Consider the following 72,089-nt stretch of genomic DNA (forward strand, 5'->3'; position numbering starts at 1 on the left):
CTGTAACTTTTGATAGAAGACTCGGATACACATGTTTATGGCTTTATCTTATAGAACTCAAGGTCTCCGTGCTGGGCAAACAGGTTTTGCAGCTGTTTGAGCTAAGATTTCCAAGTTATTCACATAATGAAAACCTATACTTTGTTTCGGTCGAGTTCCCCATTCAAATGCATGTAACAGTGAGAAACGCACTGTCTTGGCGAAAGAAAGCGTTTTTGTACAACTTCATATAAATAGCTGTAACTGTTGATAAAAGACTCAAACAAACATGTTTATGGCTTTATCTTATAGAACTCAAGGTCTCCGTGCTGGGAAAACAGGTTTTGCAGCTGTTTGAGCTAAGATTTCCAAGTTATTCACATAATGAAAACCTATACTTTGTTTCGGTCGAGTTCCCCATTCAAAATGCATGTAACAGTGAGAAACGCACTGTCTTGGCGAAAGAAAGCGTTTTTGTACAACTTCATATAAATAGCTGTAACTGTTGATAGAAGACTCAAACAAACATGTTTATGGCTTTATCTTATAGAACTCAAGGTCTCCGTGCTGGGAAAACAGGTTTTGCAGCTGTTTGAGCTAAGATTTCCAAGTTATTCACATAATGAAAACTTATACTTTGTTTCGGTCGAGTTCCCCATTCAAATGCATGTAACAGTGAGAAACGCACTGTCTTGGCGAAAGAAAGCTATTTTGTACAACTTCATATAAATAGCTGTAACTTTTGATAGAAGACTCGGATACACATGTTTATGGCTTTATCTTATAGAACTCAAGGTCTCCGTGCTGGGCAAACAGGTTTTGCAGCTGTTTGAGCTAAGATTTCCAAGTTATTCACATAATGAAAACCTATACTTTGTTTCGGTCGAGTTCCCCATTCAAATGCATGTAACAGTGAGAAACGCACTGTCTTGGCGAAAGAAAGCGTTTTTGTACAACTTCATATAAATAGCTGTAACTTTTGATAGAAGACTCAAACAAACATGTTTATGGCTTTATCTTATAGAACTCAAGGTCTCCGTGCTGGGAAAACAGGTTTTGCAGCTGTTTGAGCTAAGATTTCCAAGTTATTCACATAATGAAAACCTATACTTTGTTTCGGTCGAGTTCCCCATTCAAAATGCATGTAACAGTGAGAAACGCACTGTCTTGGCGAAAGAAAGCGTTTTTGTACAACTTCATAGAAATAGCTGTAACTTTTGATAGAAGACTCGGATACACATGTTTATGGCTTTATCTTATAGAACTCAAGGTCTCCGTGCTGGGAAAACAGGTTTTGCAGCTGTTTGAGCTAAGATTTCCAAGTTATTCACATAATGAAAACTTATACTTTGTTTCGGTCGAGTTCCCCATTCAAATGCATGTAACAGTGAGAAACGCACTGTCTTGGCGAAAGAAAGCGTTTTTGTACAACTTCATATAAATAGCTGTAACTTTTGATAGAAGACTCGGATACACATGTTTATGGCTTTATCTTATAGAACTCAAGGTCTCCGTGCTGGGCAAACAGGTTTTGCAGCTGTTTGAGCTAAGATTTCCAAGTTATTCACATAATGAAAACCTATACTTTGTTTCGGTCGAGTTCCCCATTCAAATGCATGTAACAGTGAGAAACGCACTGTCTTGGCGAAAGAAAGCGTTTTTGTACAACTTCATATAAATAGCTGTAACTTTTGATAGAAGACTCAAACAAACATGTTTATGGCTTTATCTTATAGAACTCAAGGTCTCCGTGCTGGGCAAACAGGTTTTGCAGCTGTTTGAGCTAAGATTTCCAAGTTATTCACATAATGAAAACCTATACTTTGTTTCGGTCGAGTTCCCCATTCAAATGCATGTAACAGTGAGAAACGCACTGTCTTGGCGAAAGAAAGCGTTTTTGTACAACTTCATAGAAATAGCTGTAACTTTTGATAGAAGACTCAAACAAACATGTTTATGGCTTTATCTTATAGAACTCAAGGTCTCCGTGCTGGGAAAACAGGTTTTGCAGCTGTTTGAGCTAAGATTTCCAAGTTATTCACATAATGAAAACTTATACTTTGTTTCGGTCGAGTTCCCCATTCAAATGCATGTAACAGTGAGAAACGCACTGTCTTGGCGAAAGAAAGCTATTTTGTACAACTTCATATAAATAGCTGTAACTTTTGATAGAAGACTCGGATACACATGTTTATGGCTTTATCTTATAGAACTCAAGGTCTCCGTGCTGGGCAAACAGGTTTTGCAGCTGTTTGAGCTAAGATTTCCAAGTTATTCACATAATGAAAACTTATACTTTGTTTCGGTCGAGTTCCCCATTCAAATGCATGTAACAGTGAGAAACGCACTGTCTTGGCGAAAGAAAGCTATTTTGTACAACTTCATATAAATAGCTGTAACTTTTGATAGAAGACTCGGATACACATGTTTATGGCTTTATATTATAGAACTCAAGGTCTCCGTGCTGGGAAAACAGGTTTTGCAGCTGTTTGAGCTAAGATTTCCAAGTTATTCACATAATGAAAACCTATACTTTGTTTCGGTCGAGTTCCCCATTCAAAATGCATGTAACAGTGAGAAACGCACTGTCTTGGCGAAAGAAAGCGTTTTTGTACAACTTCATAGAAATAGCTGTAACTTTTGATAGAAGACTCGGATACACATGTTTATGGCTTTATCTTATAGAACTCAAGGTCTCTGTGCTGGGCAAACAGGTTTTGCAGCTGTTTGAGCTAAGATTTCCAAGTTATTCACATAATGAAAACCTATACTTTGTTTCGGTCGAGTTCCCCATTCAAATGCATGTAACAGTGAGAAACGCACTGTCTTGGCGAAAGAAAGCGTTTTTGTACAACTTCATAGAAATAGCTGTAACTTTTGATAGAAGACTCAAACAAACATGTTTATGGCTTTATCTTATAGAACTCAAGGTCTCCGTGCTGGGAAAACAGGTTTTGCAGCTGTTTGAGCTAAGATTTCCAAGTTATTCACATAATGAAAACTTATACTTTGTTTCGGTCGAGTTCCCCATTCAAATGCATGTAACAGTGAGAAACGCACTGTCTTGGCGAAAGAAAGCTATTTTGTACAACTTCATATAAATAGCTGTAACTTTTGATAGAAGACTCGGATACACATGTTTATGGCTTTATCTTATAGAACTCAAGGTCTCCGTGCTGGGCAAACAGGTTTTGCAGCTGTTTGAGCTAAGATTTCCAAGTTATTCACATAATGAAAACTTATACTTTGTTTCGGTCGAGTTCCCCATTCAAATGCATGTAACAGTGAGAAACGCACTGTCTTGGCGAAAGAAAGCTATTTTGTACAACTTCATATAAATAGCTGTAACTTTTGATAGAAGACTCGGATACACATGTTTATGGCTTTATATTATAGAACTCAAGGTCTCCGTGCTGGGAAAACAGGTTTTGCAGCTGTTTGAGCTAAGATTTCCAAGTTATTCACATAATGAAAACCTATACTTTGTTTCGGTCGAGTTCCCCATTCAAAATGCATGTAACAGTGAGAAACGCACTGTCTTGGCGAAAGAAAGCGTTTTTGTACAACTTCATAGAAATAGCTGTAACTTTTGATAGAAGACTCGGATACACATGTTTATGGCTTTATCTTATAGAACTCAAGGTCTCTGTGCTGGGCAAACAGGTTTTGCAGCTGTTTGAGCTAAGATTTCCAAGTTATTCACATAATGAAAACCTATACTTTGTTTCGGTCGAGTTCCCCATTCAAATGCATGTAACAGTGAGAAACGCACTGTCTTGGCGAAAGAAAGCGTTTTTGTACAACTTCATATAAATAGCTGTAACTTTTGATAGAAGACTCAAACAAACATGTTTATGGCTTTATCTTATAGAACTCAAGGTCTCCGTGCTGGGAAAACAGGTTTTGCAGCTGTTTGAGCTAAGATTTCCAAGTTATTCACATAATGAAAACCTATACTTTGTTTCGGTCGAGTTCCCCATTCAAATGCATGTAACAGTGAGAAACGCACTGTCTTGGCGAAAGAAAGCGTTTTTGTACAACTTCATATAAATAGCTGTAACTTTTGATAGAAGACTCGGATACACATGTTTATGGCTTTATCTTATAGAACTCAAGGTCTCCGTGCTGGGCAAACAGGTTTTGCAGCTGTTTGAGCTAAGATTTCCAAGTTATTCACATAATGAAAACCTATACTTTGTTTCGGTCGAGTTCCCCATTCAAATGCATGTAACAGTGAGAAACGCACTGTCTTGGCGAAAGAAAGCGTTTTTGTACAACTTCATATAAATAGCTGTAACTGTTGATAAAAGACTCAAACAAACATGTTTATGGCTTTATCTTATAGAACTCAAGGTCTCCGTGCTGGGAAAACAGGTTTTGCAGCTGTTTGAGCTAAGATTTCCAAGTTATTCACATAATGAAAACCTATACTTTGTTTCGGTCGAGTTCCCCATTCAAAATGCATGTAACAGTGAGAAACGCACTGTCTTGGCGAAAGAAAGCGTTTTTGTACAACTTCATATAAATAGCTGTAACTGTTGATAGAAGACTCAAACAAACATGTTTATGGCTTTATCTTATAGAACTCAAGGTCTCCGTGCTGGGAAAACAGGTTTTGCAGCTGTTTGAGCTAAGATTTCCAAGTTATTCACATAATGAAAACTTATACTTTGTTTCGGTCGAGTTCCCCATTCAAATGCATGTAACAGTGAGAAACGCACTGTCTTGGCGAAAGAAAGCTATTTTGTACAACTTCATATAAATAGCTGTAACTTTTGATAGAAGACTCGGATACACATGTTTATGGCTTTATCTTATAGAACTCAAGGTCTCCGTGCTGGGCAAACAGGTTTTGCAGCTGTTTGAGCTAAGATTTCCAAGTTATTCACATAATGAAAACTTATACTTTGTTTCGGTGGAGTTCCCCATTCAAATGCATGTAACAGTGAGAAACGCACTGTCTTGGCGAAAGAAAGCGTTTTTGTACAACTTCATATGAATAGCTGTAACTTTTGATAGAAGACTCGGATACACATGTTTATGGCTTTATCTTATAGAACTCAAGGTTCCCGTGCTGGGAAAACAGGTTTTGCAGCTGTTTGAGCTAAGATTTCCAAGTTATTCACATAATGAAAACTTATACTTTGTTTCGGTCGAGTTCCCCATTCAAATGCATGTAACAGTGAGAAACGCACTGTCTTGGCGAAAGAAAGCGTTTTTGTACAACTTCATATAAATAGCTGTAACTTTTGATAGAAGACTCGGATACACATGTTTATGGCTTTATCTTATAGAACTCAAGGTCTCCGTGCTGGGCAAACAGGTTTTGCAGCTGCTTGAGCTAAGATTTCCAAGTTATTCACATAATGAAAACCTATACTTTGTTTCGGTCGAGTTCCCCATTCAAATGCATGTAACAGTGAGAAACGCACTGTCTTGGCGAAAGAAAGCGTTTTTGTACAACTTCATATAAATAGCTGTAACTTTTGATAGAAGACTCAGACAAACATGTTTATGGCTTTATCTTATAGAACTCAAGGTCTCCGTGCTGGGAAAACAGGTTTTGCAGCTGTTTGAGCTAAGATTTCCAAGTTATTCACATAATGAAAACCTATACTTTGTTTCGGTCGAGTTCCCCATTCAAATGCATGTAACAGTGAGAAACGCACTGTCTTGGCGAAAGAAAGCGTTTTTGTACAACTTCATATAAATAGCTGTAACTTTTGATAGAAGACTCAGACAAACATGTTTATGGCTTTATCTTATAGAACTCAAGGTCTCCGTGCTGGGAAAACAGGTTTTGCAGCTGTTTGAGCTAAGATTTCCAAGTTATTCACATAATGAAAACCTATACTTTGTTTCGGTCGAGTTCCCCATTCAAATGCATGTAACAGTGAGAAACGCACTGTCTTGGCAAAAGAAAGTGTTTTTGTACAACTTCATATAAATAGCTGTAACTGTTGATAGAAGACTCAAACAAACATGTTTATGGCTTTATCTTATAGAACTCAAGGTCTCCGTGCTGGGAAAACAGGTTTTGCAGCTGTTTGAGCTAAGATTTCCAAGTTATTCACATAATGAAAACCTATACTTTGTTTCGGTCGAGTTCCCCATTCAAAATGCATGTAACAGTGAGAAACGCACTGTCTTGGCGAAAGAAAGCGTTTTTGTACAACTTCATAGAAATAGCTGTAACTTTTGATAGAAGACTCGGATACACATGTTTATGGCTTTATCTTATAGAACTCAAGGTCTCCGTGCTGGGAAAACAGGTTTTGCAGCTGTTTGAGCTAAGATTTCCAAGTTATTCACATAATGAAAACTTATACTTTGTTTCGGTCGAGTTCCCCATTCAAATGCATGTAACAGTGAGAAACGCACTGTCTTGGCGAAAGAAAGCGTTTTTGTACAACTTCATATAAATAGCTGTAACTTTTGATAGAAGACTCGGATACACATGTTTATGGCTTTATCTTATAGAACTCAAGGTCTCCGTGCTGGGCAAACAGGTTTTGCAGCTGTTTGAGCTAAGATTTCCAAGTTATTCACATAATGAAAACCTATACTTTGTTTCGGTCGAGTTCCCCATTCAAATGCATGTAACAGTGAGAAACGCACTGTCTTGGCGAAAGAAAGCGTTTTTGTACAACTTCATATAAATAGCTGTAACTTTTGATAGAAGACTCAAACAAACATGTTTATGGCTTTATCTTATAGAACTCAAGGTCTCCGTGCTGGGCAAACAGGTTTTGCAGCTGTTTGAGCTAAGATTTCCAAGTTATTCACATAATGAAAACCTATACTTTGTTTCGGTCGAGTTCCCCATTCAAATGCATGTAACAGTGAGAAACGCACTGTCTTGGCGAAAGAAAGCGTTTTTGTACAACTTCATAGAAATAGCTGTAACTTTTGATAGAAGACTCAAACAAACATGTTTATGGCTTTATCTTATAGAACTCAAGGTCTCCGTGCTGGGAAAACAGGTTTTGCAGCTGTTTGAGCTAAGATTTCCAAGTTATTCACATAATGAAAACCTATACTTTGTTTCGGTCGAGTTCCCCATTCAAAATGCATGTAACAGTGAGAAACGCACTGTCTTGGCGAAAGAAAGCGTTTTTGTACAACTTCATATAAATAGCTGTAACTTTTGATAGAAGACTCGGATACACATGTTTATGGCTTTATCTTATAGAACTCAAGGTCTCCGTGCTGGGAAAACAGGTTTTGCAGCTGTTTGAGCTAAGATTTCCAAGTTATTCACATAATGAAAACCTATACTTTGTTTCGGTCGAGTTCCCCATTCAAATGCATGTAACAGTGAGAAACGCACTGTCTTGGCGAAAGAAAGCGTTTTTGTACAACTTCATATAAATAGCTGTAACTTTTGATAGAAGACTCGGATACACATGTTTATGGCTTTATCTTATAGAACTCAAGGTCTCCGTGCTGGGCAAACAGGTTTTGCAGCTGTTTGAGCTAAGATTTCCAAGTTATTCACATAATGAAAACCTATACTTTGTTTCGGTCGAGTTCCCCATTCAAATGCATGTAACAGTGAGAAACGCACTGTCTTGGCGAAAGAAAGCTATTTTGTACAACTTCATATAAATAGCTGTAACTTTTGATAGAAGACTCGGATACACATGTTTATGGCTTTATCTTATAGAACTCAAGGTCTCCGTGCTGGGCAAACAGGTTTTGCAGCTGTTTGAGCTAAGATTTCCAAGTTATTCACATAATGAAAACTTATACTTTGTTTCGGTGGAGTTCCCCATTCAAATGCATGTAACAGTGAGAAACGCACTGTCTTGGCGAAAGAAAGCGTTTTTGTACAACTTCATATGAATAGCTGTAACTTTTGATAGAAGACTCGGATACACATGTTTATGGCTTTATCTTATAGAACTCAAGGTTCCCGTGCTGGGAAAACAGGTTTTGCAGCTGTTTGAGCTAAGATTTCCAAGTTATTCACATAATGAAAACTTATACTTTGTTTCGGTCGAGTTCCCCATTCAAATGCATGTAACAGTGAGAAACGCACTGTCTTGGCGAAAGAAAGCGTTTTTGTACAACTTCATATAAATAGCTGTAACTTTTGATAGAAGACTCGGATACACATGTTTATGGCTTTATCTTATAGAACTCAAGGTCTCCGTGCTGGGCAAACAGGTTTTGCAGCTGTTTGAGCTAAGATTTCCAAGTTATTCACATAATGAAAACCTATACTTTGTTTCGGTCGAGTTCCCCATTCAAATGCATGTAACAGTGAGAAACGCACTGTCTTGGCGAAAGAAAGCGTTTTTGTACAACTTCATATAAATAGCTGTAACTTTTGATAGAAGACTCGGATACACATGTTTATGGCTTTATCTTATAGAACTCAAGGTCTCCGTGCTGGGCAAACAGGTTTTGCAGCTGTTTGAGCTAAGATTTCCAAGTTATTCACATAATGAAAACCTATACTTTGTTTCGGTCGAGTTCCCCATTCAAATGCATGTAACAGTGAGAAACGCACTGTCTTGGCGAAAGAAAGCGTTTTTGTACAACTTCATAGAAATAGCTGTAACTTTTGATAGAAGACTCGGATACACATGTTTATGGCTTTATCTTATAGAACTCAAGGTCTCCGTGCTGGGCAAACAGGTTTTGCAGCTGTTTGAGCTAAGATTTCCAAGTTATTCACATAATGAAAACCTATACTTTGTTTCGGTCGAGTTCCCCATTCAAATGCATGTAACAGTGAGAAACGCACTGTCTTGGCGAAAGAAAGCGTTTTTGTACAACTTCATATAAATAGCTGTAACTTTTGATAGAAGACTCAAACAAACATGTTTATGGCTTTATCTTATAGAACTCAAGGTCTCCGTGCTGGGAAAACAGGTTTTGCAGCTGTTTGAGCTAAGATTTCCAAGTTATTCACATAATGAAAACCTACACTTTGTTTCGGTCGAGTTCCCCATTCAAATGCATGTAACAGTGAGAAACGCACTGTCTTGGCGAAAGAAAGCGTTTTTGTACAACTTCATAGAAATAGCTGTAACTTTTGATAGAAGACTCGGATACACATGTTTATGGCTTTATCTTATAGAACTCAAGGTCTCCGTGCTGGGAAAACAGGTTTTGCAGCTGTTTGAGCTAAGATTTCCAAGTTATTCACATAATGAAAACCTATACTTTGTTTCGGTCGAGTTCCCCATTCAAAATGCATGTAACAGTGAGAAACGCACTGTCTTGGCGAAAGAAAGCGTTTTTGTACAACTTCATATAAATAGCTGTAACTTTTGATAGAAGACTCGGATACACATGTTTATGGCTTTATCTTATAGAACTCAAGGTCTCCGTGCTGGGCAAACAGGTTTTGCAGCTGTTTGAGCTAAGATTTCCAAGTTATTCACATAATGAAAACCTATACTTTGTTTCGGTCGAGTTCCCCATTCAAATGCATGTAACAGTGAGAAACGCACTGTCTTGGCGAAAGAAAGCTATTTTGTACAACTTCATATAAATAGCTGTAACTTTTGATAGAAGACTCGGATACACATGTTTATGGCTTTATATTATAGAACTCAAGGTCTCCGTGCTGGGAAAACAGGTTTTGCAGCTGTTTGAGCTAAGATTTCCAAGTTATTCACATAATGAAAACCTATACTTTGTTTCGGTCGAGTTCCCCATTCAAAATGCATGTAACAGTGAGAAACGCACTGTCTTGGCGAAAGAAAGCGTTTTTGTACAACTTCATAGAAATAGCTGTAACTTTTGATAGAAGACTCGGATACACATGTTTATGGCTTTATCTTATAGAACTCAAGGTCTCTGTGCTGGGCAAACAGGTTTTGCAGCTGTTTGAGCTAAGATTTCCAAGTTATTCACATAATGAAAACCTATACTTTGTTTCGGTCAAGTTCCCCATTCAAATGCATGTAACAGTGAGAAACGCACTGTCTTGGCGAAAGAAAGCGTTTTTGTACAACTTCATATAAATAGCTGTAACTTTTGATAGAAGACTCGGATACACATGTTTATGGCTTTATCTTATAGAACTCAAGGTCTCCGTGCTGGGCAAACAGGTTTTGCAGCTGTTTGAGCTAAGATTTCCAAGTTATTCACATAATGAAAACCTATACTTTGTTTCGGTCGAGTTCCCCATTCAAATGCATGTAACAGTGAGAAACGCACTGTCTTGGCGAAAGAAAGCGTTTTTGTACAACTTCATATAAATAGCTGTAACTGTTGATAAAAGACTCAAACAAACATGTTTATGGCTTTATCTTATAGAACTCAAGGTCTCCGTGCTGGGAAAACAGGTTTTGCAGCTGTTTGAGCTAAGATTTCCAAGTTATTCACATAATGAAAACCTATACTTTGTTTCGGTCGAGTTCCCCATTCAAAATGCATGTAACAGTGAGAAACGCACTGTCTTGGCAAAAGAAAGTGTTTTTGTACAACTTCATATAAATAGCTGTAACTGTTGATAGAAGACTCAAACAAACATGTTTATGGCTTTATCTTATAGAACTCAAGGTCTCCGTGCTGGGAAAACAGGTTTTACAGCTGTTTGAGCTAAGATTTCCAAGTTATTCACATAATGAAAACTTATACTTTGTTTCGGTCGAGTTCCCCATTCAAATGCATGTAACAGTGAGAAACGCACTGTCTTGGCGAAAGAAAGCTATTTTGTACAACTTCATATAAATAGCTGTAACTTTTGATAGAAGACTCGGATACACATGTTTATGGCTTTATCTTATAGAACTCAAGGTCTCCGTGCTGGGCAAACAGGTTTTGCAGCTGTTTGAGCTAAGATTTCCAAGTTATTCACATAATGAAAACCTATACTTTGTTTCGGTCGAGTTCCCCATTCAAATGCATGTAACAGTGAGAAACGCACTGTCTTGGCGAAAGAAAGCGTTTTTGTACAACTTCATATAAATAGCTGTAACTTTTGATAGAAGACTCAAACAAACATGTTTATGGCTTTATCTTATAGAACTCAAGGTCTCCGTGCTGGGAAAACAGGTTTTGCAGCTGTTTGAGCTAAGATTTCCAAGTTATTCACATAATGAAAACCTATACTTTGTTTCGGTCGAGTTCCCCATTCAAAATGCATGTAACAGTGAGAAACGCACTGTCTTGGCGAAAGAAAGCGTTTTTGTACAACTTCATAGAAATAGCTGTAACTTTTGATAGAAGACTCGGATACACATGTTTATGGCTTTATCTTATAGAACTCAAGGTCTCCGTGCTGGGCAAACAGGTTTTGCAGCTGTTTGAGCTAAGATTTCCAAGTTATTCACATAATGAAAACCTATACTTTGTTTCGGTCGAGTTCCCCATTCAAATGCATGTAACAGTGAGAAACGCACTGTCTTGGCGAAAGAAAGCGTTTTTGTACAACTTCATATAAATAGCTGTAACTTTTGATAGAAGACTCGGATACACATGTTTATGGCTTTATCTTATAGAACTCAAGGTCTCCGTGCTGGGCAAACAGGTTTTGCAGCTGTTTGAGCTAAGATTTCCAAGTTATTCACATAATGAAAACCTATACTTTGTTTCGGTCGAGTTCCCCATTCAAATGCATGTAACAGTGAGAAACGCACTGTCTTGGCGAAAGAAAGCGTTTTTGTACAACTTCATATAAATAGCTGTAACTGTTGATAAAAGACTCAAACAAACATGTTTATGGCTTTATCTTATAGAACTCAAGGTCTCCGTGCTGGGAAAACAGGTTTTGCAGCTGTTTGAGCTAAGATTTCCAAGTTATTCACATAATGAAAACCTATACTTTGTTTCGGTCGAGTTCCCCATTCAAAATGCATGTAACAGTGAGAAACGCACTGTCTTGGCGAAAGAAAGCGTTTTTGTACAACTTCATATAAATAGCTGTAACTGTTGATAGAAGACTCAAACAAACATGTTTATGGCTTTATCTTATAGAACTCAAGGTCTCCGTGCTGGGAAAACAGGTTTTGCAGCTGTTTGAGCTAAGATTTCCAAGTTATTCACATAATGAAAACTTATACTTTGTTTCGGTCGAGTTCCCCATTCAAATGCATGTAACAGTGAGAAACGCACTGTCTTGGCGAAAGAAAGCTATTTTGTACAACTTCATATAAATAGCTGTAACTTTTGATAGAAGACTCGGATACACATGTTTATGGCTTTATCTTATAGAACTCAAGGTCTCCGTGCTGGGCAAACAGGTTTTGCAGCTGTTTGAGCTAAGATTTCCAAGTTATTCACATAATGAAAACTTATACTTTGTTTCGGTGGAGTTCCCCATTCAAATGCATGTAACAGTGAGAAACGCACTGTCTTGGCGAAAGAAAGCGTTTTTGTACAACTTCATATGAATAGCTGTAACTTTTGATAGAAGACTCGGATACACATGTTTATGGCTTTATCTTATAGAACTCAAGGTTCCCGTGCTGGGAAAACAGGTTTTGCAGCTGTTTGAGCTAAGATTTCCAAGTTATTCACATAATGAAAACTTATACTTTGTTTCGGTCGAGTTCCCCATTCAAATGCATGTAACAGTGAGAAACGCACTGTCTTGGCGAAAGAAAGCGTTTTTGTACAACTTCATATAAATAGCTGTAACTTTTGATAGAAGACTCGGATACACATGTTTATGGCTTTATCTTATAGAACTCAAGGTCTCCGTGCTGGGCAAACAGGTTTTGCAGCTGTTTGAGCTAAGATTTCCAAGTTATTCACATAATGAAAACCTATACTTTGTTTCGGTCGAGTTCCCCATTCAAATGCATGTAACAGTGAGAAACGCACTGTCTTGGCGAAAGAAAGCGTTTTTGTACAACTTCATATAAATAGCTGTAACTTTTGATAGAAGACTCGGATACACATGTTTATGGCTTTATCTTATAGAACTCAAGGTCTCCGTGCTGGGCAAACAGGTTTTGCAGCTGTTTGAGCTAAGATTTCCAAGTTATTCACATAATGAAAACCTATACTTTGTTTCGGTCGAGTTCCCCATTCAAATGCATGTAACAGTGAGAAACGCACTGTCTTGGCGAAAGAAAGCGTTTTTGTACAACTTCATAGAAATAGCTGTAACTTTTGATAGAAGACTCGGATACACATGTTTATGGCTTTATCTTATAGAACTCAAGGTCTCTGTGCTGGGCAAACAGGTTTTGCAGCTGTTTGAGCTAAGATTTCCAAGTTATTCACATAATGAAAACCTATACTTTGTTTCGGTCAAGTTCCCCATTCAAATGCATGTAACAGTGAGAAACGCACTGTCTTGGCGAAAGAAAGCGTTTTTGTACAACTTCATATAAATAGCTGTAACTTTTGATAGAAGACTCGGATACACATGTTTATGGCTTTATCTTATAGAACTCAAGGTCTCCGTGCTGGGCAAACAGGTTTTGCAGCTGTTTGAGCTAAGATTTCCAAGTTATTCACATAATGAAAACCTATACTTTGTTTCGGTCGAGTTCCCCATTCAAATGCATGTAACAGTGAGAAACGCACTGTCTTGGCGAAAGAAAGCGTTTTTGTACAACTTCATATAAATAGCTGTAACTGTTGATAAAAGACTCAAACAAACATGTTTATGGCTTTATCTTATAGAACTCAAGGTCTCCGTGCTGGGAAAACAGGTTTTGCAGCTGTTTGAGCTAAGATTTCCAAGTTATTCACATAATGAAAACCTATACTTTGTTTCGGTCGAGTTCCCCATTCAAAATGCATGTAACAGTGAGAAACGCACTGTCTTGGCAAAAGAAAGTGTTTTTGTACAACTTCATATAAATAGCTGTAACTGTTGATAGAAGACTCAAACAAACATGTTTATGGCTTTATCTTATAGAACTCAAGGTCTCCGTGCTGGGAAAACAGGTTTTACAGCTGTTTGAGCTAAGATTTCCAAGTTATTCACATAATGAAAACTTATACTTTGTTTCGGTCGAGTTCCCCATTCAAATGCATGTAACAGTGAGAAACGCACTGTCTTGGCGAAAGAAAGCTATTTTGTACAACTTCATATAAATAGCTGTAACTTTTGATAGAAGACTCGGATACACATGTTTATGGCTTTATCTTATAGAACTCAAGGTCTCCGTGCTGGGCAAACAGGTTTTGCAGCTGTTTGAGCTAAGATTTCCAAGTTATTCACATAATGAAAACCTATACTTTGTTTCGGTCGAGTTCCCCATTCAAAATGCATGTAACAGTGAGAAACGCACTGTCTTGGCGAAAGAAAGCGTTTTTGTACAACTTCATATAAATAGCTGTAACTTTTGATAGAAGACTCAAACAAACATGTTTATGGCTTTATCTTATAGAACTCAAGGTCTCCGTGCTGGGAAAACAGGTTTTGCAGCTGTTTGAGCTAAGATTTCCAAGTTATTCACATAATGAAAACCTATACTTTGTTTCGGTCGAGTTCCCCATTCAAAATGCATGTAACAGTGAGAAACGCACTGTCTTGGCGAAAGAAAGCGTTTTTGTACAACTTCATAGAAATAGCTGTAACTTTTGATAGAAGACTCGGATACACATGTTTATGGCTTTATCTTATAGAACTCAAGGTCTCCGTGCTGGGCAAACAGGTTTTGCAGCTGTTTGAGCTAAGATTTCCAAGTTATTCACATAATGAAAACCTATACTTTGTTTCGGTCGAGTTCCCCATTCAAATGCATGTAACAGTGAGAAACGCACTGTCTTGGCGAAAGAAAGCGTTTTTGTACAACTTCATATAAATAGCTGTAACTTTTGATAGAAGACTCGGATACACATGTTTATGGCTTTATCTTATAGAACTCAAGGTCTCCGTGCTGGGCAAACAGGTTTTGCAGCTGTTTGAGCTAAGATTTCCAAGTTATTCACATAATGAAAACCTATACTTTGTTTCGGTCGAGTTCCCCATTCAAATGCATGTAACAGTGAGAAACGCACTGTCTTGGCGAAAGAAAGCGTTTTTGTACAACTTCATATAAATAGCTGTAACTGTTGATAAAAGACTCAAACAAACATGTTTATGGCTTTATCTTATAGAACTCAAGGTCTCCGTGCTGGGAAAACAGGTTTTGCAGCTGTTTGAGCTAAGATTTCCAAGTTATTCACATAATGAAAACCTATACTTTGTTTCGGTCGAGTTCCCCATTCAAAATGCATGTAACAGTGAGAAACGCACTGTCTTGGCGAAAGAAAGCGTTTTTGTACAACTTCATATAAATAGCTGTAACTGTTGATAGAAGACTCAAACAAACATGTTTATGGCTTTATCTTATAGAACTCAAGGTCTCCGTGCTGGGAAAACAGGTTTTGCAGCTGTTTGAGCTAAGATTTCCAAGTTATTCACATAATGAAAACTTATACTTTGTTTCGGTCGAGTTCCCCATTCAAATGCATGTAACAGTGAGAAACGCACTGTCTTGGCGAAAGAAAGCTATTTTGTACAACTTCATATAAATAGCTGTAACTTTTGATAGAAGACTCGGATACACATGTTTATGGCTTTATCTTATAGAACTCAAGGTCTCCGTGCTGGGCAAACAGGTTTTGCAGCTGTTTGAGCTAAGATTTCCAAGTTATTCACATAATGAAAACTTATACTTTGTTTCGGTGGAGTTCCCCATTCAAATGCATGTAACAGTGAGAAACGCACTGTCTTGGCGAAAGAAAGCGTTTTTGTACAACTTCATATGAATAGCTGTAACTTTTGATAGAAGACTCGGATACACATGTTTATGGCTTTATCTTATAGAACTCAAGGTTCCCGTGCTGGGAAAACAGGTTTTGCAGCTGTTTGAGCTAAGATTTCCAAGTTATTCACATAATGAAAACTTATACTTTGTTTCGGTCGAGTTCCCCATTCAAATGCATGTAACAGTGAGAAACGCACTGTCTTGGCGAAAGAAAGCGTTTTTGTACAACTTCATATAAATAGCTGTAACTTTTGATAGAAGACTCGGATACACATGTTTATGGCTTTATCTTATAGAACTCAAGGTCTCCGTGCTGGGCAAACAGGTTTTGCAGCTGTTTGAGCTAAGATTTCCAAGTTATTCACATAATGAAAACCTATACTTTGTTTCGGTCGAGTTCCCCATTCAAATGCATGTAACAGTGAGAAACGCACTGTCTTGGCGAAAGAAAGCGTTTTTGTACAACTTCATATAAATAGCTGTAACTTTTGATAGAAGACTCGGATACACATGTTTATGGCTTTATCTTATAGAACTCAAGGTCTCCGTGCTGGGCAAACAGGTTTTGCAGCTGTTTGAGCTAAGATTTCCAAGTTATTCACATAATGAAAACCTATACTTTGTTTCGGTCGAGTTCCCCATTCAAATGCATGTAACAGTGAGAAACGCACTGTCTTGGCGAAAGAAAGCGTTTTTGTACAACTTCATAGAAATAGCTGTAACTTTTGATAGAAGACTCGGATACACATGTTTATGGCTTTATCTTATAGAACTCAAGGTCTCCGTGCTGGGCAAACAGGTTTTGCAGCTGTTTGAGCTAAGATTTCCAAGTTATTCACATAATGAAAACCTATACTTTGTTTCGGTCGAGTTCCCCATTCAAATGCATGTAACAGTGAGAAACGCACTGTCTTGGCGAAAGAAAGCGTTTTTGTACAACTTCATATAAATAGCTGTAACTTTTGATAGAAGACTCAAACAAACATGTTTATGGCTTTATCTTATAGAACTCAAGGTCTCCGTGCTGGGAAAACAGGTTTTGCAGCTGTTTGAGCTAAGATTTCCAAGTTATTCACATAATGAAAACCTACACTTTGTTTCGGTCGAGTTCCCCATTCAAATGCATGTAACAGTGAGAAACGCACTGTCTTGGCGAAAGAAAGCGTTTTTGTACAACTTCATAGAAATAGCTGTAACTTTTGATAGAAGACTCAAACAAACATGTTTATGGCTTTATCTTATAGAACTCAAGGTCTCCGTGCTGGGCAAACAGGTTTTGCAGCTGTTTGAGCTAAGATTTCCAAGTTATTCACATAATGAAAACCTATACTTTGTTTCGGTCGAGTTCCCCATTCAAATGCATGTAACAGTGAGAAACGCACTGTCTTGGCGAAAGAAAGCGTTTTTGTACAACTTCATATAAATAGCTGTAACTTTTGATAGAAGACTCGGATACACATGTTTATGGCTTTATCTTATAGAACTCAAGGTCTCCGTGCTGGGCAAACAGGTTTTGCAGCTGTTTGAGCTAAGATTTCCAAGTTATTCACATAATGAAAACCTATACTTTGTTTCGGTCGAGTTCCCCATTCAAATGCATGTAACAGTGAGAAACGCACTGTCTTGGCGAAAGAAAGCGTTTTTGTACAACTTCATATAAATAGCTGTAACTGTTGATAAAAGACTCAAACAAACATGTTTATGGCTTTATCTTATAGAACTCAAGGTCTCCGTGCTGGGAAAACAGGTTTTGCAGCTGTTTGAGCTAAGATTTCCAAGTTATTCACATAATGAAAACCTATACTTTGTTTCGGTCGAGTTCCCCATTCAAAATGCATGTAACAGTGAGAAACGCACTGTCTTGGCGAAAGAAAGCGTTTTTGTACAACTTCATATAAATAGCTGTAACTTTTGATAGAAGACTCGGATACACATGTTTATGGCTTTATCTTATAGAACTCAAGGTCTCCGTGCTGGGAAAACAGGTTTTGCAGCTGTTTGAGCTAAGATTTCCAAGTTATTCACATAATGAAAACCTATACTTTGTTTCGGTCGAGTTCCCCATTCAAATGCATGTAACAGTGAGAAACGCACTGTCTTGGCGAAAGAAAGCGTTTTTGTACAACTTCATAGAAATAGCTGTAACTTTTGATAGAAGACTCGGATACACATGTTTATGGCTTTATCTTATAGAACTCAAGGTCTCCGTGCTGGGCAAACAGGTTTTGCAGCTGTTTGAGCTAAGATTTCCAAGTTATTCACATAATGAAAACCTATACTTTGTTTCGGTCGAGTTCCCCATTCAAATGCATGTAACAGTGAGAAACGCACTGTCTTGGCGAAAGAAAGCGTTTTTGTACAACTTCATATAAATAGCTGTAACTGTTGATAAAAGACTCAAACAAACATGTTTATGGCTTTATCTTATAGAACTCAAGGTCTCCGTGCTGGGAAAACAGGTTTTGCAGCTGTTTGAGCTAAGATTTCCAAGTTATTCACATAATGAAAACCTATACTTTGTTTCGGTCGAGTTCCCCATTCAAAATGCATGTAACAGTGAGAAACGCACTGTCTTGGCGAAAGAAAGCGTTTTTGTACAACTTCATATAAATAGCTGTAACTGTTGATAGAAGACTCAAACAAACATGTTTATGGCTTTATCTTATAGAACTCAAGGTCTCCGTGCTGGGAAAACAGGTTTTGCAGCTGTTTGAGCTAAGATTTCCAAGTTATTCACATAATGAAAACTTATACTTTGTTTCGGTCGAGTTCCCCATTCAAATGCATGTAACAGTGAGAAACGCACTGTCTTGGCGAAAGAAAGCTATTTTGTACAACTTCATATAAATAGCTGTAACTTTTGATAGAAGACTCGGATACACATGTTTATGGCTTTATCTTATAGAACTCAAGGTCTCCGTGCTGGGCAAACAGGTTTTGCAGCTGTTTGAGCTAAGATTTCCAAGTTATTCACATAATGAAAACCTATACTTTGTTTCGGTCGAGTTCCCCATTCAAATGCATGTAACAGTGAGAAACGCACTGTCTTGGCGAAAGAAAGCGTTTTTGTACAACTTCATATAAATAGCTGTAACTTTTGATAGAAGACTCGGATACACATGTTTATGGCTTTATCTTATAGAACTCAAGGTCTCCGTGCTGGGCAAACAGGTTTTGCAGCTGTTTGAGCTAAGATTTCCAAGTTATTCACATAATGAAAACCTATACTTTGTTTCGGTCGAGTTCCCCATTCAAAATGCATGTAACAGTGAGAAACGCACTGTCTTGGCGAAAGAAAGCGTTTTTGTACAACTTCATATAAATAGCTGTAACTTTTGATAGAAGACTCAAACAAACATGTTTATGGCTTTATCTTATAGAACTCAAGGTCTCCGTGCTGGGAAAACAGGTTTTGCAGCTGTTTGAGCTAAGATTTCCAAGTTATTCACATAATGAAAACCTATACTTTGTTTCGGTCGAGTTCCCCATTCAAATGCATGTAACAGTGAGAAACGCACTGTCTTGGCGAAAGAAAGCGTTTTTGTACAACTTCATATAAATAGCTGTAACTTTTGATAGAAGACTCAGACAAACATGTTTATGGCTTTATCTTATAGAACTCAAGGTCTCCGTGCTGGGAAAACAGGTTTTACAGCTGTTTGAGCTAAGATTTCCAAGTTATTCACATAATGAAAACTTATACTTTGTTTCGGTGGAGTTCCCCATTCAAATGCATGTAACAGTGAGAAACGCACTGTCTTGGCGAAAGAAAGCTATTTTGTACAACTTCATATAAATAGCTGTAACTTTTGATAGAAGACTCAAACAAACATGTTTATGGCTTTATCTTATAGAACTCAAGGTCTCCGTGCTGGGAAAACAGGTTTTGCAGCTGTTTGAGCTAAGATTTCCAAGTTATTCACATAATGAAAACCTATACTTTGTTTCGGTCGAGTTCCCCATTCAAAATGCATGTAACAGTGAGAAACGCACTGTCTTGGCGAAAGAAAGCGTTTTTGTACAACTTCATATAAATAGCTGTAACTTTTGATAGAAGACTCGGATACACATGTTTATGGCTTTATCTTATAGAACTCAAGGTCTCCGTGCTGGGCAAACAGGTTTTGCAGCTGTTTGAGCTAAGATTTCCAAGTTATTCACATAATGAAAACCTATACTTTGTTTCGGTCGAGTTCCCCATTCAAATGCATGTAACAGTGAGAAACGCACTGTCTTGGCGAAAGAAAGCGTTTTTGTACAACTTCATATAAATAGCTGTAACTTTTGATAGAAGACTCAAACAAACATGTTTATGGCTTTATCTTATAGAACTCAAGGTCTCCGTGCTGGGAAAACAGGTTTTGCAGCTGTTTGAGCTAAGATTTCCAAGTTATTCACATAATGAAAACCTACACTTTGTTTCGGTCGAGTTCCCCATTCAAATGCATGTAACAGTGAGAAACGCACTGTCTTGGCGAAAGAAAGCGTTTTTGTACAACTTCATAGAAATAGCTGTAACTTTTGATAGAAGACTCGGATACACATGTTTATGGCTTTATCTTATAGAACTCAAGGTCTCCGTGCTGGGCAAACAGGTTTTGCAGCTGTTTGAGCTAAGATTTCCAAGTTATTCACATAATGAAAACCTATACTTTGTTTCGGTCGAGTTCCCCATTCAAATGCATGTAACAGTGAGAAACGCACTGTCTTGGCGAAAGAAAGCTATTTTGTACAACTTCATATAAATAGCTGTAACTTTTGATAGAAGACTCGGATACACATGTTTATGGCTTTATCTTATAGAACTCAAGGTCTCCGTGCTGGGCAAACAGGTTTTGCAGCTGTTTGAGCTAAGATTTCCAAGTTATTCACATAATGAAAACCTATACTTTGTTTCGGTGGAGTTCCCCATTCAAATGCATGTAACAGTGAGAAACGCACTGTCTTGGCGAAAGAAAGCGTTTTTGTACAACTTCATATGAATAGCTGTAACTTTTGATAGAAGACTCGGATACACATGTTTATGGCTTTATCTTATAGAACTCAAGGTCTCCGTGCTGGGCAAACAGGTTTTGCAGCTGTTTGAGCTAAGATTTCCAAGTTATTCACATAATGAAAACCTATACTTTGTTTCGGTCGAGTTCCCCATTCAAAATGCATGTAACAGTGAGAAACGCACTGTCTTGGCGAAAGAAAGCGTTTTTGTACAACTTCATATAAATAGCTGTAACTTTTGATAGAAGACTCAAACAAACATGTTTATGGCTTTATCTTATAGAACTCAAGGTCTCCGTGCTGGGAAAACAGGTTTTGCAGCTGTTTGAGCTAAGATTTCCAAGTTATTCACATAATGAAAACCTATACTTTGTTTCGGTCGAGTTCCCCATTCAAATGCATGTAACAGTGAGAAACGCACTGTCTTGGCGAAAGAAAGCGTTTTTGTACAACTTCATATAAATAGCTGTAACTTTTGATAGAAGACTCGGATACACATGTTTATGGCTTTATCTTATAGAACTCAAGGTCTCCGTGCTGGGCAAACAGGTTTTGCAGCTGTTTGAGCTAAGATTTCCAAGTTATTCACATAATGAAAACCTATACTTTGTTTCGGTCGAGTTCCCCATTCAAATGCATGTAACAGTGAGAAATGCACTGTCTTGGCGAAAGAAAGCGTTTTTGTACAACTTCATAGAAATAGCTGTAACTTTTGATAGAAGACTCGGATACACATGTTTATGGCTTTATCTTATAGAACTCAAGGTCTCCGTGCTGGGCAAACAGGTTTTGCAGCTGTTTGAGCTAAGATTTCCAAGTTATTCACATAATGAAAACCTATACTTTGTTTCGGTCGAGTTCCCCATTCAAAATGCATGTAACAGTGAGAAACGCACTGTCTTGGCGAAAGAAAGCGTTTTTGTACAACTTCATATAAATAGCTGTAACTTTTGATAGAAGACTCAAACAAACATGTTTATGGCTTTATCTTATAGAACTCAAGGTCTCCGTGCTGGGAAAACAGGTTTTGCAGCTGTTTGAGCTAAGATTTCCAAGTTATTCACATAATGAAAACCTATACTTTGTTTCGGTCGAGTTCCCCATTCAAATGCATGTAACAGTGAGAAACGCACTGTCTTGGCGAAAGAAAGCGTTTTTGTACAACTTCATATAAATAGCTGTAACTTTTGATAGAAGACTCAGACAAACATGTTTATGGCTTTATCTTATAGAACTCAAGGTCTCCGTGCTGGGAAAACAGGTTTTACAGCTGTTTGAGCTAAGATTTCCAAGTTATTCACATAATGAAAACTTATACTTTGTTTCGGTCGAGTTCCCCATTCAAATGCATGTAACAGTGAGAAACGCACTGTCTTGGCGAAAGAAAGCTATTTTGTACAACTTCATATAAATAGCTGTAACTTTTGATAGAAGACTCGGATACACATGTTTATGGCTTTATCTTATAGAACTCAAGGTCTCCGTGCTGGGCAAACAGGTTTTGCAGCTCTTTGAGCTAAGATTTCCAAGTTATTCACATAATGAAAACCTATACTTTGTTTCGGTCGAGTTCCCCATTCAAAATGCATGTAACAGTGAGAAACGCACTGTCTTGGCGAAAGAAAGCGTTTTTGTACAACTTCATATAAATAGCTGTAACTGTTGATAGAAGACTCAAACAAACATGTTTATGGCTTTATCTTATAGAACTCAAGGTCTCCGTGCTGGGAAAACAGGTTTTACAGCTGTTTGAGCTAAGATTTCCAAGTTATTCACATAATGAAAACTTATACTTTGTTTCGGTCGAGTTCCCCATTCAAATGCATGTAACAGTGAGAAACGCACTGTCTTGGCGAAAGAAAGCTATTTTGTACAACTTCATATAAATAGCTGTAACTTTTGATAGAAGACTCGGATACACATGTTTATGGCTTTATCTTATAGAACTCAAGGTCTCCGTGCTGGGCAAACAGGTTTTGCAGCTGTTTGAGCTAAGATTTCCAAGTTATTCACATAATGAAAACCTATACTTTGTTTCGGTCGAGTTCCCCATTCAAAATGCATGTAACAGTGAGAAACGCACTGTCTTGGCGAAAGAAAGCGTTTTTGTACAACTTCATATAAATAGCTGTAACTTTTGATAGAAGACTCAAACAAACATGTTTATGGCTTTATCTTATAGAACTCAAGGTCTCCGTGCTGGGAAAACAGGTTTTGCAGCTGTTTGAGCTAAGATTTCCAAGTTATTCACATAATGAAAACTTATACTTTGTTTCGGTCGAGTTCCCCATTCAAATGCATGTAACAGTGAGAAACGCACTGTCTTGGCGAAAGAAAGCTATTTTGTACAACTTCATATAAATAGCTGTAACTTTTGATAGAAGACTCGGATACACATGTTTATGGCTTTATATTATAGAACTCAAGGTCTCCGTGCTGGGAAAACAGGTTTTGCAGCTGTTTGAGCTAAGATTTCCAAGTTATTCACATAATGAAAACCTATACTTTGTTTCGGTCGAGTTCCCCATTCAAAATGCATGTAACAGTGAGAAACGCACTGTCTTGGCGAAAGAAAGCGTTTTTGTACAACTTCATAGAAATAGCTGTAACTTTTGATAGAAGACTCGGATACACATGTTTATGGCTTTATCTTATAGAACTCAAGGTCTCTGTGCTGGGCAAACAGGTTTTGCAGCTGTTTGAGCTAAGATTTCCAAGTTATTCACATAATGAAAACCTATACTTTGTTTCGGTCGAGTTCCCCATTCAAATGCATGTAACAGTGAGAAACGCACTGTCTTGGCGAAAGAAAGCGTTTTTGTACAACTTCATATAAATAGCTGTAACTTTTGATAGAAGACTCAAACAAACATGTTTATGGCTTTATCTTATAGAACTCAAGGTCTCCGTGCTGGGCAAACAGGTTTTGCAGCTGTTTGAGCTAAGATTTCCAAGTTATTCACATAATGAAAACCTATACTTTGTTTCGGTCGAGTTCCCCATTCAAATGCATGTAACAGTGAGAAACGCACTGTCTTGGCGAAAGAAAGCTATTTTGTACAACTTCATATAAATAGCTGTAACTTTTGATAGAAGACTCGGATACACATGTTTATGGCTTTATCTTATAGAACTCAAGGTCTCCGTGCTGGGCAAACAGGTTTTGCAGCTGTTTGAGCTAAGATTTCCAAGTTATTCACATAATGAAAACCTATACTTTGTTTCGGTCGAGTTCCCCATTCAAATGCATGTAACAGTGAGAAACGCACTGTCTTGGCGAAAGAAAGCGTTTTTGTACAACTTCATATAAATAGCTGTAACTTTTGATAGAAGACTCGGATACACATGTTTATGGCTTTATCTTATAGAACTCAAGGTCTCCGTGCTGGGCAAACAGGTTTTGCAGCTGTTTGAGCTAAGATTTCCAAGTTATTCACATAATGAAAACCTATACTTTGTTTCGGTCGAGTTCCCCATTCAAAATGCATGTAACAGTGAGAAACGCACTGTCTTGGCGAAAGAAAGCGTTTTTGTACAACTTCATATAAATAGCTGTAACTTTTGATAGAAGACTCAAACAAACATGTTTATGGCTTTATCTTATAGAACTCAAGGTCTCCGTGCTGGGAAAACAGGTTTTGCAGCTGTTTGAGCTAAGATTTCCAAGTTATTCACATAATGAAAACCTATACTTTGTTTCGGTCGAGTTCCCCATTCAAATGCATGTAACAGTGAGAAACGCACTGTCTTGGCGAAAGAAAGCGTTTTTGTACAACTTCATATAAATAGCTGTAACTTTTGATAGAAGACTCGGATACACATGTTTATGGCTTTATCTTATAGAACTCAAGGTCTCCGTGCTGGGCAAACAGGTTTTGCAGCTGTTTGAGCTAAGATTTCCAAGTTATTCACATAATGAAAACCTATACTTTGTTTCGGTCGAGTTCCCCATTCAAATGCATGTAACAGTGAGAAATGCACTGTCTTGGCGAAAGAAAGCGTTTTTGTACAACTTCATAGAAATAGCTGTAACTTTTGATAGAAGACTCGGATACACATGTTTATGGCTTTATCTTATAGAACTCAAGGTCTCCGTGCTGGGCAAACAGGTTTTGCAGCTGTTTGAGCTAAGATTTCCAAGTTATTCACATAATGAAAACCTATACTTTGTTTCGGTCGAGTTCCCCATTCAAAATGCATGTAACAGTGAGAAACGCACTGTCTTGGCGAAAGAAAGCGTTTTTGTACAACTTCATATAAATAGCTGTAACTTTTGATAGAAGACTCAAACAAACATGTTTATGGCTTTATCTTATAGAACTCAAGGTCTCCGTGCTGGGAAAACAGGTTTTGCAGCTGTTTGAGCTAAGATTTCCAAGTTATTCACATAATGAAAACCTATACTTTGTTTCGGTCGAGTTCCCCATTCAAATGCATGTAACAGTGAGAAACGCACTGTCTTGGCGAAAGAAAGCGTTTTTGTACAACTTCATATAAATAGCTGTAACTTTTGATAGAAGACTCAGACAAACATGTTTATGGCTTTATCTTATAGAACTCAAGGTCTCCGTGCTGGGAAAACAGGTTTTACAGCTGTTTGAGCTAAGATTTCCAAGTTATTCACATAATGAAAACTTATACTTTGTTTCGGTCGAGTTCCCCATTCAAATGCATGTAACAGTGAGAAACGCACTGTCTTGGCGAAAGAAAGCTATTTTGTACAACTTCATATAAATAGCTGTAACTTTTGATAGAAGACTCGGATACACATGTTTATGGCTTTATCTTATAGAACTCAAGGTCTCCGTGCTGGGCAAACAGGTTTTGCAGCTCTTTGAGCTAAGATTTCCAAGTTATTCACATAATGAAAACCTATACTTTGTTTCGGTCGAGTTCCCCATTCAAAATGCATGTAACAGTGAGAAACGCACTGTCTTGGCGAAAGAAAGCGTTTTTGTACAACTTCATATAAATAGCTGTAACTGTTGATAGAAGACTCAAACAAACATGTTTATGGCTTTATCTTATAGAACTCAAGGTCTCCGTGCTGGGAAAACAGGTTTTACAGCTGTTTGAGCTAAGATTTCCAAGTTATTCACATAATGAAAACTTATACTTTGTTTCGGTCGAGTTCCCCATTCAAATGCATGTAACAGTGAGAAACGCACTGTCTTGGCGAAAGAAAGCTATTTTGTACAACTTCATATAAATAGCTGTAACTTTTGATAGAAGACTCGGATACACATGTTTATGGCTTTATCTTATAGAACTCAAGGTCTCCGTGCTGGGCAAACAGGTTTTGCAGCTGTTTGAGCTAAGATTTCCAAGTTATTCACATAATGAAAACCTATACTTTGTTTCGGTCGAGTTCCCCATTCAAAATGCATGTAACAGTGAGAAACGCACTGTCTTGGCGAAAGAAAGCGTTTTTGTACAACTTCATATAAATAGCTGTAACTTTTGATAGAAGACTCAAACAAACATGTTTATGGCTTTATCTTATAGAACTCAAGGTCTCCGTGCTGGGAAAACAGGTTTTGCAGCTGTTTGAGCTAAGATTTCCAAGTTATTCACATAATGAAAACTTATACTTTGTTTCGGTCGAGTTCCCCATTCAAATGCATGTAACAGTGAGAAACGCACTGTCTTGGCGAAAGAAAGCTATTTTGTACAACTTCATATAAATAGCTGTAACTTTTGATAGAAGACTCGGATACACATGTTTATGGCTTTATATTATAGAACTCAAGGTCTCCGTGCTGGGAAAACAGGTTTTGCAGCTGTTTGAGCTAAGATTTCCAAGTTATTCACATAATGAAAACCTATACTTTGTTTCGGTCGAGTTCCCCATTCAAAATGCATGTAACAGTGAGAAACGCACTGTCTTGGCGAAAGAAAGCGTTTTTGTACAACTTCATAGAAATAGCTGTAACTTTTGATAGAAGACTCGGATACACATGTTTATGGCTTTATCTTATAGAACTCAAGGTCTCTGTGCTGGGCAAACAGGTTTTGCAGCTGTTTGAGCTAAGATTTCCAAGTTATTCACATAATGAAAACCTATACTTTGTTTCGGTCGAGTTCCCCATTCAAATGCATGTAACAGTGAGAAACGCACTGTCTTGGCGAAAGAAAGCGTTTTTGTACAACTTCATATAAATAGCTGTAACTTTTGATAGAAGACTCAAACAAACATGTTTATGGCTTTATCTTATAGAACTCAAGGTCTCCGTGCTGGGAAAACAGGTTTTGCAGCTGTTTGAGCTAAGATTTCCAAGTTATTCACATAATGAAAACCTATACTTTGTTTCGGTCGAGTTCCCCATTCAAATGCATGTAACAGTGAGAAACGCACTGTCTTGGCGAAAGAAAGCGTTTTTGTACAACTTCATATAAATAGCTGTAACTTTTGATAGAAGACTCGGATACACATGTTTATGGCTTTATCTTATAGAACTCAAGGTCTCCGTGCTGGGCAAACAGGTTTTGCAGCTGTTTGAGCTAAGATTTCCAAGTTATTCACATAATGAAAACCTATACTTTGTTTCGGTCGAGTTCCCCATTCAAATGCATGTAACAGTGAGAAACGCACTGTCTTGGCGAAAGAAAGCGTTTTTGTACAACTTCATATAAATAGCTGTAACTGTTGATAAAAGACTCAAACAAACATGTTTATGGCTTTATCTTATAGAACTCAAGGTCTCCGTGCTGGGAAAACAGGTTTTGCAGCTGTTTGAGCTAAGATTTCCAAGTTATTCACATAATGAAAACCTATACTTTGTTTCGGTCGAGTTCCCCATTCAAAATGCATGTAACAGTGAGAAACGCACTGTCTTGGCGAAAGAAAGCGTTTTTGTACAACTTCATATAAATAGCTGTAACTGTTGATAGAAGACTCAAACAAACATGTTTATGGCTTTATCTTATAGAACTCAAGGTCTCCGTGCTGGGAAAACAGGTTTTGCAGCTGTTTGAGCTAAGATTTCCAAGTTATTCACATAATGAAAACCTATACTTTGTTTCGGTCGAGTTCCCCATTCAAATGCATGTAACAGTGAGAAACGCACTGTCTTGGCGAAAGAAAGCGTTTTTGTACAACTTCATATAAATAGCTGTAACTTTTGATAGAAGACTCAGACAAACATGTTTATGGCTTTATCTTATAGAACTCAAGGTCTCCGTGCTGGGAAAACAGGTTTTACAGCTGTTTGAGCTAAGATTTCCAAGTTATTCACATAATGAAAACTTATACTTTGTTTCGGTGGAGTTCCCCATTCAAATGCATGTAACAGTGAGAAACGCACTGTCTTGGCGAAAGAAAGCTATTTTGTACAACTTCATATAAATAGCTGTAACTTTTGATAGAAGACTCAAACAAACATGTTTATGGCTTTATCTTATAGAACTCAAGGTCTCCGTGCTGGGAAAACAGGTTTTGCAGCTGTTTGAGCTAAGATTTCCAAGTTATTCACATAATGAAAACCTATACTTTGTTTCGGTCGAGTTCCCCATTCAAAATGCATGTAACAGTGAGAAACGCACTGTCTTGGCGAAAGAAAGCGTTTTTGTACAACTTCATATAAATAGCTGTAACTTTTGATAGAAGACTCGGATACACATGTTTATGGCTTTATCTTATAGAACTCAAGGTCTCCGTGCTGGGCAAACAGGTTTTGCAGCTGTTTGAGCTAAGATTTCCAAGTTATTCACATAATGAAAACCTATACTTTGTTTCGGTCGAGTTCCCCATTCAAATGCATGTAACAGTGAGAAACGCACTGTCTTGGCGAAAGAAAGCGTTTTTGTACAACTTCATAGAAATAGCTGTAACTTTTGATAGAAGACTCGGATACACATGTTTATGGCTTTATCTTATAGAACTCAAGGTCTCCGTGCTGGGCAAACAGGTTTTGCAGCTGTTTGAGCTAAGATTTCCAAGTTATTCACATAATGAAAACCTATACTTTGTTTCGGTCGAGTTCCCCATTCAAATGCATGTAACAGTGAGAAACGCACTGTCTTGGCGAAAGAAAGCGTTTTTGTACAACTTCATATAAATAGCTGTAACTTTTGATAGAAGACTCAGACAAACATGTTTATGGCTTTATCTTATAGAACTCAAGGTCTCCGTGCTGGGAAAACAGGTTTTACAGCTGTTTGAGCTAAGATTTCCAAGTTATTCACATAATGAAAACTTATACTTTGTTTCGGTGGAGTTCCCCATTCAAATGCATGTAACAGTGAGAAACGCACTGTCTTGGCGAAAGAAAGCTATTTTGTACAACTTCATATAAATAGCTGTAACTTTTGATAGAAGACTCAAACAAACATGTTTATGGCTTTATCTTATAGAACTCAAGGTCTCCGTGCTGGGAAAACAGGTTTTGCAGCTGTTTGAGCTAAGATTTCCAAGTTATTCACATAATGAAAACCTATACTTTGTTTCGGTCGAGTTCCCCATTCAAAATGCATGTAACAGTGAGAAACGCACTGTCTTGGCGAAAGAAAGCGTTTTTGTACAACTTCATATAAATAGCTGTAACTTTTGATAGAAGACTCGGATACACATGTTTATGGCTTTATCTTATAGAACTCAAGGTCTCCGTGCTGGGCAAACAGGTTTTGCAGCTGTTTGAGCTAAGATTTCCAAGTTATTCACATAATGAAAACCTATACTTTGTTTCGGTCGAGTTCCCCATTCAAATGCATGTAACAGTGAGAAACGCACTGTCTTGGCGAAAGAAAGCGTTTTTGTACAACTTCATAGAAATAGCTGTAACTTTTGATAGAAGACTCGGATACACATGTTTATGGCTTTATCTTATAGAACTCAAGGTCTCCGTGCTGGGCAAACAGGTTTTGCAGCTGTTTGAGCTAAGATTTCCAAGTTATTCACATAATGAAAACCTATACTTTGTTTCGGTCGAGTTCCCCATTCAAATGCATGTAACAGTGAGAAACGCACTGTCTTGGCGAAAGAAAGCGTTTTTGTACAACTTCATATAAATAGCTGTAACTTTTGATAGAAGACTCAAACAAACATGTTTATGGCTTTATCTTATAGAACTCAAGGTCTCCGTGCTGGGAAAACAGGTTTTGCAGCTGTTTGAGCTAAGATTTCCAAGTTATTCACATAATGAAAACCTATACTTTGTTTCGGTCGAGTTCCCCATTCAAATGCATGTAACAGTGAGAAACGCACTGTCTTGGCGAAAGAAAGCGTTTTTGTACAACTTCATATAAATAGCTGTAACTGTTGATAAAAGACTCAAACAAACATGTTTATGGCTTTATCTTATAGAACTCAAGGTCTCCGTGCTGGGAAAACAGGTTTTGCAGCTGTTTGAGCTAAGATTTCCAAGTTATTCACATAATGAAAACCTATACTTTGTTTCGGTCGAGTTCCCCATTCAAAATGCATGTAACAGTGAGAAACGCACTGTCTTGGCGAAAGAAAGCGTTTTTGTACAACTTCATATAAATAGCTGTAACTGTTGATAGAAGACTCAAACAAACATGTTTATGGCTTTATCTTATAGAACTCAAGGTCTCCGTGCTGGGAAAACAGGTTTTGCAGCTGTTTGAGCTAAGATTTCCAAGTTATTCACATAATGAAAACCTATACTTTGTTTCGGTCGAGTTCCCCATTCAAATGCATGTAACAGTGAGAAACGCACTGTCTTGGCGAAAGAAAGCGTTTTTGTACAACTTCATATAAATAGCTGTAACTTTTGATAGAAGACTCAGACAAACATGTTTATGGCTTTATCTTATAGAACTCAAGGTCTCCGTGCTGGGAAAACAGGTTTTACAGCTGTTTGAGCTAAGATTTCCAAGTTATTCACATAATGAAAACTTATACTTTGTTTCGGTGGAGTTCCCCATTCAAATGCATGTAACAGTGAGAAACGCACTGTCTTGGCGAAAGAAAGCTATTTTGTACAACTTCATATAAATAGCTGTAACTTTTGATAGAAGACTCAAACAAACATGTTTATGGCTTTATCTTATAGAACTCAAGGTCTCCGTGCTGGGAAAACAGGTTTTGCAGCTGTTTGAGCTAAGATTTCCAAGTTATTCACATAATGAAAACCTATACTTTGTTTCGGTCGAGTTCCCCATTCAAAATGCATGTAACAGTGAGAAACGCACTGTCTTGGCGAAAGAAAGCGTTTTTGTACAACTTCATATAAATAGCTGTAACTTTTGATAGAAGACTCGGATACACATGTTTATGGCTTTATCTTATAGAACTCAAGGTCTCCGTGCTGGGCAAACAGGTTTTGCAGCTGTTTGAGCTAAGATTTCCAAGTTATTCACATAATGAAAACCTATACTTTGTTTCGGTCGAGTTCCCCATTCAAATGCATGTAACAGTGAGAAACGCACTGTCTTGGCGAAAGAAAGCGTTTTTGTACAACTTCATAGAAATAGCTGTAACTTTTGATAGAAGACTCGGATACACATGTTTATGGCTTTATCTTATAGAACTCAAGGTCTCCGTGCTGGGCAAACAGGTTTTGCAGCTGTTTGAGCTAAGATTTCCAAGTTATTCACATAATGAAAACCTATACTTTGTTTCGGTCGAGTTCCCCATTCAAATGCATGTAACAGTGAGAAACGCACTGTCTTGGCGAAAGAAAGCGTTTTTGTACAACTTCATATAAATAGCTGTAACTTTTGATAGAAGACTCAGACAAACATGTTTATGGCTTTATCTTATAGAACTCAAGGTCTCCGTGCTGGGAAAACAGGTTTTACAGCTGTTTGAGCTAAGATTTCCAAGTTATTCACATAATGAAAACTTATACTTTGTTTCGGTGGAGTTCCCCATTCAAATGCATGTAACAGTGAGAAACGCACTGTCTTGGCGAAAGAAAGCTATTTTGTACAACTTCATATAAATAGCTGTAACTTTTGATAGAAGACTCAAACAAACATGTTTATGGCTTTATCTTATAGAACTCAAGGTCTCCGTGCTGGGAAAACAGGTTTTGCAGCTGTTTGAGCTAAGATTTCCAAGTTATTCACATAATGAAAACCTATACTTTGTTTCGGTCGAGTTCCCCATTCAAAATGCATGTAACAGTGAGAAACGCACTGTCTTGGCGAAAGAAAGCGTTTTTGTACAACTTCATATAAATAGCTGTAACTTTTGATAGAAGACTCGGATACACATGTTTATGGCTTTATCTTATAGAACTCAAGGTCTCCGTGCTGGGCAAACAGGTTTTGCAGCTGTTTGAGCTAAGATTTCCAAGTTATTCACATAATGAAAACCTATACTTTGTTTCGGTCGAGTTCCCCATTCAAATGCATGTAACAGTGAGAAACGCACTGTCTTGGCGAAAGAAAGCGTTTTTGTACAACTTCATAGAAATAGCTGTAACTTTTGATAGAAGACTCGGATACACATGTTTATGGCTTTATCTTATAGAACTCAAGGTCTCCGTGCTGGGCAAACAGGTTTTGCAGCTGTTTGAGCTAAGATTTCCAAGTTATTCACATAATGAAAACCTATACTTTGTTTCGGTCGAGTTCCCCATTCAAATGCATGTAACAGTGAGAAACGCACTGTCTTGGCGAAAGAAAGCGTTTTTGTACAACTTCATATAAATAGCTGTAACTTTTGATAGAAGACTCAAACAAACATGTTTATGGCTTTATCTTATAGAACTCAAGGTCTCCGTGCTGGGAAAACAGGTTTTGCAGCTGTTTGAGCTAAGATTTCCAAGTTATTCACATAATGAAAACCTACACTTTGTTTCGGTCGAGTTCCCCATTCAAATGCATGTAACAGTGAGAAACGCACTGTCTTGGCGAAAGAAAGCGTTTTTGTACAACTTCATAGAAATAGCTGTAACTTTTGATAGAAGACTCGGATACACATGTTTATGGCTTTATCTTATAGAACTCAAGGTCTCCGTGCTGGGCAAACAGGTTTTGCAGCTGTTTGAGCTAAGATTTCCAAGTTATTCACATAATGAAAACCTATACTTTGTTTCGGTCGAGTTCCCCATTCAAATGCATGTAACAGTGAGAAACGCACTGTCTTGGCGAAAGAAAGCTATTTTGTACAACTTCATATAAATAGCTGTAACTTTTGATAGAAGACTCGGATACACATGTTTATGGCTTTATCTTATAGAACTCAAGGTCTCCGTGCTGGGCAAACAGGTTTTGCAGCTGTTTGAGCTAAGATTTCCAAGTTATTCACATAATGAAAACCTATACTTTGTTTCGGTCGAGTTCCCCATTCAAATGCATGTAACAGTGAGAAACGCACTGTCTTGGCGAAAGAAAGCGTTTTTGTACAACTTCATATAAATAGCTGTAACTTTTGATAGAAGACTCGGATACACATGTTTATGGCTTTATCTTATAGAACTCAAGGTCTCCGTGCTGGGCAAACAGGTTTTGCAGCTGTTTGAGCTAAGATTTCCAAGTTATTCACATAATGAAAACCTATACTTTGTTTCGGTCGAGTTCCCCATTCAAAATGCATGTAACAGTGAGAAACGCACTGTCTTGGCGAAAGAAAGCGTTTTTGTACAACTTCATATAAATAGCTGTAACTTTTGATAGAAGACTCAAACAAACATGTTTATGGCTTTATCTTATAGAACTCAAGGTCTCCGTGCTGGGCAAACAGGTTTTGCAGCTGTTTGAGCTAAGATTTCCAAGTTATTCACATAATGAAAACCTATACTTTGTTTCGGTCGAGTTCCCCATTCAAATGCATGTAACAGTGAGAAACGCACTGTCTTGGCGAAAGAAAGCTATTTTGTACAACTTCATATAAATAGCTGTAACTTTTGATAGAAGACTCGGATACACATGTTTATGGCTTTATCTTATAGAACTCAAGGTCTCCGTGCTGGGCAAACAGGTTTTGCAGCTGTTTGAGCTAAGATTTCCAAGTTATTCACATAATGAAAACCTATACTTTGTTTCGGTCGAGTTCCCCATTCAAATGCATGTAACAGTGAGAAACGCACTGTCTTGGCGAAAGAAAGCGTTTTTGTACAACTTCATATAAATAGCTGTAACTTTTGATAGAAGACTCGGATACACATGTTTATGGCTTTATCTTATAGAACTCAAGGTCTCCGTGCTGGGCAAACAGGTTTTGCAGCTGTTTGAGCTAAGATTTCCAAGTTATTCACATAATGAAAACCTATACTTTGTTTCGGTCGAGTTCCCCATTCAAAATGCATGTAACAGTGAGAAACGCACTGTCTTGGCGAAAGAAAGCGTTTTTGTACAACTTCATATAAATAGCTGTAACTTTTGATAGAAGACTCAAACAAACATGTTTATGGCTTTATCTTATAGAACTCAAGGTCTCCGTGCTGGGAAAACAGGTTTTGCAGCTGTTTGAGCTAAGATTTCCAAGTTATTCACATAATGAAAACCTATACTTTGTTTCGGTCGAGTTCCCCATTCAAATGCATGTAACAGTGAGAAACGCACTGTCTTGGCGAAAGAAAGCGTTTTTGTACAACTTCATATAAATAGCTGTAACTTTTGATAGAAGACTCGGATACACATGTTTATGGCTTTATCTTATAGAACTCAAGGTCTCCGTGCTGGGCAAACAGGTTTTGCAGCTGTTTGAGCTAAGATTTCCAAGTTATTCACATAATGAAAACCTATACTTTGTTTCGGTCGAGTTCCCCATTCAAATGCATGTAACAGTGAGAAATGCACTGTCTTGGCGAAAGAAAGCGTTTTTGTACAACTTCATAGAAATAGCTGTAACTTTTGATAGAAGACTCGGATACACATGTTTATGGCTTTATCTTATAGAACTCAAGGTCTCCGTGCTGGGCAAACAGGTTTTGCAGCTGTTTGAGCTAAGATTTCCAAGTTATTCACATAATGAAAACCTATACTTTGTTTCGGTCGAGTTCCCCATTCAAAATGCATGTAACAGTGAGAAACGCACTGTCTTGGCGAAAGAAAGCGTTTTTGTACAACTTCATATAAATAGCTGTAACTTTTGATAGAAGACTCAAACAAACATGTTTATGGCTTTATCTTATAGAACTCAAGGTCTCCGTGCTGGGAAAACAGGTTTTGCAGCTGTTTGAGCTAAGATTTCCAAGTTATTCACATAATGAAAACCTATACTTTGTTTCGGTCGAGTTCCCCATTCAAATGCATGTAACAGTGAGAAACGCACTGTCTTGGCGAAAGAAAGCGTTTTTGTACAACTTCATATAAATAGCTGTAACTTTTGATAGAAGACTCAGACAAACATGTTTATGGCTTTATCTTATAGAACTCAAGGTCTCCGTGCTGGGAAAACAGGTTTTACAGCTGTTTGAGCTAAGATTTCCAAGTTATTCACATAATGAAAACTTATACTTTGTTTCGGTCGAGTTCCCCATTCAAATGCATGTAACAGTGAGAAACGCACTGTCTTGGCGAAAGAAAGCTATTTTGTACAACTTCATATAAATAGCTGTAACTTTTGATAGAAGACTCGGATACACATGTTTATGGCTTTATCTTATAGAACTCAAGGTCTCCGTGCTGGGCAAACAGGTTTTGCAGCTGTTTGAGCTAAGATTTCCAAGTTATTCACATAATGAAAACCTATACTTTGTTTCGGTCGAGTTCCCCATTCAAAATGCATGTAACAGTGAGAAACGCACTGTCTTGGCGAAAGAAAGCGTTTTTGTACAACTTCATATAAATAGCTGTAACTTTTGATAGAAGACTCAAACAAACATGTTTATGGCTTTATCTTATAGAACTCAAGGTCTCCGTGCTGGGAAAACAGGTTTTGCAGCTGTTTGAGCTAAGATTTCCAAGTTATTCACATAATGAAAACTTATACTTTGTTTCGGTCGAGTTCCCCATTCAAATGCATGTAACAGTGAGAAACGCACTGTCTTGGCGAAAGAAAGCTATTTTGTACAACTTCATATAAATAGCTGTAACTTTTGATAGAAGACTCGGATACACATGTTTATGGCTTTATATTATAGAACTCAAGGTCTCCGTGCTGGGAAAACAGGTTTTGCAGCTGTTTGAGCTAAGATTTCCAAGTTATTCACATAATGAAAACCTATACTTTGTTTCGGTCGAGTTCCCCATTCAAAATGCATGTAACAGTGAGAAACGCACTGTCTTGGCGAAAGAAAGCGTTTTTGTACAACTTCATAGAAATAGCTGTAACTTTTGATAGAAGACTCGGATACACATGTTTATGGCTTTATCTTATAGAACTCAAGGTCTCTGTGCTGGGCAAACAGGTTTTGCAGCTGTTTGAGCTAAGATTTCCAAGTTATTCACATAATGAAAACCTATACTTTGTTTCGGTCGAGTTCCCCATTCAAATGCATGTAACAGTGAGAAACGCACTGTCTTGGCGAAAGAAAGCGTTTTTGTACAACTTCATATAAATAGCTGTAACTTTTGATAGAAGACTCAAACAAACATGTTTATGGCTTTATCTTATAGAACTCAAGGTCTCCGTGCTGGGAAAACAGGTTTTGCAGCTGTTTGAGCTAAGATTTCCAAGTTATTCACATAATGAAAACCTATACTTTGTTTCGGTCGAGTTCCCCATTCAAATGCATGTAACAGTGAGAAACGCACTGTCTTGGCGAAAGAAAGCGTTTTTGTACAACTTCATATAAATAGCTGTAACTTTTGATAGAAGACTCGGATACACATGTTTATGGCTTTATCTTATAGAACTCAAGGTCTCCGTGCTGGGCAAACAGGTTTTGCAGCTGTTTGAGCTAAGATTTCCAAGTTATTCACATAATGAAAACCTATACTTTGTTTCGGTCGAGTTCCCCATTCAAATGCATGTAACAGTGAGAAACGCACTGTCTTGGCGAAAGAAAGCGTTTTTGTACAACTTCATATAAATAGCTGTAACTGTTGATAAAAGACTCAAACAAACATGTTTATGGCTTTATCTTATAGAACTCAAGGTCTCCGTGCTGGGAAAACAGGTTTTGCAGCTGTTTGAGCTAAGATTTCCAAGTTATTCACATAATGAAAACCTATACTTTGTTTCGGTCGAGTTCCCCATTCAAAATGCATGTAACAGTGAGAAACGCACTGTCTTGGCGAAAGAAAGCGTTTTTGTACAACTTCATATAAATAGCTGTAACTGTTGATAGAAGACTCAAACAAACATGTTTATGGCTTTATCTTATAGAACTCAAGGTCTCCGTGCTGGGAAAACAGGTTTTACAGCTGTTTGAGCTAAGATTTCCAAGTTATTCACATAATGAAAACTTATACTTTGTTTCGGTCGAGTTCCCCATTCAAATGCATGTAACAGTGAGAAACGCACTGTCTTGGCGAAAGAAAGCTATTTTGTACAACTTCATATAAATAGCTGTAACTTTTGATAGAAGACTCGGATACACATGTTTATGGCTTTATCTTATAGAACTCAAGGTCTCCGTGCTGGGCAAACAGGTTTTGCAGCTGTTTGAGCTAAGATTTCCAAGTTATTCACATAATGAAAACTTATACTTTGTTTCGGTCGAGTTCCCCATTCAAATGCATGTAACAGTGAGAAACGCACTGTCTTGGCGAAAGAAAGCGTTTTTGTACAACTTCATATAAATAGCTGTAACTTTTGATAGAAGACTCGGATACACATGTTTATGGCTTTATCTTATAGAACTCAAGGTCTCCGTGCTGGGCAAACAGGTTTTGCAGCTGTTTGAGCTAAGATTTCCAAGTTATTCACATAATGAAAACCTATACTTTGTTTCGGTCGAGTTCCCCATTCAAATGCATGTAACAGTGAGAAACGCACTGTCTTGGCGAAAGAAAGCGTTTTTGTACAACTTCATATAAATAGCTGTAACTTTTGATAGAAGACTCAGACAAACATGTTTATGGCTTTATCTTATAGAACTCAAGGTCTCCGTGCTGGGAAAACAGGTTTTGCAGCTGTTTGAGCTAAGATTTCCAAGTTATTCACATAATGAAAACCTATACTTTGTTTCGGTCGAGTTCCCCATTCAAATGCATGTAACAGTGAGAAACGCAGTCTTGGCGAAAGAAAGCGTTTTTGTACAACTTCATATAAATAGCTGTAACTTTTGATAGAAGACTCAGACAAACATGTTTATGGCTTTATCTTATAGAACTCAAGGTCTCCGTGCTGGGAAAACAGGTTTTGCAGCTGTTTGAGCTAAGATTTCCAAGTTATTCACATAATGAAAACCTATACTTTGTTTCGGTCGAGTTCCCCATTCAAATGCATGTAACAGTGAGAAACGCACTGTCTTGGCGAAAGAAAGCGTTTTTGTACAACTTCATATAAATAGCTGTAACTGTTGATAAAAGACTCAAACAAACATGTTTATGGCTTTATCTTATAGAACTCAAGGTCTCCGTGCTGGGAAAACAGGTTTTGCAGCTGTTTGAGCTAAGATTTCCAAGTTATTCACATAATGAAAACCTATACTTTGTTTCGGTCGAGTTCCCCATTCAAAATGCATGTAACAGTGAGAAACGCACTGTCTTGGCGAAAGAAAGCGTTTTTGTACAACTTCATATAAATAGCTGTAACTGTTGATAGAAGACTCAAACAAACATGTTTATGGCTTTATCTTATAGAACTCAAGGTCTCCGTGCTGGGAAAACAGGTTTTGCAGCTGTTTGAGCTAAGATTTCCAAGTTATTCACATAATGAAAACTTATACTTTGTTTCGGTCGAGTTCCCCATTCAAATGCATGTAACAGTGAGAAACGCACTGTCTTGGCGAAAGAAAGCTATTTTGTACAACTTCATATAAATAGCTGTAACTTTTGATAGAAGACTCGGATACACATGTTTATGGCTTTATCTTATAGAACTCAAGGTCTCCGTGCTGGGCAAACAGGTTTTGCAGCTGTTTGAGCTAAGATTTCCAAGTTATTCACATAATGAAAACTTATACTTTGTTTCGGTCGAGTTCCCCATTCAAATGCATGTAACAGTGAGAAACGCACTGTCTTGGCGAAAGAAAGCGTTTTTGTACAACTTCATATAAATAGCTGTAACTTTTGATAGAAGACTCGGATACACATGTTTATGGCTTTATCTTATAGAACTCAAGGTCTCCGTGCTGGGCAAACAGGTTTTGCAGCTGTTTGAGCTAAGATTTCCAAGTTATTCACATAATGAAAACCTATACTTTGTTTCGGTCGAGTTCCCCATTCAAATGCATGTAACAGTGAGAAACGCACTGTCTTGGCGAAAGAAAGCGTTTTTGTACAACTTCATATAAATAGCTGTAACTTTTGATAGAAGACTCAGACAAACATGTTTATGGCTTTATCTTATAGAACTCAAGGTCTCCGTGCTGGGAAAACAGGTTTTGCAGCTGTTTGAGCTAAGATTTCCAAGTTATTCACATAATGAAAACCTATACTTTGTTTCGGTCGAGTTCCCCATTCAAATGCATGTAACAGTGAGAAACGCAGTCTTGGCGAAAGAAAGCGTTTTTGTACAACTTCATATAAATAGCTGTAACTTTTGATAGAAGACTCAGACAAACATGTTTATGGCTTTATCTTATAGAACTCAAGGTCTCCGTGCTGGGAAAACAGGTTTTGCAGCTGTTTGAGCTAAGATTTCCAAGTTATTCACATAATGAAAACCTATACTTTGTTTCGGTCGAGTTCCCCATTCAAATGCATGTAACAGTGAGAAACGCACTGTCTTGGCGAAAGAAAGCGTTTTTGTACAACTTCATATAAATAGCTGTAACTTTTGATAGAAGACTCAAACAAACATGTTTATGGCTTTATCTTATAGAACTCAAGGTCTCCGTGCTGGGAAAACAGGTTTTACAGCTGTTTGAGCTAAGATTTCCAAGTTATTCACATAATGAAAACTTATACTTTGTTTCGGTCGAGTTCCCCATTCAAATGCATGTAACAGTGAGAAACGCACTGTCTTGGCGAAAGAAAGCTATTTTGTACAACTTCATATAAATAGCTGTAACTTTTGATAGAAGACTCGGATACACATGTTTATGGCTTTATCTTATAGAACTCAAGGTCTCCGTGCTGGGCAAACAGGTTTTGCAGCTGTTTGAGCTAAGATTTCCAAGTTATTCACATAATGAAAACCTATACTTTGTTTCGGTCGAGTTCCCCATTCAAATGCATGTAACAGTGAGAAACGCACTGTCTTGGCGAAAGAAAGCGTTTTTGTACAACTTCATATAAATAGCTGTAACTTTTGATAGAAGACTCGGATACACATGTTTATGGCTTTATCTTATAGAACTCAAGGTCTCCGTGCTGGGCAAACAGGTTTTGCAGCTGTTTGAGCTAAGATTTCCAAGTTATTCACATAATGAAAACCTATACTTTGTTTCGGTCGAGTTCCCCATTCAAATGCATGTAACAGTGAGAAACGCACTGTCTTGGCGAAAGAAAGCGTTTTTGTACAACTTCATAGAAATAGCTGTAACTTTTGATAGAAGACTCAAACAAACATGTTTATGGCTTTATCTTATAGAACTCAAGGTCTCCGTGCTGGGAAAACAGGTTTTGCAGCTGTTTGAGCTAAGATTTCCAAGTTATTCACATAATGAAAACCTATACTTTGTTTCGGTCGAGTTCCCCATTCAAATGCATGTAACAGTGAGAAACGCACTGTCTTGGCGAAAGAAAGCGTTTTTGTACAACTTCATATAAATAGCTGTAACTTTTGATAGAAGACTCAGACAAACATGTTTATGGCTTTATCTTATAGAACTCAAGGTCTCCGTGCTGGGAAAACAGGTTTTACAGCTGTTTGAGCTAAGATTTCCAAGTTATTCACATAATGAAAACTTATACTTTGTTTCGGTCGAGTTCCCCATTCAAATGCATGTAACAGTGAGAAACGCACTGTCTTGGCGAAAGAAAGCTATTTTGTACAACTTCATATAAATAGCTGTAACTTTTGATAGAAGACTCAGACAAACATGTTTATGGCTTTATCTTATAAAACTCAAGGTCTCCGTGCTGGGAAAACAGGTTTTGCAGCTGTTTGAGCTAAGATTTCCAAGTTATTCACATAATGAAAACCTATACTTTGTTTCGGTCGAGTTCCCCATTCAAAATGCATGTAACAGTGAGAAACGCACTGTCTTGGCGAAAGAAAGCGTTTTTGTACAACTTCATATAAATAGCTGTAACTGTTGATAGAAGACTCAAACAAACATGTTTATGGCTTTATCTTATAGAACTCAAGGTCTCCGTGCTGGGAAAACAGGTTTTACAGCTGTTTGAGCTAAGATTTCCAAGTTATTCACATAATGAAAACTTATACTTTGTTTCGGTCGAGTTCCCCATTCAAATGCATGTAACAGTGAGAAACGCACTGTCTTGGCGAAAGAAAGCTATTTTGTACAACTTCATATAAATAGCTGTAACTTTTGATAGAAGACTCGGATACACATGTTTATGGCTTTATCTTATAGAACTCAAGGTCTCCGTGCTGGGCAAACAGGTTTTGCAGCTGTTTGAGCTAAGATTTCCAAGTTATTCACATAATGAAAACCTATACTTTGTTTCGGTCGAGTTCCCCATTCAAAATGCATGTAACAGTGAGAAACGCACTGTCTTGGCGAAAGAAAGCGTTTTTGTACAACTTCATATAAATAGCTGTAACTTTTGATAGAAGACTCAAACAAACATGTTTATGGCTTTATCTTATAGAACTCAAGGTCTCCGTGCTGGGAAAACAGGTTTTGCAGCTGTTTGAGCTAAGATTTCCAAGTTATTCACATAATGAAAACCTATACTTTGTTTCGGTCGAGTTCCCCATTCAAATGCATGTAACAGTGAGAAACGCACTGTCTTGGCGAAAGAAAGCGTTTTTGTACAACTTCATATAAATAGCTGTAACTTTTGATAGAAGACTCGGATACACATGTTTATGGCTTTATCTTATAGAACTCAAGGTCTCCGTGCTGGGCAAACAGGTTTTGCAGCTGTTTGAGCTAAGATTTCCAAGTTATTCACATAATGAAAACCTATACTTTGTTTCGGTCGAGTTCCCCATTCAAAATGCATGTAACAGTGAGAAACGCACTGTCTTGGCGAAAGAAAGCGTTTTTGTACAACTTCATATAAATAGCTGTAACTGTTGATAGAAGACTCAAACAAACATGTTTATGGCTTTATCTTATAGAACTCAAGGTCTCCGTGCTGGGAAAACAGGTTTTACAGCTGTTTGAGCTAAGATTTCCAAGTTATTCACATAATGAAAACTTATACTTTGTTTCGGTCGAGTTCCCCATTCAAATGCATGTAACAGTGAGAAACGCACTGTCTTGGCGAAAGAAAGCTATTTTGTACAACTTCATATAAATAGCTGTAACTTTTGATAGAAGACTCGGATACACATGTTTATGGCTTTATCTTATAGAACTCAAGGTCTCCGTGCTGGGCAAACAGGTTTTGCAGCTGTTTGAGCTAAGATTTCCAAGTTATTCACATAATGAAAACTTATACTTTGTTTCGGTCGAGTTCCCCATTCAAATGCATGTAACAGTGAGAAACGCACTGTCTTGGCGAAAGAAAGCTATTTTGTACAACTTCATATAAATAGCTGTAACTTTTGATAGAAGACTCGGATACACATGTTTATGGCTTTATCTTATAGAACTCAAGGTCTCCGTGCTGGGCAAACAGGTTTTGCAGCTGTTTGAGCTAAGATTTCCAAGTTATTCACATAATGAAAACCTATACTTTGTTTCGGTCGAGTTCCCCATTCAAATGCATGTAACAGTGAGAAACGCACTGTCTTGGCGAAAGAAAGCGTTTTTGTACAACTTCATATAAATAGCTGTAACTTTTGATAGAAGACTCAGACAAACATGTTTATGGCTTTATCTTATAGAACTCAAGGTCTCCGTGCTGGGAAAACAGGTTTTGCAGCTGTTTGAGCTAAGATTTCCAAGTTATTCACATAATGAAAACCTATACTTTGTTTCGGTCGAGTTCCCCATTCAAATGCATGTAACAGTGAGAAACGCAGTCTTGGCGAAAGAAAGCGTTTTTGTACAACTTCATATAAATAGCTGTAACTTTTGATAGAAGACTCAGACAAACATGTTTATGGCTTTATCTTATAGAACTCAAGGTCTCCGTGCTGGGAAAACAGGTTTTGCAGCTGTTTGAGCTAAGATTTCCAAGTTATTCACATAATGAAAACCTATACTTTGTTTCGGTCGAGTTCCCCATTCAAATGCATGTAACAGTGAGAAACGCACTGTCTTGGCGAAAGAAAGCGTTTTTGTACAACTTCATATAAATAGCTGTAACTGTTGATAAAAGACTCAAACAAACATGTTTATGGCTTTATCTTATAGAACTCAAGGTCTCCGTGCTGGGAAAACAGGTTTTGCAGCTGTTTGAGCTAAGATTTCCAAGTTATTCACATAATGAAAACCTATACTTTGTTTCGGTCGAGTTCCCCATTCAAAATGCATGTAACAGTGAGAAACGCACTGTCTTGGCGAAAGAAAGCGTTTTTGTACAACTTCATATAAATAGCTGTAACTGTTGATAGAAGACTCAAACAAACATGTTTATGGCTTTATCTTATAGAACTCAAGGTCTCCGTGCTGGGAAAACAGGTTTTGCAGCTGTTTGAGCTAAGATTTCCAAGTTATTCACATAATGAAAACTTATACTTTGTTTCGGTCGAGTTCCCCATTCAAATGCATGTAACAGTGAGAAACGCACTGTCTTGGCGAAAGAAAGCTATTTTGTACAACTTCATATAAATAGCTGTAACTTTTGATAGAAGACTCGGATACACATGTTTATGGCTTTATCTTATAGAACTCAAGGTCTCCGTGCTGGGCAAACAGGTTTTGCAGCTGTTTGAGCTAAGATTTCCAAGTTATTCACATAATGAAAACTTATACTTTGTTTCGGTCGAGTTCCCCATTCAAATGCATGTAACAGTGAGAAACGCACTGTCTTGGCGAAAGAAAGCGTTTTTGTACAACTTCATATAAATAGCTGTAACTTTTGATAGAAGACTCGGATACACGTTTATGGCTTTATCTTATAGAACTCAAGGTCTCCGTGCTGGGCAAACAGGTTTTGCAGCTGTTTGAGCTAAGATTTCCAAGTTATTCACATAATGAAAACCTATACTTTGTTTCGGTCGAGTTCCCCATTCAAATGCATGTAACAGTGAGAAACGCACTGTCTTGGCGAAAGAAAGCGTTTTTGTACAACTTCATATAAATAGCTGTAACTTTTGATAGAAGACTCAGACAAACATGTTTATGGCTTTATCTTATAGAACTCAAGGTCTCCGTGCTGGGAAAACAGGTTTTGCAGCTGTTTGAGCTAAGATTTCCAAGTTATTCACATAATGAAAACCTATACTTTGTTTCGGTCGAGTTCCCCATTCAAATGCATGTAACAGTGAGAAACGCAGTCTTGGCGAAAGAAAGCGTTTTTGTACAACTTCATATAAATAGCTGTAACTTTTGATAGAAGACTCAGACAAACATGTTTATGGCTTTATCTTATAGAACTCAAGGTCTCCGTGCTGGGAAAACAGGTTTTGCAGCTGTTTGAGCTAAGATTTCCAAGTTATTCACATAATGAAAACCTATACTTTGTTTCGGTCGAGTTCCCCATTCAAATGCATGTAACAGTGAGAAACGCACTGTCTTGGCGAAAGAAAGCGTTTTTGTACAACTTCATATAAATAGCTGTAACTTTTGATAGAAGACTCAAACAAACATGTTTATGGCTTTATCTTATAGAACTCAAGGTCTCCGTGCTGGGAAAACAGGTTTTACAGCTGTTTGAGCTAAGATTTCCAAGTTATTCACATAATGAAAACTTATACTTTGTTTCGGTCGAGTTCCCCATTCAAATGCATGTAACAGTGAGAAACGCACTGTCTTGGCGAAAGAAAGCTATTTTGTACAACTTCATATAAATAGCTGTAACTTTTGATAGAAGACTCGGATACACATGTTTATGGCTTTATCTTATAGAACTCAAGGTCTCCGTGCTGGGCAAACAGGTTTTGCAGCTGTTTGAGCTAAGATTTCCAAGTTATTCACATAATGAAAACCTATACTTTGTTTCGGTCGAGTTCCCCATTCAAATGCATGTAACAGTGAGAAACGCACTGTCTTGGCGAAAGAAAGCGTTTTTGTACAACTTCATATAAATAGCTGTAACTTTTGATAGAAGACTCGGATACACATGTTTATGGCTTTATCTTATAGAACTCAAGGTCTCCGTGCTGGGCAAACAGGTTTTGCAGCTGTTTGAGCTAAGATTTCCAAGTTATTCACATAATGAAAACCTATACTTTGTTTCGGTCGAGTTCCCCATTCAAATGCATGTAACAGTGAGAAACGCACTGTCTTGGCGAAAGAAAGCGTTTTTGTACAACTTCATAGAAATAGCTGTAACTTTTGATAGAAGACTCAAACAAACATGTTTATGGCTTTATCTTATAGAACTCAAGGTCTCCGTGCTGGGAAAACAGGTTTTGCAGCTGTTTGAGCTAAGATTTCCAAGTTATTCACATAATGAAAACCTATACTTTGTTTCGGTCGAGTTCCCCATTCAAATGCATGTAACAGTGAGAAACGCACTGTCTTGGCGAAAGAAAGCGTTTTTGTACAACTTCATATAAATAGCTGTAACTTTTGATAGAAGACTCAGACAAACATGTTTATGGCTTTATCTTATAGAACTCAAGGTCTCCGTGCTGGGAAAACAGGTTTTACAGCTGTTTGAGCTAAGATTTCCAAGTTATTCACATAATGAAAACTTATACTTTGTTTCGGTCGAGTTCCCCATTCAAATGCATGTAACAGTGAGAAACGCACTGTCTTGGCGAAAGAAAGCTATTTTGTACAACTTCATATAAATAGCTGTAACTTTTGATAGAAGACTCAGACAAACATGTTTATGGCTTTATCTTATAAAACTCAAGGTCTCCGTGCTGGGAAAACAGGTTTTGCAGCTGTTTGAGCTAAGATTTCCAAGTTATTCACATAATGAAAACCTATACTTTGTTTCGGTCGAGTTCCCCATTCAAAATGCATGTAACAGTGAGAAACGCACTGTCTTGGCGAAAGAAAGCTATTTTGTACAACTTCATATAAATAGCTGTAACTTTTGATAGAAGACTCGGATACACATGTTTATGGCTTTATCTTATAGAACTCAAGGTCTCCGTGCTGGGCAAACAGGTTTTGCAGCTGTTTGAGCTAAGATTTCCAAGTTATTCACATAATGAAAACCTATACTTTGTTTCGGTCGAGTTCCCCATTCAAAATGCATGTAACAGTGAGAAACGCACTGTCTTGGCGAAAGAAAGCGTTTTTGTACAACTTCATAGAAATAGCTGTAACTTTTGATAGAAGACTCGGATACACATGTTTATGGCTTTATCTTATAGAACTCAAGGTCTCTGTGCTGGGCAAACAGGTTTTGCAGCTGTTTGAGCTAAGATTTCCAAGTTATTCACATAATGAAAACCTATACTTTGTTTCGGTCGAGTTCCCCATTCAAATGCATGTAACAGTGAGAAACGCACTGTCTTGGCGAAAGAAAGCGTTTTTGTACAACTTCATATAAATAGCTGTAACTTTTGATAGAAGACTCAAACAAACATGTTTATGGCTTTATCTTATAGAACTCAAGGTCTCCGTGCTGGGAAAACAGGTTTTGCAGCTGTTTGAGCTAAGATTTCCAAGTTATTCACATAATGAAAACCTATACTTTGTTTCGGTCGAGTTCCCCATTCAAATGCATGTAACAGTGAGAAACGCACTGTCTTGGCGAAAGAAAGCGTTTTTGTACAACTTCATATAAATAGCTGTAACTTTTGATAGAAGACTCGGATACACATGTTTATGGCTTTATCTTATAGAACTCAAGGTCTCCGTGCTGGGCAAACAGGTTTTGCAGCTGTTTGAGCTAAGATTTCCAAGTTATTCACATAATGAAAACCTATACTTTGTTTCGGTCGAGTTCCCCATTCAAATGCATGTAACAGTGAGAAACGCACTGTCTTGGAGAAAGAAAGCGTTTTTGTACAACTTCATATAAATAGCTGTAACTGTTGATAAAAGACTCAAACAAACATGTTTATGGCTTTATCTTATAGAACTCAAGGTCTCCGTGCTGGGCAAACAGGTTTTGCAGCTGTTTGAGCTAAGATTTCCAAGTTATTCACATAATGAAAACCTATACTTTGTTTCGGTCGAGTTCCCCATTCAAAATACATGTAACAGTGAGAAACGCACTGTCTTGGCGAAAGAAAGCGTTTTTGTACAACTTCATATAAATAGCTGTAACTGTTGATAGAAGACTCAAACAAACATGTTTATGGCTTTATCTTATAGAACTCAAGGTCTCCGTGCTGGGAAAACAGGTTTTGCAGCTGTTTGAGCTAAGATTTCCAAGTTATTCACATAATGAAAACTTATACTTTGTTTCGGTCGAGTTCCCCATTCAAATGCATGTAACAGTGAGAAACGCACTGTCTTGGCGAAAGAAAGCTATTTTGTACAACTTCATATAAATAGCTGTAACTTTTGATAGAAGACTCGGATACACATGTTTATGGCTTTATCTTATAGAACTCAAGGTCTCCGTGCTGGGCAAACAGGTTTTGCAGCTGTTTGAGCTAAGATTTCCAAGTTATTCACATAATGAAAACTTATACTTTGTTTCGGTCGAGTTCCCCATTCAAATGCATGTAACAGTGAGAAACGCACTGTCTTGGCGAAAGAAAGCGTTTTTGTACAACTTCATATAAATAGCTGTAACTTTTGATAGAAGACTCGGATACACATGTTTATGGCTTTATCTTATAGAACTCAAGGTCTCCGTGCTGGGAAAACAGGTTTTGCAGCTGTTTGAGCTAAGATTTCCAAGTTATTCACATAATGAAAACCTATACTTTGTTTCGGTCGAGTTCCCCATTCAAATGCATGTAACAGTGAGAAACGCAGTCTTGGCGAAAGAAAGCGTTTTTGTACAACTTCATATAAATAGCTGTAACTTTTGATAGAAGACTCAGACAAACATGTTTATGGCTTTATCTTATAAAACTCAAGGTCTCCGTGCTGGGAAAACAGGTTTTGCAGCTGTTTGAGCTAAGATTTCCAAGTTATTCACATAATGAAAACCTATACTTTGTTTCGGTCGAGTTCCCCATTCAAATGCATGTAACAGTGAGAAACGCACTGTCTTGGCGAAAGAAAGCGTTTTTGTACAACTTCATATAAATAGCTGTAACTGTTGATAAAAGACTCAAACAAACATGTTTATGGCTTTATCTTATAGAACTCAAGGTCTCCGTGCTGGGAAAACAGGTTTTGCAGCTGTTTGAGCTAAGATTTCCAAGTTATTCACATAATGAAAACCTATACTTTGTTTCGGTCGAGTTCCCCATTCAAAATGCATGTAACAGTGAGAAACGCACTGTCTTGGCGAAAGAAAGCGTTTTTGTACAACTTCATATAAATAGCTGTAACTGTTGATAGAAGACTCAAACAAACATGTTTATGGCTTTATCTTATAGAACTCAAGGTCTCCGTGCTGGGAAAACAGGTTTTGCAGCTGTTTGAGCTAAGATTTCCAAGTTATTCACATAATGAAAACTTATACTTTGTTTCGGTCGAGTTCCCCATTCAAATGCATGTAACAGTGAGAAACGCACTGTCTTGGCGAAAGAAAGCGTTTTTGTACAACTTCATATAAATAGCTGTAACTGTTGATAGAAGACTCAAACAAACATGTTTATGGCTTTATCTTATAGAACTCAAGGTCTCCGTGCTGGGAAAACAGGTTTTGCAGCTGTTTGAGCTAAGATTTCCAAGTTATTCACATAATGAAAACTTATACTTTGTTTCGGTCGAGTTCCCCATTCAAATGCATGTAACAGTGAGAAACGCACTGTCTTGGCGAAAGAAAGCTATTTTGTACAACTTCATATAAATAGCTGTAACTTTTGATAGAAGACTCGGATACACATGTTTATGGCTTTATCTTATAGAACTCAAGGTCTCCGTGCTGGGCAAACAGGTTTTGCAGCTGTTTGAGCTAAGATTTCCAAGTTATTCACATAATGAAAACCTATACTTTGTTTCGGTCGAGTTCCCCATTCAAATGCATGTAACAGTGAGAAACGCACTGTCTTGGCGAAAGAAAGCGTTTTTGTACAACTTCATATAAATAGCTGTAACTTTTGATAGAAGACTCAGACAAACATGTTTATGGCTTTATCTTATAGAACTCAAGGTCTCCGTGCTGGGAAAACAGGTTTTGCAGCTGTTTGAGCTAAGATTTCCAAGTTATTCACATAATGAAAACCTATACTTTGTTTCGGTCGAGTTCCCCATTCAAATGCATGTAACAGTGAGAAACGCACTGTCTTGGCGAAAGAAAGCGTTTTTGTACAACTTCATATAAATAGCTGTAACTTTTGATAGAAGACTCAAACAAACATGTTTATGGCTTTATCTTATAGAACTCAAGGTCTCCGTGCTGGGAAAACAGGTTTTACAGCTGTTTGAGCTAAGATTTCCAAGTTATTCACATAATGAAAACTTATACTTTGTTTCGGTCGAGTTCCCCATTCAAATGCATGTAACAGTGAGAAACGCACTGTCTTGGCGAAAGAAAGCTATTTTGTACAACTTCATATAAATAGCTGTAACTTTTGATAGAAGACTCGGATACACATGTTTATGGCTTTATCTTATAGAACTCAAGGTCTCCGTGCTGGGCAAACAGGTTTTGCAGCTGTTTGAGCTAAGATTTCCAAGTTATTCACATAATGAAAACCTATACTTTGTTTCGGTCGAGTTCCCCATTCAAATGCATGTAACAGTGAGAAACGCACTGTCTTGGCGAAAGAAAGCGTTTTTGTACAACTTCATATAAATAGCTGTAACTTTTGATAGAAGACTCGGATACACATGTTTATGGCTTTATCTTATAGAACTCAAGGTCTCCGTGCTGGGCAAACAGGTTTTGCAGCTGTTTGAGCTAAGATTTCCAAGTTATTCACATAATGAAAACCTATACTTTGTTTCGGTCGAGTTCCCCATTCAAATGCATGTAACAGTGAGAAACGCACTGTCTTGGCGAAAGAAAGCGTTTTTGTACAACTTCATAGAAATAGCTGTAACTTTTGATAGAAGACTCAAACAAACATGTTTATGGCTTTATCTTATAGAACTCAAGGTCTCCGTGCTGGGAAAACAGGTTTTGCAGCTGTTTGAGCTAAGATTTCCAAGTTATTCACATAATGAAAACCTATACTTTGTTTCGGTCGAGTTCCCCATTCAAATGCATGTAACAGTGAGAAACGCACTGTCTTGGCGAAAGAAAGCGTTTTTGTACAACTTCATATAAATAGCTGTAACTTTTGATAGAAGACTCAGACAAACATGTTTATGGCTTTATCTTATAGAACTCAAGGTCTCCGTGCTGGGAAAACAGGTTTTACAGCTGTTTGAGCTAAGATTTCCAAGTTATTCACATAATGAAAACTTATACTTTGTTTCGGTCGAGTTCCCCATTCAAATGCATGTAACAGTGAGAAACGCACTGTCTTGGCGAAAGAAAGCTATTTTGTACAACTTCATATAAATAGCTGTAACTTTTGATAGAAGACTCAGACAAACATGTTTATGGCTTTATCTTATAAAACTCAAGGTCTCCGTGCTGGGAAAACAGGTTTTGCAGCTGTTTGAGCTAAGATTTCCAAGTTATTCACATAATGAAAACCTATACTTTGTTTCGGTCGAGTTCCCCATTCAAAATGCATGTAACAGTGAGAAACGCACTGTCTTGGCGAAAGAAAGCGTTTTTGTACAACTTCATATAAATAGCTGTAACTGTTGATAGAAGACTCAAACAAACATGTTTATGGCTTTATCTTATAGAACTCAAGGTCTCCGTGCTGGGAAAACAGGTTTTACAGCTGTTTGAGCTAAGATTTCCAAGTTATTCACATAATGAAAACTTATACTTTGTTTCGGTCGAGTTCCCCATTCAAATGCATGTAACAGTGAGAAACGCACTGTCTTGGCGAAAGAAAGCTATTTTGTACAACTTCATATAAATAGCTGTAACTTTTGATAGAAGACTCGGATACACATGTTTATGGCTTTATCTTATAGAACTCAAGGTCTCCGTGCTGGGAAAACAGGTTTTGCAGCTGTTTGAGCTAAGATTTCCAAGTTATTCACATAATGAAAACCTATACTTTGTTTCGGTCGAGTTCCCCATTCAAAATGCATGTAACAGTGAGAAACGCACTGTCTTGGCGAAAGAAAGCGTTTTTGTACAACTTCATAGAAATAGCTGTAACTTTTGATAGAAGACTCGGATACACATGTTTATGGCTTTATCTTATAGAACTCAAGGTCTCTGTGCTGGGCAAACAGGTTTTGCAGCTGTTTGAGCTAAGATTTCCAAGTTATTCACATAATGAAAACCTATACTTTGTTTCGGTCGAGTTCCCCATTCAAATGCATGTAACAGTGAGAAACGCACTGTCTTGGCGAAAGAAAGCGTTTTTGTACAACTTCATATAAATAGCTGTAACTTTTGATAGAAGACTCAAACAAACATGTTTATGGCTTTATCTTATAGAACTCAAGGTCTCCGTGCTGGGAAAACAGGTTTTGCAGCTGTTTGAGCTAAGATTTCCAAGTTATTCACATAATGAAAACCTATACTTTGTTTCGGTCGAGTTCCCCATTCAAATGCATGTAACAGTGAGAAACGCACTGTCTTGGCGAAAGAAAGCGTTTTTGTACAACTTCATATAAATAGCTGTAACTTTTGATAGAAGACTCGGATACACATGTTTATGGCTTTATCTTATAGAACTCAAGGTCTCCGTGCTGGGCAAACAGGTTTTGCAGCTGTTTGAGCTAAGATTTCCAAGTTATTCACATAATGAAAACCTATACTTTGTTTCGGTCGAGTTCCCCATTCAAATGCATGTAACAGTGAGAAACGCACTGTCTTGGCGAAAGAAAGCGTTTTTGTACAACTTCATATAAATAGCTGTAACTGTTGATAAAAGACTCAAACAAACATGTTTATGGCTTTATCTTATAGAACTCAAGGTCTCCGTGCTGGGCAAACAGGTTTTGCAGCTGTTTGAGCTAAGATTTCCAAGTTATTCACATAATGAAAACCTATACTTTGTTTCGGTCGAGTTCCCCATTCAAAATGCATGTAACAGTGAGAAACGCACTGTCTTGGCGAAAGAAAGCGTTTTTGTACAACTTCATATAAATAGCTGTAACTGTTGATAGAAGACTCAAACAAACATGTTTATGGCTTTATCTTATAGAACTCAAGGTCTCCGTGCTGGGAAAACAGGTTTTGCAGCTGTTTGAGCTAAGATTTCCAAGTTATTCACATAATGAAAACTTATACTTTGTTTCGGTCGAGTTCCCCATTCAAATGCATGTAACAGTGAGAAACGCACTGTCTTGGCGAAAGAAAGCTATTTTGTACAACTTCATATAAATAGCTGTAACTTTTGATAGAAGACTCGGATACACATGTTTATGGCTTTATCTTATAGAACTCAAGGTCTCCGTGCTGGGCAAACAGGTTTTGCAGCTGTTTGAGCTAAGATTTCCAAGTTATTCACATAATGAAAACTTATACTTTGTTTCGGTCGAGTTCCCCATTCAAATGCATGTAACAGTGAGAAACGCACTGTCTTGGCGAAAGAAAGCGTTTTTGTACAACTTCATATAAATAGCTGTAACTTTTGATAGAAGACTCGGATACACATGTTTATGGCTTTATCTTATAGAACTCAAGGTCTCCGTGCTGGGAAAACAGGTTTTGCAGCTGTTTGAGCTAAGATTTCCAAGTTATTCACATAATGAAAACCTATACTTTGTTTCGGTCGAGTTCCCCATTCAAATGCATGTAACAGTGAGAAACGCAGTCTTGGCGAAAGAAAGCGTTTTTGTACAACTTCATATAAATAGCTGTAACTTTTGATAGAAGACTCAGACAAACATGTTTATGGCTTTATCTTATAAAACTCAAGGTCTCCGTGCTGGGAAAACAGGTTTTGCAGCTGTTTGAGCTAAGATTTCCAAGTTATTCACATAATGAAAACCTATACTTTGTTTCGGTCGAGTTCCCCATTCAAATGCATGTAACAGTGAGAAACGCACTGTCTTGGCGAAAGAAAGCGTTTTTGTACAACTTCATATAAATAGCTGTAACTGTTGATAAAAGACTCAAACAAACATGTTTATGGCTTTATCTTATAGAACTCAAGGTCTCCGTGCTGGGAAAACAGGTTTTGCAGCTGTTTGAGCTAAGATTTCCAAGTTATTCACATAATGAAAACCTATACTTTGTTTCGGTCGAGTTCCCCATTCAAAATGCATGTAACAGTGAGAAACGCACTGTCTTGGCGAAAGAAAGCGTTTTTGTACAACTTCATATAAATAGCTGTAACTGTTGATAGAAGACTCAAACAAACATGTTTATGGCTTTATCTTATAGAACTCAAGGTCTCCGTGCTGGGAAAACAGGTTTTGCAGCTGTTTGAGCTAAGATTTCCAAGTTATTCACATAATGAAAACTTATACTTTGTTTCGGTCGAGTTCCCCATTCAAATGCATGTAACAGTGAGAAACGCACTGTCTTGGCGAAAGAAAGCGTTTTTGTACAACTTCATATAAATAGCTGTAACTGTTGATAGAAGACTCAAACAAACATGTTTATGGCTTTATCTTATAGAACTCAAGGTCTCCGTGCTGGGAAAACAGGTTTTGCAGCTGTTTGAGCTAAGATTTCCAAGTTATTCACATAATGAAAACTTATACTTTGTTTCGGTCGAGTTCCCCATTCAAATGCATGTAACAGTGAGAAACGCACTGTCTTGGCAAAAGAAAGCTATTTTGTACAACTTCATATAAATAGCTGTAACTTTTGATAGAAGACTCGGATACACATGTTTATGGCTTTATCTTATAGAACTCAAGGTCTCCGTGCTGGGCAAACAGGTTTTGCAGCTGTTTGAGCTAAGATTTCCAAGTTATTCACATAATGAAAACCTATACTTTGTTTCGGTCGAGTTCCCCATTCAAATGCATGTAACAGTGAGAAACGCACTGTCTTGGCGAAAGAAAGCGTTTTTGTACAACTTCATATAAATAGCTGTAACTTTTGATAGAAGACTCGGATACACATGTTTATGGCTTTATCTTATAGAACTCAAGGTCTCCGTGCTGGGCAAACAGGTTTTGCAGCTGTTTGAGCTAAGATTTCCAAGTTATTCACATAATGAAAACCTATACTTTGTTTCGGTCGAGTTCCCCATTCAAATGCATGTAACAGTGAGAAACGCACTGTCTTGGCGAAAGAAAGCGTTTTTGTACAACTTCATAGAAATAGCTGTAACTTTTGATAGAAGACTCAAACAAACATGTTTATGGCTTTATCTTATAGAACTCAAGGTCTCCGTGCTGGGAAAACAGGTTTTGCAGCTGTTTGAGCTAAGATTTCCAAGTTATTCACATAATGAAAACCTATACTTTGTTTCGGTCGAGTTCCCCATTCAAAATGCATGTAACAGTGAGAAACGCACTGTCTTGGCGAAAGAAAGCGTTTTTGTACAACTTCATATAAATAGCTGTAACTTTTGATAGAAGACTCGGATACACATGTTTATGGCTTTATCTTATAGAACTCAAGGTCTCCGTGCTGGGCAAACAGGTTTTGCAGCTGTTTGAGCTAAGATTTCCAAGTTATTCACATAATGAAAACCTATACTTTGTTTCGGTCGAGTTCCCCATTCAAATGCATGTAACAGTGAGAAACGCACTGTCTTGGCGAAAGAAAGCGTTTTTGTACAACTTCATATAAATAGCTGTAACTGTTGATAAAAGACTCAAACAAACATGTTTATGGCTTTATCTTATAGAACTCAAGGTCTCCGTGCTGGGAAAACAGGTTTTGCAGCTGTTTGAGCTAAGATTTCCAAGTTATTCACATAATGAAAACCTATACTTTGTTTCGGTCGAGTTCCCCATTCAAAATGCATGTAACAGTGAGAAACGCACTGTCTTGGCGAAAGAAAGCGTTTTTGTACAACTTCATATAAATAGCTGTAACTGTTGATAGAAGACTCAAACAAACATGTTTATGGCTTTATCTTATAGAACTCAAGGTCTCCGTGCTGGGAAAACAGGTTTTGCAGCTGTTTGAGCTAAGATTTCCAAGTTATTCACATAATGAAAACTTATACTTTGTTTCGGTCGAGTTCCCCATTCAAATGCATGTAACAGTGAGAAACGCACTGTCTTGGCGAAAGAAAGCTATTTTGTACAACTTCATATAAATAGCTGTAACTTTTGATAGAAGACTCGGATACACATGTTTATGGCTTTATCTTATAGAACTCAAGGTCTCCGTGCTGGGCAAACAGGTTTTGCAGCTGTTTGAGCTAAGATTTCCAAGTTATTCACATAATGAAAACCTATACTTTGTTTCGGTCGAGTTCCCCATTCAAATGCATGTAACAGTGAGAAACGCACTGTCTTGGCGAAAGAAAGCGTTTTTGTACAACTTCATATAAATAGCTGTAACTTTTGATAGAAGACTCGGATACACATGTTTATGGCTTTATCTTATAGAACTCAAGGTCTCCGTGCTGGGCAAACAGGTTTTGCAGCTGTTTGAGCTAAGATTTCCAAGTTATTCACATAATGAAAACCTATACTTTGTTTCGGTCGAGTTCCCCATTCAAATGCATGTAACAGTGAGAAACGCACTGTCTTGGCGAAAGAAAGCGTTTTTGTACAACTTCATAGAAATAGCTGTAACTTTTGATAGAAGACTCAAACAAACATGTTTATGGCTTTATCTTATAGAACTCAAGGTCTCCGTGCTGGGAAAACAGGTTTTGCAGCTGTTTGAGCTAAGATTTCCAAGTTATTCACATAATGAAAACCTATACTTTGTTTCGGTCGAGTTCCCCATTCAAAATGCATGTAACAGTGAGAAACGCACTGTCTTGGCGAAAGAAAGCGTTTTTGTACAACTTCATATAAATAGCTGTAACTTTTGATAGAAGACTCGGATACACATGTTTATGGCTTTATCTTATAGAACTCAAGGTCTCCGTGCTGGGCAAACAGGTTTTGCAGCTGTTTGAGCTAAGATTTCCAAGTTATTCACATAATGAAAACCTATACTTTGTTTCGGTCGAGTTCCCCATTCAAATGCATGTAACAGTGAGAAACGCACTGTCTTGGCGAAAGAAAGCGTTTTTGTACAACTTCATATAAATAGCTGTAACTGTTGATAGAAGACTCAAACAAACATGTTTATGGCTTTATCTTATAGAACTCAAGGTCTCCGTGCTGGGAAAACAGGTTTTGCAGCTGTTTGAGCTAAGATTTCCAAGTTATTCACATAATGAAAACCTATACTTTGTTTCGGTCGAGTTCCCCATTCAAAATGCATGTAACAGTGAGAAACGCACTGTCTTGGCGAAAGAAAGCGTTTTTGTACAACTTCATATAAATAGCTGTAACTGTTGATAGAAGACTCAAACAAACATGTTTATGGCTTTATCTTATAGAACTCAAGGTCTCCGTGCTGGGAAAACAGGTTTTGCAGCTGTTTGAGCTAAGATTTCCAAGTTATTCACATAATGAAAACTTATACTTTGTTTCGGTCGAGTTCCCCATTCAAATGCATGTAACAGTGAGAAACGCACTGTCTTGGCGAAAGAAAGCGTTTTTGTACAACTTCATATAAATAGCTGTAACTGTTGATAGAAGACTCAAACAAACATGTTTATGGCTTTATCTTATAGAACTCAAGGTCTCCGTGCTGGGAAAACAGGTTTTGCAGCTGTTTGAGCTAAGATTTCCAAGTTATTCACATAATGAAAACTTATACTTTGTTTCGGTCGAGTTCCCCATTCAAATGCATGTAACAGTGAGAAACGCACTGTCTTGGCGAAAGAAAGCGTTTTTGTACAACTTCATATAAATAGCTGTAACTTTTGATAGAAGACTCGGATACACATGTTTATGGCTTTATCTTATAGAACTCAAGGTCTCCGTGCTGGGCAAACAGGTTTTGCAGCTGTTTGAGCTAAGATTTCCAAGTTATTCACATAATGAAAACCTATACTTTGTTTCGGTCGAGTTCCCCATTCAAATGCATGTAACAGTGAGAAACGCACTGTCTTGGCGAAAGAAAGCGTTTTTGTACAACTTCATATAAATAGCTGTAACTTTTGATAGAAGACTCGGATACACATGTTTATGGCTTTATCTTATAGAACTCAAGGTCTCCGTGCTGGGCAAACAGGTTTTGCAGCTGTTTGAGCTAAGATTTCCAAGTTATTCACATAATGAAAACCTATACTTTGTTTCGGTCGAGTTCCCCATTCAAATGCATGTAACAGTGAGAAACGCACTGTCTTGGCGAAAGAAAGCGTTTTTGTACAACTTCATAGAAATAGCTGTAACTTTTGATAGAAGACTCGGATACACATGTTTATGGCTTTATCTTATAGAACTCAAGGTCTCCGTGCTGGGCAAACAGGTTTTGCAGCTGTTTGAGCTAAGATTTCCAAGTTATTCACATAATGAAAACCTATACTTTGTTTCGGTCGAGTTCCCCATTCAAATGCATGTAACAGTGAGAAACGCACTGTCTTGGCGAAAGAAAGCGTTTTTGTACAACTTCATATAAATAGCTGTAACTGTTGATAAAAGACTCAAACAAACATGTTTATGGCTTTATCTTATAGAACTCAAGGTCTCCGTGCTGGGAAAACAGGTTTTGCAGCTGTTTGAGCTAAGATTTCCAAGTTATTCACATAATGAAAACCTATACTTTGTTTCGGTCGAGTTCCCCATTCAAAATGCATGTAACAGTGAGAAACGCACTGTCTTGGCGAAAGAAAGCGTTTTTGTACAACTTCATATAAATAGCTGTAACTGTTGATAGAAGACTCAAACAAACATGTTTATGGCTTTATCTTATAGAACTCAAGGTCTCCGTGCTGGGAAAACAGGTTTTGCAGCTGTTTGAGCTAAGATTTCCAAGTTATTCACATAATGAAAACTTATACTTTGTTTCGGTCGAGTTCCCCATTCAAATGCATGTAACAGTGAGAAACGCACTGTCTTGGCGAAAGAAAGCTATTTTGTACAACTTCATATAAATAGCTGTAACTTTTGATAGAAGACTCGGATACACATGTTTATGGCTTTATCTTATAGAACTCAAGGTCTCCGTGCTGGGCAAACAGGTTTTGCAGCTGTTTGAGCTAAGATTTCCAAGTTATTCACATAATGAAAACTTATACTTTGTTTCGGTCGAGTTCCCCATTCAAATGCATGTAACAGTGAGAAACGCACTGTCTTGGCGAAAGAAAGCGTTTTTGTACAACTTCATATAAATAGCTGTAACTTTTGATAGAAGACTCGGATACACATGTTTATGGCTTTATCTTATAGAACTCAAGGTCTCCGTGCTGGGAAAACAGGTTTTGCAGCTGTTTGAGCTAAGATTTCCAAGTTATTCACATAATGAAAACCTATACTTTGTTTCGGTCGAGTTCCCCATTCAAATGCATGTAACAGTGAGAAACGCAGTCTTGGCGAAAGAAAGCGTTTTTGTACAACTTCATATAAATAGCTGTAACTTTTGATAGAAGACTCAGACAAACATGTTTATGGCTTTATCTTATAAAACTCAAGGTCTCCGTGCTGGGAAAACAGGTTTTGCAGCTGTTTGAGCTAAGATTTCCAAGTTATTCACATAATGAAAACCTATACTTTGTTTCGGTCGAGTTCCCCATTCAAATGCATGTAACAGTGAGAAACGCACTGTCTTGGCGAAAGAAAGCGTTTTTGTACAACTTCATATAAATAGCTGTAACTGTTGATAAAAGACTCAAACAAACATGTTTATGGCTTTATCTTATAGAACTCAAGGTCTCCGTGCTGGGAAAACAGGTTTTGCAGCTGTTTGAGCTAAGATTTCCAAGTTATTCACATAATGAAAACCTATACTTTGTTTCGGTCGAGTTCCCCATTCAAAATGCATGTAACAGTGAGAAACGCACTGTCTTGGCGAAAGAAAGCGTTTTTGTACAACTTCATATAAATAGCTGTAACTGTTGATAGAAGACTCAAACAAACATGTTTATGGCTTTATCTTATAGAACTCAAGGTCTCCGTGCTGGGAAAACAGGTTTTGCAGCTGTTTGAGCTAAGATTTCCAAGTTATTCACATAATGAAAACTTATACTTTGTTTCGGTCGAGTTCCCCATTCAAATGCATGTAACAGTGAGAAACGCACTGTCTTGGCGAAAGAAAGCGTTTTTGTACAACTTCATATAAATAGCTGTAACTGTTGATAGAAGACTCAAACAAACATGTTTATGGCTTTATCTTATAGAACTCAAGGTCTCCGTGCTGGGAAAACAGGTTTTGCAGCTGTTTGAGCTAAGATTTCCAAGTTATTCACATAATGAAAACTTATACTTTGTTTCGGTCGAGTTCCCCATTCAAATGCATGTAACAGTGAGAAACGCACTGTCTTGGCGAAAGAAAGCTATTTTGTACAACTTCATATAAATAGCTGTAACTTTTGATAGAAGACTCGGATACACATGTTTATGGCTTTATCTTATAGAACTCAAGGTCTCCGTGCTGGGCAAACAGGTTTTGCAGCTGTTTGAGCTAAGATTTCCAAGTTATTCACATAATGAAAACCTATACTTTGTTTCGGTCGAGTTCCCCATTCAAATGCATGTAACAGTGAGAAACGCACTGTCTTGGCGAAAGAAAGCGTTTTTGTACAACTTCATATAAATAGCTGTAACTTTTGATAGAAGACTCGGATACACATGTTTATGGCTTTATCTTATAGAACTCAAGGTCTCCGTGCTGGGCAAACAGGTTTTGCAGCTGTTTGAGCTAAGATTTCCAAGTTATTCACATAATGAAAACCTATACTTTGTTTCGGTCGAGTTCCCCATTCAAATGCATGTAACAGTGAGAAACGCACTGTCTTGGCGAAAGAAAGCGTTTTTGTACAACTTCATAGAAATAGCTGTAACTTTTGATAGAAGACTCAAACAAACATGTTTATGGCTTTATCTTATAGAACTCAAGGTCTCCGTGCTGGGAAAACAGGTTTTGCAGCTGTTTGAGCTAAGATTTCCAAGTTATTCACATAATGAAAACCTATACTTTGTTTCGGTCGAGTTCCCCATTCAAAATGCATGTAACAGTGAGAAACGCACTGTCTTGGCGAAAGAAAGCGTTTTTGTACAACTTCATATAAATAGCTGTAACTTTTGATAGAAGACTCGGATACACATGTTTATGGCTTTATCTTATAGAACTCAAGGTCTCCGTGCTGGGCAAACAGGTTTTGCAGCTGTTTGAGCTAAGATTTCCAAGTTATTCACATAATGAAAACCTATACTTTGTTTCGGTCGAGTTCCCCATTCAAATGCATGTAACAGTGAGAAACGCACTGTCTTGGCGAAAGAAAGCGTTTTTGTACAACTTCATATAAATAGCTGTAACTGTTGATAAAAGACTCAAACAAACATGTTTATGGCTTTATCTTATAGAACTCAAGGTCTCCGTGCTGGGAAAACAGGTTTTGCAGCTGTTTGAGCTAAGATTTCCAAGTTATTCACATAATGAAAACCTATACTTTGTTTCGGTCGAGTTCCCCATTCAAAATGCATGTAACAGTGAGAAACGCACTGTCTTGGCGAAAGAAAGCGTTTTTGTACAACTTCATATAAATAGCTGTAACTGTTGATAGAAGACTCAAACAAACATGTTTATGGCTTTATCTTATAGAACTCAAGGTCTCCGTGCTGGGAAAACAGGTTTTGCAGCTGTTTGAGCTAAGATTTCCAAGTTATTCACATAATGAAAACTTATACTTTGTTTCGGTCGAGTTCCCCATTCAAATGCATGTAACAGTGAGAAACGCACTGTCTTGGCGAAAGAAAGCTATTTTGTACAACTTCATATAAATAGCTGTAACTTTTGATAGAAGACTCGGATACACATGTTTATGGCTTTATCTTATAGAACTCAAGGTCTCCGTGCTGGGCAAACAGGTTTTGCAGCTGTTTGAGCTAAGATTTCCAAGTTATTCACATAATGAAAACCTATACTTTGTTTCGGTCGAGTTCCCCATTCAAATGCATGTAACAGTGAGAAACGCACTGTCTTGGCGAAAGAAAGCGTTTTTGTACAACTTCATATAAATAGCTGTAACTTTTGATAGAAGACTCGGATACACATGTTTATGGCTTTATCTTATAGAACTCAAGGTCTCCGTGCTGGGCAAACAGGTTTTGCAGCTGTTTGAGCTAAGATTTCCAAGTTATTCACATAATGAAAACCTATACTTTGTTTCGGTCGAGTTCCCCATTCAAATGCATGTAACAGTGAGAAACGCACTGTCTTGGCGAAAGAAAGCGTTTTTGTACAACTTCATATAAATAGCTGTAACTTTTGATAGAAGACTCAAACAAACATGTTTATGGCTTTATCTTATAGAACTCAAGGTCTCCGTGCTGGGAAAACAGGTTTTGCAGCTGTTTGAGCTAAGATTTCCAAGTTATTCACATAATGAAAACCTATACTTTGTTTCGGTCGAGTTCCCCATTCAAATGCATGTAACAGTGAGAAACGCACTGTCTTGGCGAAAGAAAGCGTTTTTGTACAACTTCATATAAATAGCTGTAACTTTTGATAGAAGACTCGGATACACATGTTTATGGCTTTATCTTATAGAACTCAAGGTCTCCGTGCTGGGAAAACAGGTTTTGCAGCTGTTTGAGCTAAGATTTCCAAGTTATTCACATAATGAAAACCTATACTTTGTTTCGGTCGAGTTCCCCATTCAAATGCATGTAACAGTGAGAAACGCAGTCTTGGCGAAAGAAAGCGTTTTTGTACAACTTCATATAAATAGCTGTAACTTTTGATAGAAGACTCAGACAAACATGTTTATGGCTTTATCTTATAGAACTCAAGGTCTCCGTGCTGGGAAAACAGGTTTTGCAGCTGTTTGAGCTAAGATTTCCAAGTTATTCACATAATGAAAACCTATACTTTGTTTCGGTCGAGTTCCCCATTCAAATGCATGTAACAGTGAGAAACGCACTGTCTTGGCGAAAGAAAGCGTTTTTGTACAACTTCATATAAATAGCTGTAACTGTTGATAAAAGACTCAAACAAACATGTTTATGGCTTTATCTTATAGAACTCAAGGTCTCCGTGCTGGGAAAACAGGTTTTGCAGCTGTTTGAGCTAAGATTTCCAAGTTATTCACATAATGAAAACCTATACTTTGTTTCGGTCGAGTTCCCCATTCAAAATGCATGTAACAGTGAGAAACGCACTGTCTTGGCGAAAGAAAGCGTTTTTGTACAACTTCATATAAATAGCTGTAACTGTTGATAGAAGACTCAAACAAACATGTTTATGGCTTTATCTTATAGAACTCAAGGTCTCCGTGCTGGGAAAACAGGTTTTGCAGCTGTTTGAGCTAAGATTTCCAAGTTATTCACATAATGAAAACTTATACTTTGTTTCGGTCGAGTTCCCCATTCAAATGCATGTAACAGTGAGAAACGCACTGTCTTGGCGAAAGAAAGCGTTTTTGTACAACTTCATATAAATAGCTGTAACTTTTGATAGAAGACTCAAACAAACATGTTTATGGCTTTATCTTATAGAACTCAAGGTCTCCGTGCTGGGAAAACAGGTTTTGCAGCTGTTTGAGCTAAGATTTCCAAGTTATTCACATAATGAAAACTTATACTTTGTTTCGGTCGAGTTCCCCATTCAAATGCATGTAACAGTGAGAAACGCACTGTCTTGGCGAAAGAAAGCTTTTTTGTACAACTTCATATAAATAGCTGTAACTTTTGATAGAAGACTCGGATACACATGTTTATGGCTTTATCTTATAGAACTCAAGGTCTCCGTGCTGGGCAAACAGGTTTTGCAGCTGTTTGAGCTAAGATTTCCAAGTTATTCACATAATGAAAACCTATACTTTGTTTCGGTCGAGTTCCCCATTCAAATGCATGTAACAGTGAGAAACGCACTGTCTTGGCGAAAGAAAGCGTTTTTGTACAACTTCATATAAATAGCTGTAACTTTTGATAGAAGACTCGGATACACATGTTTATGGCTTTATCTTATAGAACTCAAGGTCTCCGTGCTGGGCAAACAGGTTTTGCAGCTGTTTGAGCTAAGATTTCCAAGTTATTCACATAATGAAAACCTATACTTTGTTTCGGTCGAGTTCCCCATTCAAATGCATGTAACAGTGAGAAACGCACTGTCTTGGCGAAAGAAAGCGTTTTTGTACAACTTCATAGAAATAGCTGTAACTTTTGATAGAAGACTCAAACAAACATGTTTATGGCTTTATCTTATAGAACTCAAGGTCTCCGTGCTGGGAAAACAGGTTTTGCAGCTGTTTGAGCTAAGATTTCCAAGTTATTCACATAATGAAAACCTATACTTTGTTTCGGTCGAGTTCCCCATTCAAATGCATGTAACAGTGAGAAACGCACTGTCTTGGCGAAAGAAAGCGTTTTTGTACAACTTCATATAAATAGCTGTAACTTTTGATAGAAGACTCGGATACACATGTTTATGGCTTTATCTTATAGAACTCAAGGTCTCCGTGCTGGGCAAACAGGTTTTGCAGCTGTTTGAGCTAAGATTTCCAAGTTATTCACATAATGAAAACCTATACTTTGTTTCGGTCGAGTTCCCCATTCAAATGCATGTAACAGTGAGAAACGCACTGTCTTGGCGAAAGAAAGCGTTTTTGTACAACTTCATATAAATAGCTGTAACTGTTGATAAAAGACTCAAACAAACATGTTTATGGCTTTATCTTATAGAACTCAAGGTCTCCGTGCTGGGAAAACAGGTTTTGCAGCTGTTTGAGCTAAGATTTCCAAGTTATTCACATAATGAAAACCTATACTTTGTTTCGGTCGAGTTCCCCATTCAAAATGCATGTAACAGTGAGAAACGCACTGTCTTGGCGAAAGAAAGCGTTTTTGTACAACTTCATATAAATAGCTGTAACTGTTGATAGAAGACTCAAACAAACATGTTTATGGCTTTATCTTATAGAACTCAAGGTCTCCGTGCTGGGAAAACAGGTTTTGCAGCTGTTTGAGCTAAGATTTCCAAGTTATTCACATAATGAAAACTTATACTTTGTTTCGGTCGAGTTCCCCATTCAAATGCATGTAACAGTGAGAAACGCACTGTCTTGGCGAAAGAAAGCTATTTTGTACAACTTCATATAAATAGCTGTAACTTTTGATAGAAGACTCGGATACACATGTTTATGGCTTTATCTTATAGAACTCAAGGTCTCCGTGCTGGGCAAACAGGTTTTGCAGCTGTTTGAGCTAAGATTTCCAAGTTATTCACATAATGAAAACCTATACTTTGTTTCGGTCGAGTTCCCCATTCAAATGCATGTAACAGTGAGAAACGCACTGTCTTGGCGAAAGAAAGCGTTTTTGTACAACTTCATATAAATAGCTGTAACTTTTGATAGAAGACTCGGATACACATGTTTATGGCTTTATCTTATAGAACTCAAGGTCTCCGTGCTGGGCAAACAGGTTTTGCAGCTGTTTGAGCTAAGATTTCCAAGTTATTCACATAATGAAAACCTATACTTTGTTTCGGTCGAGTTCCCCATTCAAATGCATGTAACAGTAAGAAACGCACTGTCTTGGCGAAAGAAAGCGTTTTTGTACAACTTCATATAAATAGCTGTAACTTTTGATAGAAGACTCAAACAAACATGTTTATGGCTTTATCTTATAGAACTCAAGGTCTCCGTGCTGGGAAAACAGGTTTTGCAGCTGTTTGAGCTAAGATTTCCAAGTTATTCACATAATGAAAACCTATACTTTGTTTCGGTCGAGTTCCCCATTCAAAATGCATGTAACAGTGAGAAACGCACTGTCTTGGCGAAAGAAAGCGTTTTTGTACAACTTCATATAAATAGCTGTAACTTTTGATAGAAGACTCGGATACACATGTTTATGGCTTTATCTTATAGAACTCAAGGTCTCCGTGCTGGGCAAACAGGTTTTGCAGCTGTTTGAGCTAAGATTTCCAAGTTATTCACATAATGAAAACCTATACTTTGTTTCGGTCGAGTTCCCCATTCAAATGCATGTAACAGTGAGAAACGCACTGTCTTGGCGAAAGAAAGCGTTTTTGTACAACTTCATATAAATAGCTGTAACTGTTGATAAAAGACTCAAACAAACATGTTTATGGCTTTATCTTATAGAACTCAAGGTCTCCGTGCTGGGAAAACAGGTTTTGCAGCTGTTTGAGCTAAGATTTCCAAGTTATTCACATAATGAAAACCTATACTTTGTTTCGGTCGAGTTCCCCATTCAAAATGCATGTAACAGTGAGAAACGCACTGTCTTGGCGAAAGAAAGCGTTTTTGTACAACTTCATATAAATAGCTGTAACTTTTGATAGAAGACTCGGATACACATGTTTATGGCTTTATCTTATAGAACTCAAGGTCTCCGTGCTGGGAAAACAGGTTTTGCAGCTGTTTGAGCTAAGATTTCCAAGTTATTCACATAATGAAAACTTATACTTTGTTTCGGTCGAGTTCCCCATTCAAATGCATGTAACAGTGAGAAACGCACTGTCTTGGCGAAAGAAAGCTATTTTGTACAACTTCATATAAATAGCTGTAACTTTTGATAGAAGACTCGGATACACATGTTTATGGCTTTATCTTATAGAACTCAAGGTCTCCGTGCTGGGCAAACAGGTTTTGCAGCTGTTTGAGCTAAGATTTCCAAGTTATTCACATAATGAAAACCTATACTTTGTTTCGGTCGAGTTCCCCATTCAAATGCATGTAACAGTGAGAAACGCACTGTCTTGGCGAAAGAAAGCGTTTTTGTACAACTTCATATAAATAGCTGTAACTTTTGATAGAAGACTCGGATACACATGTTTATGGCTTTATCTTATAGAACTCAAGGTCTCCGTGCTGGGCAAACAGGTTTTGCAGCTGTTTGAGCTAAGATTTCCAAGTTATTCACATAATGAAAACCTATACTTTGTTTCGGTCGAGTTCCCCATTCAAATGCATGTAACAGTAAGAAACGCACTGTCTGGGCGAAAGAAAGCGTTTTTGTACAACTTCATAGAAATAGCTGTAACTTTTGATAGAAGACTCAAACAAACATGTTTATGGCTTTATCTTATAGAACTCAAGGTCTCCGTGCTGGGAAAACAGGTTTTGCAGCTGTTTGAGCTAAGATTTCCAAGTTATTCACATAATGAAAACTTATACTTTGTTTCGGTCGAGTTCCCCATTCAAATGCATGTAACAGTGAGAAACGCACTGTCTTGGCGAAAGAAAGCGTTTTTGTACAACTTCATATAAATAGCTGTAACTGTTGATAGAAGACTCAAACAAACATGTTTATGGCTTTATCTTATAGAACTCAAGGTCTCCGTGCTGGGAAAACAGGTTTTGCAGCTGTTTGAGCTAAGATTTCCAAGTTATTCACATAATGAAAACTTATACTTTGTTTCGGTCGAGTTCCCCATTCAAATGCATGTAACAGTGAGAAACGCACTGTCTTGGCGAAAGAAAGCTATTTTGTACAATTTCATATAAATAGCTGTAACTTTTGATAGAAGACTCGGATACACATGTTTATGGCTTTATCTTATAGAACTCAAGGTCTCCGTGCTGGGCAAACAGGTTTTGCAGCTGTTTGAGCTAAGATTTCCAAGTTATTCACATAATGAAAACCTATACTTTGTTTCGGTCGAGTTCCCCATTCAAATGCATGTAACAGTGAGAAACGCACTGTCTTGGCGAAAGAAAGCGTTTTTGTACAACTTCATATAAATAGCTGTAACTTTTGATAGAAGACTCGGATACACATGTTTATGGCTTTATCTTATAGAACTCAAGGTCTCCGTGCTGGGCAAACAGGTTTTGCAGCTGTTTGAGCTAAGATTTCCAAGTTATTCACATAATGAAAACCTATACTTTGTTTCGGTCGAGTTCCCCATTCAAATGCATGTAACAGTAAGAAACGCACTGTCTTGGCGAAAGAAAGCGTTTTTGTACAACTTCATAGAAATAGCTGTAACTTTTGATAGAAGACTCAAACAAACATGTTTATGGCTTTATCTTATAGAACTCAAGGTCTCCGTGCTGGGAAAACAGGTTTTGCAGCTGTTTGAGCTAAGATTTCCAAGTTATTCACATAATGAAAACCTATACTTTGTTTCGGTCGAGTTCCCCATTCAAAATGCATGTAACAGTGAGAAACGCACTGTCTTGGCGAAAGAAAGCGTTTTTGTACAACTTCATATAAATAGCTGTAACTTTTGATAGAAGACTCGGATACACATGTTTATGGCTTTATCTTATAGAACTCAAGGTCTCCGTGCTGGGCAAACAGGTTTTGCAGCTGTTTGAGCTAAGATTTCCAAGTTATTCACATAATGAAAACCTATACTTTGTTTCGGTCGAGTTCCCCATTCAAATGCATGTAACAGTGAGAAACGCACTGTCTTGGCGAAAGAAAGCGTTTTTGTACAACTTCATATAAATAGCTGTAACTGTTGATAAAAGACTCAAACAAACATGTTTATGGCTTTATCTTATAGAACTCAAGGTCTCCGTGCTGGGAAAACAGGTTTTGCAGCTGTTTGAGCTAAGATTTCCAAGTTATTCACATAATGAAAACCTATACTTTGTTTCGGTCGAGTTCCCCATTCAAAATGCATGTAACAGTGAGAAACGCACTGTCTTGGCGAAAGAAAGCGTTTTTGTACAACTTCATATAAATAGCTGTAACTGTTGATAGAAGACTCAAACAAACATGTTTATGGCTTTATCTTATAGAACTCAAGGTCTCCGTGCTGGGAAAACAGGTTTTGCAGCTGTTTGAGCTAAGATTTCCAAGTTATTCACATAATGAAAACTTATACTTTGTTTCGGTCGAGTTCCCCATTCAAATGCATGTAACAGTGAGAAACGCACTGTCTTGGCGAAAGAAAGCTATTTTGTACAACTTCATATAAATAGCTGTAACTTTTGATAGAAGACTCGGATACACATGTTTATGGCTTTATCTTATAGAACTCAAGGTCTCCGTGCTGGGCAAACAGGTTTTGCAGCTGTTTGAGCTAAGATTTCCAAGTTATTCACATAATGAAAACCTATACTTTGTTTCGGTCGAGTTCCCCATTCAAATGCATGTAACAGTGAGAAACGCACTGTCTTGGCGAAAGAAAGCGTTTTTGTACAACTTCATATAAATAGCTGTAACTTTTGATAGAAGACTCGGATACACATGTTTATGGCTTTATCTTATAGAACTCAAGGTCTCCGTGCTGGGCAAACAGGTTTTGCAGCTGTTTGAGCTAAGATTTCCAAGTTATTCACATAATGAAAACCTATACTTTGTTTCGGTCGAGTTCCCCATTCAAATGCATGTAACAGTAAGAAACGCACTGTCTTGGCGAAAGAAAGCGTTTTTGTACAACTTCATATAAATAGCTGTAACTTTTGATAGAAGACTCAAACAAACATGTTTATGGCTTTATCTTATAGAACTCAAGGTCTCCGTGCTGGGAAAACAGGTTTTGCAGCTGTTTGAGCTAAGATTTCCAAGTTATTCACATAATGAAAACCTATACTTTGTTTCGGTCGAGTTCCCCATTCAAAATGCATGTAACAGTGAGAAACGCACTGTCTTGGCGAAAGAAAGCGTTTTTGTACAACTTCATATAAATAGCTGTAACTTTTGATAGAAGACTCGGATACACATGTTTATGGCTTTATCTTATAGAACTCAAGGTCTCCGTGCTGGGCAAACAGGTTTTGCAGCTGTTTGAGCTAAGATTTCCAAGTTATTCACATAATGAAAACCTATACTTTGTTTCGGTCGAGTTCCCCATTCAAATGCATGTAACAGTGAGAAACGCACTGTCTTGGCGAAAGAAAGCGTTTTTGTACAACTTCATATAAATAGCTGTAACTGTTGATAAAAGACTCAAACAAACATGTTTATGGCTTTATCTTATAGAACTCAAGGTCTCCGTGCTGGGAAAACAGGTTTTGCAGCTGTTTGAGCTAAGATTTCCAAGTTATTCACATAATGAAAACCTATACTTTGTTTCGGTCGAGTTCCCCATTCAAAATGCATGTAACAGTGAGAAACGCACTGTCTTGGCGAAAGAAAGCGTTTTTGTACAACTTCATATAAATAGCTGTAACTTTTGATAGAAGACTCGGATACACATGTTTATGGCTTTATCTTATAGAACTCAAGGTCTCCGTGCTGGGAAAACAGGTTTTGCAGCTGTTTGAGCTAAGATTTCCAAGTTATTCACATAATGAAAACTTATACTTTGTTTCGGTCGAGTTCCCCATTCAAATGCATGTAACAGTGAGAAACGCACTGTCTTGGCGAAAGAAAGCTATTTTGTACAACTTCATATAAATAGCTGTAACTTTTGATAGAAGACTCGGATACACATGTTTATGGCTTTATCTTATAGAACTCAAGGTCTCCGTGCTGGGCAAACAGGTTTTGCAGCTGTTTGAGCTAAGATTTCCAAGTTATTCACATAATGAAAACCTATACTTTGTTTCGGTCGAGTTCCCCATTCAAATGCATGTAACAGTGAGAAACGCACTGTCTTGGCGAAAGAAAGCGTTTTTGTACAACTTCATATAAATAGCTGTAACTTTTGATAGAAGACTCGGATACACATGTTTATGGCTTTATCTTATAGAACTCAAGGTCTCCGTGCTGGGCAAACAGGTTTTGCAGCTGTTTGAGCTAAGATTTCCAAGTTATTCACATAATGAAAACCTATACTTTGTTTCGGTCGAGTTCCCCATTCAAATGCATGTAACAGTAAGAAACGCACTGTCTTGGCGAAAGAAAGCGTTTTTGTACAACTTCATAGAAATAGCTGTAACTTTTGATAGAAGACTCAAACAAACATGTTTATGGCTTTATCTTATAGAACTCAAGGTCTCCGTGCTGGGAAAACAGGTTTTGCAGCTGTTTGAGCTAAGATTTCCAAGTTATTCACATAATGAAAACCTATACTTTGTTTCGGTCGAGTTCCCCATTCAAAATGCATGTAACAGTGAGAAACGCACTGTCTTGGCGAAAGAAAGCGTTTTTGTACAACTTCATATAAATAGCTGTAACTTTTGATAGAAGACTCGGATACACATGTTTATGGCTTTATCTTATAGAACTCAAGGTCTCCGTGCTGGGCAAACAGGTTTTGCAGCTGTTTGAGCTAAGATTTCCAAGTTATTCACATAATGAAAACCTATACTTTGTTTCGGTCGAGTTCCCCATTCAAATGCATGTAACAGTGAGAAACGCACTGTCTTGGCGAAAGAAAGCGTTTTTGTACAACTTCATATAAATAGCTGTAACTGTTGATAAAAGACTCAAACAAACATGTTTATGGCTTTATCTTATAGAACTCAAGGTCTCCGTGCTGGGAAAACAGGTTTTGCAGCTGTTTGAGCTAAGATTTCCAAGTTATTCACATAATGAAAACCTATACTTTGTTTCGGTCGAGTTCCCCATTCAAAATGCATGTAACAGTGAGAAACGCACTGTCTTGGCGAAAGAAAGCGTTTTTGTACAACTTCATATAAATAGCTGTAACTGTTGATAGAAGACTCAAACAAACATGTTTATGGCTTTATCTTATAGAACTCAAGGTCTCCGTGCTGGGAAAACAGGTTTTGCAGCTGTTTGAGCTAAGATTTCCAAGTTATTCACATAATGAAAACTTATACTTTGTTTCGGTCGAGTTCCCCATTCAAATGCATGTAACAGTGAGAAACGCACTGTCTTGGCGAAAGAAAGCTATTTTGTACAACTTCATATAAATAGCTGTAACTTTTGATAGAAGACTCGGATACACATGTTTATGGCTTTATCTTATAGAACTCAAGGTCTCCGTGCTGGGCAAACAGGTTTTGCAGCTGTTTGAGCTAAGATTTCCAAGTTATTCACATAATGAAAACCTATACTTTGTTTCGGTCGAGTTCCCCATTCAAATGCATGTAACAGTGAGAAACGCACTGTCTTGGCGAAAGAAAGCGTTTTTGTACAACTTCATATAAATAGCTGTAACTTTTGATAGAAGACTCGGATACACATGTTTATGGCTTTATCTTATAGAACTCAAGGTCTCCGTGCTGGGCAAACAGGTTTTGCAGCTGTTTGAGCTAAGATTTCCAAGTTATTCACATAATGAAAACCTATACTTTGTTTCGGTCGAGTTCCCCATTCAAATGCATGTAACAGTGAGAAACGCACTGTCTTGGCGAAAGAAAGCGTTTTTGTACAACTTCATAGAAATAGCTGTAACTTTTGATAGAAGACTCAAACAAACATGTTTATGGCTTTATCTTATAGAACTCAAGGTCTCCGTGCTGGGAAAACAGGTTTTGCAGCTGTTTGAGCTAAGATTTCCAAGTTATTCACATAATGAAAACCTATACTTTGTTTCGGTCGAGTTCCCCATTCAAAATGCATGTAACAGTGAGAAACGCACTGTCTTGGCGAAAGAAAGCGTTTTTGTACAACTTCATATAAATAGCTGTAACTTTTGATAGAAGACTCGGATACACATGTTTATGGCTTTATCTTATAGAACTCAAGGTCTCCGTGCTGGGCAAACAGGTTTTGCAGCTGTTTGAGCTAAGATTTCCAAGTTATTCACATAATGAAAACCTATACTTTGTTTCGGTCGAGTTCCCCATTCAAATGCATGTAACAGTGAGAAACGCACTGTCTTGGCGAAAGAAAGCGTTTTTGTACAACTTCATATAAATAGCTGTAACTGTTGATAGAAGACTCAAACAAACATGTTTATGGCTTTATCTTATAGAACTCAAGGTCTCCGTGCTGGGAAAACAGGTTTTGCAGCTGTTTGAGCTAAGATTTCCAAGTTATTCACATAATGAAAACTTATACTTTGTTTCGGTCGAGTTCCCCATTCAAATGCATGTAACAGTGAGAAACGCACTGTCTTGGCGAAAGAAAGCTATTTTGTACAACTTCATATAAATAGCTGTAACTTTTGATAGAAGACTCGGATACACATGTTTATGGCTTTATCTTATAGAACTCAAGGTCTCCGTGCTGGGCAAACAGGTTTTGCAGCTGTTTGAGCTAAGATTTCCAAGTTATTCACATAATGAAAACCTATACTTTGTTTCGGTCGAGTTCCCCATTCAAATGCATGTAACAGTGAGAAACGCACTGTCTTGGCGAAAGAAAGCGTTTTTGTACA

The sequence above is a fragment of the Diplotaxodon limnothrissa genome, linkage group LG13 (genome assembly GCF_057381915.1).
Source record: "Diplotaxodon limnothrissa isolate DT_005_m linkage group LG13, D_limnothrissa_male_GT1.1, whole genome shotgun sequence".
NCBI lineage: Eukaryota > Metazoa > Chordata > Actinopteri > Cichliformes > Cichlidae > Diplotaxodon > Diplotaxodon limnothrissa.